Source organism: Nicotiana tabacum, chromosome 3 (genome assembly GCF_000715075.1).
Source record: "Nicotiana tabacum cultivar K326 chromosome 3, ASM71507v2, whole genome shotgun sequence".
Taxonomy (NCBI): Eukaryota; Viridiplantae; Streptophyta; class Magnoliopsida; order Solanales; family Solanaceae; genus Nicotiana; species Nicotiana tabacum.
This window is the reverse complement of record NC_134082.1, coordinates 209,859,304-209,931,392: the sequence shown is the minus strand read 5'-3', so window position 1 is coordinate 209,931,392 and position 72,089 is coordinate 209,859,304. Positions and strand designations below refer to the sequence as shown.

At 35.1% G+C, this 72,089-nt stretch overlaps 4 protein-coding genes and 1 long non-coding RNA gene across 6 annotated transcripts; 3 read left to right on the top strand and 2 right to left on the bottom strand.

Annotated features, from left to right (window-relative positions):
• Positions 1–38,735: 38,735 nt before the first annotated feature.
• LOC107786807 (formate dehydrogenase, mitochondrial) lies at positions 38,736–43,287 on the top strand. The gene is made up of 6 exons (XM_016608310.2): positions 38,736–38,974; positions 40,407–40,578; positions 41,393–41,933; positions 42,297–42,421; positions 42,718–42,830; positions 42,939–43,287. Exons 1-6 carry the CDS (start codon positions 38,882–38,884, stop codon positions 43,050–43,052), a joined length of 1,158 nt encoding a protein of 385 aa, XP_016463796.1. The 5' UTR covers positions 38,736–38,881; the 3' UTR covers positions 43,053–43,287.
• Positions 43,288–43,737: 450 nt separating this feature from the next.
• LOC107786806 (photosystem I assembly factor PSA3, chloroplastic) lies at positions 43,738–46,676 on the bottom strand. The gene is made up of 3 exons (XM_016608309.2): positions 46,198–46,676; positions 45,255–45,419; positions 43,738–44,296 (listed from the first exon to the last, which is right to left on the bottom strand). Exons 1-3 carry the CDS (start codon positions 46,591–46,593, stop codon positions 43,973–43,975), a joined length of 885 nt encoding a protein of 294 aa, XP_016463795.1. The 5' UTR covers positions 46,594–46,676; the 3' UTR covers positions 43,738–43,972.
• A 1,680-nt stretch (positions 46,677–48,356) lies between these two features.
• LOC107786805 (uncharacterized) lies at positions 48,357–55,261 on the top strand. The gene is made up of 20 exons (XM_016608308.2): positions 48,357–48,667; positions 48,778–48,929; positions 49,899–49,936; positions 50,223–50,245; positions 51,201–51,307; positions 51,395–51,446; positions 51,534–51,618; positions 52,216–52,306; positions 52,920–52,958; positions 53,143–53,210; positions 53,321–53,383; positions 53,487–53,542; positions 53,625–53,698; positions 53,830–53,922; positions 54,005–54,106; positions 54,209–54,289; positions 54,365–54,456; positions 54,599–54,614; positions 54,700–54,810; positions 54,900–55,261. The coding sequence occupies exons 2-20, from the start codon at positions 48,807–48,809 to the stop codon at positions 54,999–55,001; spliced, it is 1,416 nt and encodes a 471-aa protein (XP_016463794.1). The 5' UTR covers positions 48,357–48,667; positions 48,778–48,806; the 3' UTR covers positions 55,002–55,261.
• Positions 55,262–55,876: 615 nt separating this feature from the next.
• Positions 55,877–59,598, bottom strand: LOC107786804 (peptidyl-prolyl cis-trans isomerase CYP38, chloroplastic). Of its 2 annotated transcripts, none has more exons than XM_016608307.2 (7): positions 59,202–59,598; positions 58,481–58,771; positions 58,171–58,370; positions 57,175–57,410; positions 56,894–57,036; positions 56,317–56,388; positions 55,877–56,230 (listed from the first exon to the last, which is right to left on the bottom strand). In XM_016608307.2, the coding sequence occupies exons 1-7, from the start codon at positions 59,385–59,387 to the stop codon at positions 56,003–56,005; spliced, it is 1,356 nt and encodes a 451-aa protein (XP_016463793.2). In that variant the 5' UTR covers positions 59,388–59,598; the 3' UTR covers positions 55,877–56,002. The 2 variants fall into 2 exon arrangements, with proteins under 2 accessions (XP_016463793.2, XP_075106624.1); XM_075250523.1 differs by having other exon boundaries at positions 58,481–58,767; positions 59,198–59,526.
• A 6,825-nt stretch (positions 59,599–66,423) lies between these two features.
• Positions 66,424–68,248, top strand: LOC142175458 (uncharacterized). The gene is made up of 2 exons (XR_012704518.1): positions 66,424–66,572; positions 67,728–68,248. It is a non-coding gene; the product is annotated as an uncharacterized LOC142175458 (long non-coding RNA).
• The last annotated feature ends 3,841 nt before the right edge of the window (positions 68,249–72,089 follow it).

Here is a 72,089-nt window from a genome sequence, read left to right as displayed (position 1 = left end):
ATAATTTTTGTACTGTTTTGGTAAGGTACTGCATTTACTGTAGTGTTACGCTGTGTTTTACGTGTTTTCTTACTGCTCAACTTTCATTTACCTTTATTACTTACTGAGTTGGAATACTCACATTACTCCCTGCATCTTGTGTGCAGATTTAGGTATTTTCTAAACCCGGTAGCGGGTGTCGATTGCTCAGAGGCAGAGTCATCGGAGTTAATTAGCAAGGTAGCTGCCCGACATTCGCAACACAGCTTTTCTCCCTCTTGCTTTCATTAGACTGTATTTAGTACATTTTTAAACTTTTCCATTTTATTCAGACCTTAGTAAATGCTCGTGACTTGTGAAACCCCGATGTCAGGCTTGTATATTATTTCCGCACTGTTCATTTAGACTTATATTATGAAATATTTGTTTAAATTAAAGGCTTAAACATGATTCTTATTGATAAATGGTTAATTTGGGAGTCGTATCGGCTAGCCTAGTTTCACGATAGGCGCCATCACGACCGGGTCAGTTTTAGGGCCGTGACAGTCCGCCTATTCGTTCATAAAAGTACACGATGTTAATTTTAATAACAAAATTATCCCCGCGACTAACGGCAGAACATGTGGGCCTTCTATTTAGTGACATGACAATTTTTCACTAGGCCACGTGGCAATTTAGGTCTGAACCAACATATTGGTCTTATTTTGGATCAAGTAAATGGGTCGAACTCGACTTACTAACAATATTCGATCCTAGGTTTTTTATCCGGGTCAAAATTACATTAAACAATCTTCTTTTAGCCGATTGGGGGAAAAGAGTCATCTGCTAAGCAGATCTGACTTATGAATTATTATTATTATTATTAGGATTTTGATAAAGCCAAGAAAGAGCGGTCTTGGCTAGAAGTATAGGCCGAACAATGGCCAGCTCTGCTTTGGTGAGAATCAATTAAGATTTTTCAATCTTTTTTTTGTGTTTAGTGTGTTGTTTGGATGTAAAGTGGTTCTTTTTATCTTATGTGGTTTGATGTTCTTGATTTATTTTATTAATATATAACTTTAAGTTTCAGATTTTATGTTCTGAAGTTTGAATCCTTTACTGCAATGTTTTATTTTTTTTATCTTTCTTTTGAAGTAGAGGAAGAGGGAAGGGGAAAATTTAAAGTTAAGGTTGGTGCCTGAATGTGGTATTCTGTGATCTTAGTCTTCGATGTAGAACGTCATCTGATTGATTTATTTAGACACAAATCACTCATCAAGTTGGTGCATATGTCTACTTGTATAACTCAAAGCTATTCAAGTATCAAATTAAATTTATAGTTTCAGTGCTTTATGCCCTCATCTTTTGTACTATAATCTCTTCGCAAGGATTTTGGATGTGGCGAAAAAGAAAAGATACCAGTAAGGAAAATGGGTAGACCATAGAAGCCATGTAAGATGAAATAGGGGAGGAAGAAGAAGTCGAAAGGTTATATTTTAACCCGAATTGTAAGAAGAATTGAGGCAGGTTTGATTTATGGGGCGGGTACTAAACTCATATGTTGCCTGACCCAAAATTCCACGTGGCCCAATAAAAATATACCACCTCATTAAATAAAAGGCCCAAGGGTTATGTTGTTAGTCGCGAGATTAATTTTATTAATATAATTAACGTCGTCTGCTTTTTTGGACGAGTAGGTGGACGGAGGACAACTGTAAACCACTAAGTAAACGATAGGGGTAGTTTTGACCCTTTTCCGAAATCATAACAATCAATGAAAAAAGAAGTACCTTAGAATGAAGAAGTATGCAAACCCAAAAAAATTAACTTATGAAGACAGAGATTGAGGGAGTGCTTCTTGAAAGAGAGAGAGAGAGAGATATTGATTCAAAGGGAAAGATATGGATTATGCAAATATATACGGAGGTACAAGAACAATAAAAACAAATATAAACTTACCCTCAAAGTCATTCAAGATATACCTAACGACAGATCGACATCCTTAAGCGACCGTAAATTCCTCTTCTCGGCACCATAACAAAGAGGTACCAAAGAAGGGACTATGCTCTCTATGTTCGTCAACCAGTCACAGTCCAAGGGAATGACTATAGAACAAGTAGATCCATTCGTTCTAACCTCTACCTGGGTAAACCCCTCATCGAATATCCTTTCCTCTTCGGGTCGGTGTCGAAACCAGACTCGTAGCCATCCACGACCACAACTTTCACCCTCTCTTTGACAGAGAAAGGAACGTCGGCCCACTCTAACGTCGACGGATCACTTCTCAAAACGAACTCTGTTGCCTCTGATCACCCTCCCCCTTCCACAGCGACCTTTAACAAGGGAGCAATCTCCACATCTAAAGGGGACGCAATCTCTGCGTCTAAATCCATGCCACCCTCGAGTGACTATGGCTAGCTCGGGATCACCCCTCATTGGCTCTTTGTTCCCTAGCTCTTCGCCGCTAACCTCTACTCTTCGCCTTTTTAGCGGAACTGCTTCTTCCTCGCTCGACAATGACTCATCCACTAAATGCAGTATAAGAGAAGTCGGAATCTCAGCTGATGGGGCACCCGCCTGGCGACCAGGCCTACGCAGGCCGGGGCCTGAGAAGAAGAAGCAGTATGTGCGAACTCAGCTACAGTTGCAGCGAGCAGAGACCCGATCGAGACACCAGATTGACGAAAATCGGGGGTAGGAGCCTTCGCTTTCCTCGTAACCCTCCGACCTAACAACAAAGAAAAACTACATAAAGTGAAAAAGAAAACGGTATTAAGGTCAAAATAGCTGAAGATCAAAACTTGATTTACCAGTCGAAGAAGGTTTACGCCCAAACTTCTTGTTAAACGACGACCACTCACGGATCCCCACTGTGTGAGGTAGAATTTGATCACCCAGTCGCGAATATCAGCGATCAATGTAGGATTCTCCTTCTCAGCTGCACAAAGAAGGAAGAAGATCGATTAATTCACCAAAGAGAAACAACAAACAATCAATTAGCAACATACTTATGGGCGAAGTTCCACGTCTCAGGAAATCCACTGGGATTCGCCACCACGTGCTCGATTTTGAAATAGAAAAAATTAAACCAAAATCGATGATTTGGCTTATCGTCCATTTTCACCACCAGTCCCTTGGTCCCATGGTAGCGGAGATGTATAATCGTAACCCTGTGAAAGCTCGGCGTGAAAAGGTGCAGCAGATGGCGGATGGAAATCCCACGGTTGTCTAGCTCTGCGTACTTTATCAATATTAGAAAAAGTTTGTAAATATAGGGGGAGAGCTAGACCAGACAGATGCCGTAGTAACGGCAAAACTCCTTTGCCAACGGGGGAAGAGGAAGAGAATAGCCCACTTGGAATGGGTACGCGTAGAATGTGCAATATCTAAGACGATGAACCTGAACTACGTCATTCCCAGCTGGGACCAGATCGATGTGAGCAGGGATGCTGTACTTAGCCCTAATCTTGGCAAGATGGGCTGCTTCCATCTCGAATTTCACAAGCTCAGGCTCATCCACAGGCGACTTTGAGAAGTCTGACCTGGAGCCTGAATTACGAGGAATGATTTCCTCCATAGTGGGGAAGCTTTCATCCTATGCAACAATGGCTTCCCCTTCATCATAAGAGGGCATGACCGCAGACAACTGTTTAACCAAAAATGTGTATTTCTATTTTTAGAAGAACTCGGGTTACTGATAACCAAGAAATTTCGTACTTTCTCAATTATATGAAGGGAAAAGACAAAAATAAATAAAGAAATAATTGATTGCAAAGTCAAGATAGCAGAAAAGTAAAGTGAATATATTCCAATATAGACTCAGATGATCCTTACAAATGAAATTCTCTTCCCTTTTATAGGGGTTTACAAATATAACATTTCCTCCTTTTTATGGCCGAATCATTATGATCATTAATGGTATTAATAATCCGTTTATAATTGACAATCGTAATTGTTTGTGGAGATTTTGTAACTGTTCCAATTCTTATTTCTCATTAACTAGAGGTTCGTGAATATTCCCCTTCTTACTGTCTTGATTCATTCAACCCATATTTACTGAATGATTTAGACACAAGCAATTGTATTCCTTAATCCCGTGAGTGATTTGCCTCTGCCTCTTATATCTCATATATCTTCTAATGTAGTGTTCCAGCTGTCATCTTCTTAGTGATCCACGTATTATGTCTTGTCAACCACACATAATTCCACGTGTCATATTTATTTTTTACTAATACTGATAATCCCCCCACTTACCGAATATTATGCAATTGAATATTTGGGAAGTGGTATTTATTTATGGCGGAAATTTTTGCTGTCGTTTCCCATGTATCATTATGTCTTCTTCAGAACCAACGCATCGTATGTCACTTCCATTTTATGACACTTCCATTTAATGCATGTGCCACGTGGCCTTCGCCGATTGGGTCTACGACTCTTCAGCGATTTTTAAGGCTTTCTTGTGACTACTTCATTATGACGTTTCCATCATGACTCACTTTACATAACGGTTGCTCCTTCTTATAAATACCCCATGTGCCTTTAGTTTCACGAAAACCTTCAATCTTTAGTATCCTTCTTCTCTAATTATTCTTATTCTTCAGCACATATTACTTTCTTGCATCCATGTCTTCACTAAATCCCAATCCTCGTAGAACAATCATTGTAGATAAACTTCCTCCTTCAATTAGTCCTCTTAGGAGTAGAAAAGGAGGTAAGTTACGTAGCTTAGGGTCTTTATCTATCCGTGGTTCTACTTCTCAACCCAACATTGTTACACATTCTTTATCTAGGACTAGGGCTTCTTCAACCCATAGATCTTCTGCCAAAAATAGGGAATCAGGTGAACCCCTTCGAGAACCAACAGTAGATGAAATTATCCCTGCGAAATTTTCTTTCTCCACTGATCATGAATCAATTAGAAACCAAGTTACTTCTATGACTTCCCATGATCGTGCCGATGTCTATCCTTTTCAGATTACTGATGGTTTGATTTCTTTTGTGAGAAGAGGATGCTACTGGAAGCCTGATTTTCCAATTTTAATTCCTGGTCCAAACCAAAGGATAACTTCGTTCCTGTCTGGTTATTCTTTCGTTATCCTTTTACTTTAGGTTTTAGATCCCCTATCGACCCAGTTATCATAGAATTTTGTCGCTTCTTCAACTTTTGCTTAGGACAAATTGGTCCTATTGTATGGAGAGTCGTTGCATGTTTACGATACTTATCTAATTTGGCCTATTTACCCTTCACTTCTCAACACCTGCTTCATTTGTATTCCCCTAAGTTGTTCTGCTCAGGGGTTTTCACTCTCGCTGACAGGAGCAAAAGGGTTTTGGTTAGCTCTGAAGATGATAAGGATCGTGGCTGGTATACCCGTTTCGTCGCTACTCCCACAAGTGGTTTAGTGGGTGAAAAGAATATGCCTTTTCTAGAAAAGTGGAATTTTGCACGCAAGTTCTTTTTCATGTTTTTCTTCTTTTATGAAGGAGGAAGAAAATGATGATCTCATGGACGTTTTTTTTCTCTTTAGCAATCATGAAAGTTTTTTATGAAATACCAGACTTCCGTGCTTGGGTAGGGAAGATGTTATCGGTTGTCCCTATGGAAAGAAGATCTTGAAAATACCTTTCTCATAGGTTTGGCTGGAAAGTCAAACTCATGGTATCTTTTCCTTTAATTTTTTTTCTTTCGTATTTACTTGGGGATATCTAACTTTTTCCTTTGTTAGGATTTCCCACTCAAGGTGTCAGTGCCGCGTCTATTACTTCATCAAAGATTTCTTTATCTCTTACTCAAGAAATAATTTTAAATTCCTCCTCAAAGAGAAAAGTTGAGAGAGCTCATGGCTCTGATGGTGAAGAGGAACGAGAAGAGGGTTCCTTAGTGTGCAGGCCTCGAGCTAAAAGGCGCATTATTTCGGATGATAAGGTCACCCCTCCTCCAAGTTCAATTCCCGTGAATGAGCCTGAACGTGTTGTTTTAACGAGCCCTGATGAGGAGATGAATGTTGCACCTCATAACTTTACTGATCAATTGTTTTCCCGTGGGTTTGATAATGAAGGTTTTGACTTTGTTTCTGAAGAAGCTCCTCTTGCCTCTTTCCCAATGTCCGCTCCTACCGGACCTCAAGATTTTGCTCTCGTCGCTGCTGCTGCTGCTCCTCCCGTGGCTTAGTGTTGTCAAAGGCACGCTCAGGCGCGCTTAAGCACACAAATGAGGCTCCAAATCAGTTTGCCGCTTCACCACACCTCAAGTGAAGACCAAGTAGTGAAGCACCGCTTAAGCGCAGTTTCGGGAAAAGCGCAAGGCTCTTGAAGCGTGGACTCTTTCCAAGATTTTAAAAATTGGTAAATTTTTTAGAATAGAGAATCAGAATTCTAATTTAAAAAGGAAACTAAATCAAAACCCAACCCAAAAAAATTAGAAATAGGAAGAGGAAAATCAGAATCTTTAAAAAAAAGTAAGAGAAATTAGAAATCAAAACTCAATTCCCAAAGAAAAGGAAAACCAATGTCTTATAAATAGATATGCAATCCACTAGAAAAAAACGCAAGAACTGAGAAGAATCTTTATTCAAGTTTTACTGGTACGTTACTTCTTCTCTTCTTCTTTATGCTTCTTTCTTCTTCTTCTTCATCCTTCTTTATTTTTTCCTTTTCTTTTGGTAAATCAGAAAATCTTAGCTAAATTCAGAGAATCAGAAACTTTGTTTGAAATATTTGTGCTCTATGTTTTTGTCTCTGTTTAAGAGATGAAGTACTCTTTATCTGAATTCTAAAGCATGTAATATTTATTATTTTATTATTCTTTAAATAAATCACTTTTGTTTTAATAGTATTGGCAAAGGTTTTGTAATGATTACATGGCCCACTTGTGTTTTTATATATATTTACTCAATTATTTATATAAAAGCAGAATAATTTAAATATTTTAAGAAATTATATACAAGAAAAAATCGATAATCAATATTTTATTTAGTTGATCGACATATTTATTTATACAAATTAAGATAACTTTTTCACATAAATTTTGCACAGCTTGTATTTTTTAAATAATGAGAAATATGCCTCTTATTAAGCAAGGTTCAGCATTGCACTTAAAACCCAATTAAATTGGAGAATGATCAAGTCATGCTAATTGTATCTATATCTTCACTTGGAGCAAGTTGAACTCATATGTTGTTGAATATTTTCTTGCTCGCATATTTTTTTGTTAATCGTTTATTTGTTACTATAAGCATGAATTTACCAAGCTAGCAGACTGTTTATATTCTCATCAATTTTAGAACTATAGGTAGTTCTCACTTTCAAAAATCATGTTTTTTGGTCAAACGATTCATCGACGTCCATTAGATCTCTAAAGCTTATGACAACTATTTTGATTGGCTGACGCTTCATCCTAGATAATCAATTGTGCTTTTCTTGTTGATTCACTATCATTACTTTGCTTTCATATTTTTATGATGGTTGCCTCATCTATATATTATTAAAAGGAGAGGAAAAAGCCCTCTCCTTAAGCCAAGTGGCAGCCTAGAAAAAAGACTCTTGGCATAATTAGTTATTTAGTTAATAATTAGTTATTGGTTATTATTTTTGAATTTAAATATCTATATCTATATATTATTAAAAGGAGAGGAAAAACCCTCTCCTTAAGCCAAGTGGCAGCCTAGAAAAAAGACACTTGGCATAATTAATTATTTAGTTAAAACAATTTAAATTGGGGAGTAGTTTCTTCCTAATATATATATATATATATATATATATATATATATATATATATATATATATATATATATATTAATTGGTTACTTTAATTTAATTAATAAATATAGATATCTTATAATTAACTATATAAAAAATGAAAATATAAATATAAAAAAAACTACCCATTCAAATTGGGTGGGAGTAGTTTCAAGTTGGAATTTTTAAATTATATTAAAAGCAAAAAAAAAAATAAAGCTATAAAAAACGGAAAAAAACAGAAGAAAAACTACCCATTCAAATCGGGGAATAGTTTCAAGTTGAAGTTTTAAAATAATTTTAAAATAAAAATAGATATCTTATAATTAACTATAATAAAAAAACAAAAATATAAATATATAAGAAAATAACTACCCATTCAAATTGGTAGTTATTTTTAATTAATAATTAGTTATTGGTTACTTTATTTAAATTAATAAATATAGATATCTTATAATTAACTATAATATAAAAACGAAAATATAAATATATAAACAAATAACTACCCATTCAAATTGGGTGGGAATATTTTCATGTTGGAGCTTTTAAATTACTTTTTTTTTTAAAAAGCAAAAAAAAAAAAGCTATAAAAAACGAAAAAAGAGAAGAAAAACTACCCATCCAAATCGGGAGTAGTTTCAAATGTGAGATTTAAAATAAAAACGAAATTAAAAAATAATAAATTATCAATTCAAATTGGGGAGTAGTTTTAAGTTGGAGTTTTAAAATTATTTGAAAATAAAAAAACAAAAATAAAGAAATAAAAAAAACTTCAGAGAAAAATATTAAATAACGTAATATGCTAATGAAACTTTCTATTAACAATGTAGTAGCATTAAATATTTGAAAATATAATAAAGAAAAATACATAACAAAAAAGTTATTCGATGCGCTACCTGTATAAGTCCCTTTAGTTTAACAAAGATTTTATTCACAAAAATTTAGATAATATTATTAAGAACAACAGAATCTATATATTACTTAAAGGAGAGGAAAAAACCCTTTCGTTAATCCAAGTGGCAGCTTAAAAAAAAGCCACATGACATAATTAGTTACTAAATTTATTATTTAGTTAATAATTAATTATTGGTTATTCTTTTTGAATTTAAATATATATAAAAAACGAAAATATAAATATAAAAAAAAACTACCCATTCAAATTGGGTGGGAGTAGTTTCAAGTTGCAGTTTTTAAATTATTTTAAAATAAAAAATAAAAAAAATCTATAAAAAAACAAAAAAAAGAGAAGAAAAACTACCCATTCAAATCGGGGAGTAGTTTCAAGTTGGAGTTTTAAAATAATTTTAAAATAAAAATAGATATCTTATAATAAACTATAATTAGAAAATGAAAATATAAATATATAAAAAAGTAATTACCCGTTCAAATTGGGTGGGAGTAGTTTCAAGTTGGAGTTTTTAAATTATTTTAAAATAAAAAAGCTATAAAAAACGAAAAAAAGAGAAAAAAAACTACCCATTCAAATTGGGGAGTAGTTCAAGTTGGAATTTTAATATAATTTTAATATAAAAAACAAAATTAAAAAAATAATAAATTACCAATTCAAATTGGGGAGTAGTTTTAAGTTGGAGTTTTAAAATTATTTAAAAATAAAAAAACAAAAATAAAGTAATAAAAAAAAACTTCAGAGAAAAATATTAAATAACGTAATATGCTAATGAAACTTTCTATTAACAAAGTAATAGTATTAAATATTGAAAGATATAATAAAGAAAAATACATAACAAAAACGTTATTCGATGCGCTGCATGTATAAGTCATGTTAGTTTAACATAGATTTTATTCACTAAAATTTAGATAATATTATTAAGAACAACATAATAAAAATTTTTTAAAAAAAAATTCAATAGTAATAAATTATATATCTTCTCATATATTACAAAAAGAAAGCGAATACTAAATATTATTTATATAATAAAGAAAAATAGAACAAAAAAGTTATTCACTGACTATATAAGTACGTTTGATTTAATAGAGATTTTATTATTGGGTATATCGTATTGACAAACAATATGACAATTGAATTTTATTAAAGCAATACGATCTAATAGGATCAAACAAGCATGATCATAATTTAATTTAATTAATATTTTTTTAATATTGATCGCGCATCGCGCAGGTACGACTACTAGTTTATTTAAAGAGGAATGTCAATTTTTAGTGAGTCATACGACCCTAAGTTAAATTGTATTGCCACACCACTTATTGATATTGCTAGGGCTATCATACCTTGTGATTTTGCAAGTAAAGCACGATATAGAAATATTTTTTATTTTTTTAAGTCCATCCACAAAGAGTAATTCTACTTTATTGGAATTATCTTTTTGTAATATAGTCTTGAAAATTTGCTCCTGATGAATGCATTGAATTTTTTTCGTATATACTTTTATGAATTTTCCTCCATTATTTCTCCGCTCCAATGAAACTTAATCATCTAGCCCTTGATCAAGTTTATGTATATCATACATTATTGTTCATACTCTCTAATTAATAATTAATTATTTTCAATGCAGGCAAAAGTTGATTATTAGATGAACTACCTTGTATCCTTCTAAAGTCGTCTACTGTATCTTCATAATATGTTCCTACAATTTTCTAACACCGATTGGATTACACTGTACTTATATAGTTATTAATAAATTTCGGATAGCTTATAGTATTTCGAAGATCGAGGACTGCCTCACCAAAGCATTCTAAAATGTCGTTGTCTAAGTTTAGTAACATTTCTTTTATAACTTATTTGAATATTTTAAAACTTTCTTCTATTAATAGTAAGTCTTTAAACGAAGAGGGACCTTATGATTCATCATTAATAGTTACATTAAAAAAAATTGAGTATAAATATTTAATGTACCTTATTGCTGGTAGCTCAATAAAATGGAGATATTTTTCCCTTTTGTTCTTGTCTTCGGCTCAGAGTACATTGATAAAATCATTAAGCGTGATTTGGTTTATATTGGCTGATGTCACAAAAATTTATAATTTTTTCCTTTATCAGTAGTACAATAAGTAAACATATTACGCTAGAATTATATATTTTTTAATTATAAATTTAAATACTTTACCTGATTGTTGATCAAATTTTTAAGGTTTTATGACTATATTAAAATAATCTTTCAAGGTTTTATGATAAAAACTAATATTGGATTTTCAATCTTTCTGATGATTAATCTAAGAAAAGGATTTATCATTTTGTAATTTCAATCTTTTCCTGTTGTTTCCTTAAAATCAATTAATTTTTGGTGGCTTTAAATAACTAAAAAAAGTTTTGAGTAGTTTTCTGTTCATTCATTTCTAGATTTTCTTTGTGTTGTACTTACTAACAATCTCATATTCTCTTGATAAATTTTTGATCGTTATCTAAATATCTTCGGATAGATACTACAACACCCCAAAAAGCAAGATACATCTAGAAGAGAGTTTACCTCTAATTGTTTCCCCAATTATTAAAAGATAAAAAGTATAAAAAATATTAGCCTTTTAAATCTAGCACAAAACATTTGGGAGTTGCCATGTTATTGTTATTGTCGTCGTGTTAATCTCGGGAAAGTTGAGTATTTTTATTCTGAACAATTGTACGAAATAATAATTTCTAGTGATATTTTTTCAAAAGTTTTCGTTGATTATTAGTTGAATTAAAGTCTTAATGAATGAGTAACATCTGAAATATTATTCAACATGAAATCACATCTTTACGAAATAAATCTCTATTATAAATTTCACTATAAATCTTTAAAAACTCTGTTATTAGGTAAACTTAAACTTTAATTATTACAATTTCATCTAACACAAAACTATTTATAAAAAATATTTAGCTTTTGAAGAATATATAATTAATTCGTTACAGTTTTGGTATAATAGGAATAATAACTTATTTTATTTCATTATATTTTACCTTAATTAGCAGATTATTCTTTGCTTTGTCAAAAAGTAAAGTAAAAGTAAGAGAAAATTTAAAATAAACTAAAGAAAAAACTCCCCAAAAGACCCAACACGGCAAACATAAATTTCCAATAAAAAGCCTATTTCATCCGGAAATAGTATTTTGTTAGAATTTTATTTATATTCTTTGACCAAAATAACCTGCAAAGTTAAGTGAATGATAATGTAAAAAAGGACATTTTTATCCATTATTGAGGCAATGAGGTTTTGTTTTAAATTAAAGTAAGAGAATAAGAAAAACTGACGAAGACTCCTTTTAATCCTATTCAAACTAAAACCCTTTTAAGTAGTAGCAACCATTCTTCGTAAAAAAAAAAAGGAGGAAAAAAAGTTGTTAGAACTCATTACAAATTTGGCATATCTTTTACATATCAGTTTAAATCTCAAATACTAAGTACAATTTTTATTATAATTATAACTCTTTATTTTAATATGTACAATTTCCAGTTATATCCTTTTAGTGAAAATTATTTTAGGGCTATTTTGGTCTTTTAACATTGTATTCGTGCTTTTATAATAATTAGTCTCTATGTACGTGTTTTGCATGTATATCTCTCGCTACAATTAAGATAAGTTGAAAAGAAATTTCTTTCTATAACGACGTTTTTTTTTGCCTTATTATGTCAAGAAGGTGTCACTTACTTATTCGATTATTAAGTCATTATCTTAAATTTACTACTCTCTTACGCTACTATTAGCCTTCACCATATACTATTAATCTCTATGTACATGCGTTGCACGTATCTTTCGCCAGTCATTATAAAGTAAAAATTCGTGTGAAAGAAAACTGATACTATATGTTTGTAAATTTTGTATATTGCGCGTATATTTTGCGTACATTTGTGATGAATAGGCATACTTTTGAGAAGAAGGGTGATGTGGAATTTGCACATTCCTAAGGTACAGTAATTAGTTTAATTATATGCCTATTACACGTAGAAAAATCCTATTAGTATTTTAAATTGTATGATAAATTTCCTAAGTCCAATTCTTGGATAACATTTTAGTACGTTTTTATACATCAACATAATTTAATTGTAGAAGAGCATAATAGAAGGTTACTATTTTGAAAATACTTTTGTAATTCGATATTTAGCATTCTAATACACTAAAAGTTATTATATGGAACAACTCATCTTAAAATACCAAAAATCATATAACTCAGCCATAGTTCTCAAAGATATTTTATAGATTTCATCATATAAGAGATCTTACTAACCTTCTTCCCGGGGTCTTTAGCAGAATAAGCTATATAAAAACATTTCTAATCTTATGTTTCTTTGCCTTAGCGAATATCTTAGACTACATGGGATATCAAAATCTTTATGATGAAAAAAAAATAAAAAAGCAAAAATAATAATAAAAGAGAATAACATGATAAATTGTAATCATTAGTAAGAACATATAAATATTGAAAATCACTACGAAATTATTAGAATGAAAAACGTGTACTTTGCAAAGAAAATTGAAGAAGCGTTTATATTAATCGTCCTATTGGGACAAACAAATCAGTATCCAAAGATAATTTAGATACTGATAATTTGATAATTTTTGTGACGGCTTTTCTTAGCTAATATAGTTAACGTAAAGAGGTTTTCTTATGAATGAAGTCTTACATATACCCAAATTAAATTGGATGGATTTAGTTGATCGCGTATATATCAGAATTTCTGGGTTAAATTCCTATTCTATTATAATTCGTCATCTTAGCGGGTGTATTTTCAGTTTTGTCCTTTCTTGTGAAGATTAATGTGAATAATTAAGGACATAAAACTCTATCAATATTTTGAGGATATTTTAATCGTTCAACATTTAGCTTTCAACATTCGTGCTTTTATAATAATATAGTGTATATGTCATCTTATCTTTAAAATATTCAACTTAATGACTTAGTGGGAGACAACATTAGATAAATAAAAAGTTGTCAGAGCAATAAGTATACTTTACTTGCATGGCTATCTACTTTTGTCACGACCGGGGTGCCTATCGTAAAACTAAGCCAGCCGACACAAACCCCAAAACCAACCAGACATTTATAATAAGTCATTTAAAGCCATTAATTAGAAAAAATCCCATAATATAAGTTAAAATAAACAGTGCGGAAACATAACATAACTCGACATCGGGATGTCACTAGTCATGGGCAACTACAACTCATCTTGGAATAAGAAAGGACAACATAGTCTGAAAAACAAATGCTAATACAAAGCTGAATAAGATAGGAAGGAGAAGCACTGGGTTGCGAACGCCAAACAGCTACCTAGTCAACTCCGGAGACCTACTGGAAGGCTGATCAGCATCGCGACCCTAGACTCCTAGATCTGCACACAAGGTGCAGGGAGTAATGTGAGTATGCCAACTCAGTAAGTAATAAAAGTAAAGGCAGCTGAGCAGTAAGAAAATATGTAAACCACGTCATAACGCTACAGCAAAACAGTATAAGTCCTAAACAATGCAGTCAAGCAATAAAACTCGTAAAACAACTCGGTTCAGTGAAACCTTTTAAAACATCTTTCAAGAGTTTTAAACGAGTGATGAAAACAGTGAGTAAAAGGATAAAAATGTAAACAGCCCCTCGGGCAAAACATGTACCATAACCGTCCCTCGGGCAAAATACTCACAAAACCAACCCCTCGGGCTACCTTACAGTCACTCGTAATCAACCCCTCGGGCAACAACATGAAACAACAACAGTCCCTCGGGCAATATCACATCTCACACTGGGTACCCACGCTCACTAGGGATGTTCAGATTCCGGAGGGGCTCCTACAACCCAAGTGCTATCATAAGCCATCTCGTGGCATAACAAATCAGGCCATCGGCCTCTCATATATCATAAATCAATACACATGCTGCGATACGCAACCCGATCCCATGATATCCTCAAAATACAGGCATTTGGCCTCACTCAGTCAGAAATCTCTCAAGCCACTCGGGCCACAATAAAACAGATGCTCAGCTCAAAATATCATTTAAAAATATCAAAACGAAGTAAATACGACTGAGTTATGAAAATAGTAGAATACAACATGACTGAGTATAGATATTAAGTCGAGACAGTGAGGAATAGCAGTAAAAAGCCCATAAGGGTCCAAAACAGTTGGCACGATGCCCAAATATGACATTCAACCCAAAACATCATAATACTTTCCAAAACACAATGATATCAAACAGTTACTTAACAGTCGTACGGGACGGACTATGTCACAATCCCCAATGGTGCACGATCTCACCCTCGTCATCTAGCATGTGTGTCACCTTAAAGCAGCTCAACGATGTGAAATCCGGGGTTTTATACCCTCAGGACAACATTTACAATCATTACTTACCTTAATCCGGTCCAAACTCTAGCCCGCGATGCCTTTGCCTATTGACTCGGCCTCTGAATGCTCCAAATCTAACCAAAAACATATTCATATCGTCAAAATATGCTAAGCGAACAAAGCCAACTCGAAAATAACTAATCTACATAAAAAAAATCCCGAAATTAACCAAATCTGACCCCCGGGCCCACGTCTCGAATTCTACTAAAAATACTAAACTAGAATCCTTACACTCTCACGAGTTCATACATACCAAATACATCAAAATATGACCACAAACGACCCCTCAAATCCCTAAATCAAAGTCTCCAATTTCAAACACTAAACCCCTAATTTTTAAACCACTAATTTCCGTAGATTCCATGTCTAATCAGTGAATAACACCATAGAAACGAGTTTTATTTCCAAGAATCTTACCTCCACGAAGTTCCGTTGAATTCCCTCTTCAAAATCTCCTAAAAAGCTCCCAATCCAACTTAAAAATGGTGAAACAAAGCTGAAAATCGCGAAGGAAACCTTATAAAGGCTCTGGCCTAGGGATTCCGCACCTGCGGTCTCAAACACGCACCTGCGGTCCAACGGGTCGCACCTGCGGAAGTCACTTATCCGCCCAAAACCGCATTTGCGGTCAAATACCCACACATGCGCCATCGCAGGTGCACTCAGCTCTCTGCTTCTGCGGCTCCTACCCTTCACACTCTTGGTCGCATCTGCGGCCCTTACTACGCTTCTGCGTTGTCGCACCTGCGGTCCCTAATCTGCAGGTGCGGAAACAACAGGAGCAGAGAATTCTACAGCTACTCCAAAAATCCAAACTCTCTATCAACCATCCAAATCCATCCCGAGGCCCTCAAAACCTCAACCAAACATGCCAACAAGTCGCACAACACTATAAAAACTTGTTCCAACCCTTGGAACACTCAAAACAACGCCGGAACACCAAATCACCCTCGGATTCAAGCCTATGAATTCCAAAACTTCTAAATTCTGCTTTCGATCAAAAAGTCTATCAAACCTCGTCCGAATGACCTGAAATTTTGCACACACGTCACAAATGACATCACGGGCCTACTCTAATTTCCGGAATTCCATTCTGACCCTTATATCAAAATCTCCACTACCAACTGAAAACGCCAAAATTCCAATTTCGCCAATTCAAGCCTAAATCTACCCCGGACCTCCAAAACCCATTCCGATCACGCTCCTAAGTCCCAAATCACCTCCCGAAGTTATTCGAATCATAAAAACCAAATTCCGAGATCGTTTACTCACAAGTTAACTTCCGGTTTACTTTTCCAACAAAAAGGCTAACTTAAGAGACTTAGTGTATCATTTATCTACTAAACCACACCAAACCCAAACTAACCAACATGATGCGATGAAATACAGCTGAACAAGATATACAGAAGCAGAAATGGGTGAAACGGAACGGTAACTCATGAAACGATCGGTCGGACTTATTATCTTGATTTACATTAAAGTTTCTTTTCTCTTTGCTTTGCTTTAGGGATATAAGAATTGTACATTAAAAAACATTTTAAGGCAACATACATTTTTAAAACAAAATTACAAAGTACAAATTATAAATTACAATTCACAGAATAGATTGAAACAATTGTTTACTATAGAAAATATAATTACAATTTACAGAATAGATTGAAACAATTATTTACTATAGAAAATATTGTCACACCTCCTTTTTTACCTACACCCCCAGAAGGTGTATAAGTGAGTTTTTTTCAACTTAAAGTGACAATCGAAACGGAATTATTTATTAAAAATTCAGAGTCGCCACTTGGGATAATTTATGGTGTCCCAAGTCACCGGTTTAAAATCCCGAATCGAGGAAAGATTGACTCTGTATTACAATCCGCGAACCAAAAATCCGAGTAAGGAATTCTGTTAATCCGGAAGAAGGTGTTAGGCATTCCCGAGTTCCATGGTTCTAGCACGGTCGCTCAACTGTTATTATTGGCCTACTTACTTGATTTTAATACATGTTTTAGCCTATGGTTCAATTTCAAACTTTATAACCACTTTTAATTATTTTTAAGGAAAAATTGACGTCATCTAAAACACGTCTTGAACCACGTCACATAAATGCACCCGTGATCCACGACATATTTTATCTAACGTTGTTGAGATTTGGATTTGGGTCACATAAATGCACACCTGAATTTGAAAATTAGGCATCGTAACTATGTCACTAGAACCGTACCCATAATCACGATGGTTTATTTTATTAACAAAATTAAATTATAGCTGAGTCACATAAATGTACCCTGGGTTTTTAGAAATTAAGTGTCATGACCACGTCACAGGAACCATACCCGTAGCTATGACAATTTATTATTAATCGCACCTAAAACAAACTAATGAAGAGGCACATCGCGATTGGATACATCTCTCGTCGACCAATTTCAACCGAAATAGCATCAGCCTTAGCAAACAAGAATAAGCAAAAACAAAACGAAAACAACTTCCTATAAACAAGCCAACCGTACATATGGAAATTAAATCTATTAACTATGGTATCTCATTTACACAGACAAGTAATACACTAAATGCTATAATTATGTTTAGTCTTAGAAAATATAGTCCATAAGCTATTAACTATACATTCTCTTCTGAAAAAATTGATTTATTGTGGTTAAGCAAATCCTTAAACAAATTTATAAGCCATGTCCAGTATTTGCACTCTCCATTAGTGATGTTAATAATTTTATTTCTTTCTTCAGAGCAAAGTGTCGAAACAGAGCATGTCAAAGAAAATTAGGTACTTGTCAAATTTTCCCAATTTCACAACTAGACTAGTTCAGTCAAATACGCCAAACAAATGGAAAATCAGTAAAATTCACGAGAAAATTGCATCACAGACTAGTATATAAACTAGCTCACAAACACCTTCCGTTAATGAAATAAATAGGAGTAAAAAGATGAACCTGTCAAAACTTTCAATTAAATCTTTGGTGAATTACATCAGTTAAAATAAGCGACGACGGCAAAATACGACCGGAAAACTCGAATAGCAATTCCACAAAATCAAACACCCTCCACGGCTTTCAAATCGATACCCATAGTTGGACGGGTCTGGACTACGCTGAACGAGTGATGGAGAAATGACTGCGTTTGTCTATCTCGGAAAGGACCGAAAGTGAGAGTAACAAATTGGACTTGAAACTTCTCAGAGCTTACAACAAAGAAGAAAAGGATGGTGGGTTTTTGCTGTTTCCAAATTCCGATTTTGGACTTAAGCACTTCGAAGCCAATTGAGCAAAGCTTCCCAAAGACCCTTGGCTAACGCGAGGTCGAAAACGAGAACGAGAGAAATATGTAAAGATGTCAATATAGTCGATCTCTCTCTCTCTTACGCACACAATGTTGCTATCGATCTTTCTTTGTTCAATTGAACCTTAGGGATATTTTTAGTACTAAATCTGAGAATCGTCTATCCCCTTTGCCAAAAATGGAGATGGCTTTTCTTTATGGTGTAGCTGCTGATATATTTTTTTGGGGTCTACCTTTATTTTAGGTGTTATACTATTATATAGGGGTAGAGATTAGGTTAGGGGTATGGGCCTAGAGTTTATGGGCTAGGGAATTGAGCCAAAGACTAAGAAAATGGACTACAAGATTTATAAAGACGGGATAAACCGATCTAAAACTAATTCCTCCTTCTAAAATTATGTACAATTATAATATAAAAATATAAAATTAATTTTAATTAATTGAACTAAACTATAAAATATAAAATTATTTTTTGTGTTTTCAAGATTATATAAAAATAAAAATAAGGTACTATTTTTGTATATTTTTTTATTTAAATTCACGAAGATATGTAAACTAAAATATTTTTTGTAATTTTCATTTTTTGTGATAAAATAAAGCAAAAGGATTCAAAATTAGTTGAAATAACTATATTAGGCATAAACTAAATATTTTACGCTAAAATGTAAAAAATCTTGGGGAGGGTCAAAAATCACATGTCTACAAATGTAATTAGCATATTTCCATAGAAAATATAATTACGTAGAAAATTTAATTAGCATATTTCCAAAGCCGATTATGCTATAACAATTAACTTAACTTTATATCTTTGATTTATATTAGAAATAAAATGGCAGAGGATTTATCTCGTGGTAATCAAAAGGATTCCGATTGGAAATATAATCACTTGATCGATCCTAATGATACCACAAGAGTTACTTGTAATTTTTTTGGGGGAAAACAACTACAGGCGAAATAAATCGGGCAAAACAATATCTAGTTGGGAATTTCAGAAATACAACAAAGTGTACCAAATGTCCTCATGAAGTTCGAGAAGAATTGCAAGCTTACATGGAGGAAAAGAAAGTAAGGAAAGATATTTATGGTAGAGAGTATCCTGAACATGATGAGTTTGATCATCAAGATATTGGTGAAAGAGGATGAAATTCAGGAAATCATTCCTAAAAGAAAAGGTGGTGGGGGAAGCTTTCCTGGTGGCCTTAATAAGAAATTAACTAAAGGTAAAGGAAAATGCCTTATGGATGTATATTTGCAAAGTCAAAGGCAACTTAGGCAGACGGGTATCAAAGATTCATATGACAAAGAAGCAAGAGCAATGGGTATTCAAAGAGTTGCTCGCTTCTTTTACGATGTTGGCATACCATTCAATGTTGCTCGTCTGAAAAGTTTTAAGGAGGCAGTTGATGCTATTGGAAGGCATGGACCAAATTTGAAGCCTCCCAGTTATCATGAATTAAGGATTCCATTACTAAATAAGGAGGTAGAGTTTACTAATAAACTTTTAAATCGACATAGAAAAGAATGGGTAAAGCATGGATGTTCCATTATGGTAGATGGAAGGAAAGATAGGAAGCAAAGAACATTAATAAACTTTTTGGTGAATTCTCCATATGGTACCGTGTTTATGGAGTCCATTGATACATCTTCATTTGTCAAAACTGTAGAGAAACTATGTGAGCTACTTGATAGATATGTGGAGCGTGTTGGAGAGCAAAACGTAGTTCAAGTTGTAAGTGATAATGGCAACAACTTTATATTGGCCAGTAAGTATTTACTTTAAGAATGCTCAAGCTTTGATCTCTCATATATTATAGTATATAATATATTTAAGTATTTTTTTTATTTTAGGCCAGCTCCTACAAATAAAGAGAAAACACATATATTGGATGCCTTGTGTTGCTCATTGTATAGATCTTATTTTAGAAGACATAGGCAAGCTTCCAACTATTACGAGAACCTTCAAAAGAGCAATTGCAATTGTTGGTTTCATCTATGGTCATACAGGAGTCATTAATATGACGAGAGACCTCACAAAGAAAAGAGAATTGGTGAAATGTGGAATTACTCGATTTGCTACGAGTTTTCTAACTTTGCAGAGGTTGTATAATCAAAAGACTAATTTGTGAACCATGATTACATCTGAGCATTGGGTGAATAATAAATGGTAAAAAAAACCACAGGGAAAAGTTACAACTCATACTATATTGATGCATGTATTTTGGAATCAAGTTGTTTATATACTGAAGATAATGGGACCTCTTTTTAAAGTCTTACGATTAGTTGACAATGAGAAAAACCCTGCTATGTAATATATTTATGAAGCTATGGATAGAGCTAAAGAAGCCATCGCAAAATCATTTGAAGGGAAGTCTACGAGGTACAAAGATATTTTTGAGATCATTGATCAAAGATGGGAATGCCAATTGCATCAACCATTACATGTCACTGGACATTATTTGAATCCCGAGTATTTCTATCAAGATCTAGCCATTGAGAATTTAGAGAAGTAACAAATGGACTATATGCTTGTATTCAGAAATTGGTTCCAAGTATTGAAGTTCAAGATAAGATTGTATCTGAGTTACCATTATATACAAGAGCTGAGGGATAATATGGACTTCCCATGGCAAAAAGATCAAGAGCAATGAGATCTCCAGGTATATTAAAATTCAATGTTTACAATTAACACTTCAAAGCTTCATGTTCAATATTTACTTACCACTAAGTTATATCTTTTTCAACTGAATGGTGGAATCTATATGGAAATTCAACCCCTCATCTCCAAAAATTAGCCATTAGAATCTTGAGCTTAACCGCTAGTTTAGCTGGTTGCAAGCGTAATTGGAGTGTGTTTGAACATGTGAGTTTTTATTAGACATTAGTTACATATAACTATTCGCTATTTTAATTTATTTGGTTAATTAATACAAACTTACAATTTTACTAACAATAACATAACATAATTCATGTGCAGATCCATAGCAAGAAGAGGTATAGATTAGAGCATAAAAGATTGAATGATGTAGTGTATGTCAAGTATAATCGTGCTCTAAGAACTCGCTTTGACTTGCAGAATATCATTGATCCAATCTCAATGGATCATATTGATCATAGTAATGAGTGGTTGGTTGGAGAAATGGGTGTAAATTTTGAAGCGGAAAATGAATTGGTGTTTGGGGAGATGATGACTTAATTTGGGGCGATGTGGCTAGAGCATCAGGAAGTGAAGATGCACAAACATACTCATACTTAATGAGACAAAGGAGACCATCAAAAACTTTGGCAACCGATTCTTCAAGCTCTCAAGTTCGACGTATTAATATAGATATAGATGATGTTGAGTTTGAGGAATCAGAGGAAGAAGATATTGAAGGCTATAATTCTAGTGATACCAATGAGAGTAATCCTATTGAAGAAGAAGATGACAATATAGATGCATATGATAATGCTAGTGATTAAACTTTAGAAGTAAAATAGTTGATTTTGTTTAGTTGATAGTTTATCATATTTTTCACCATAATTTTGCTACATTGATAAAAATAATATTACATTGCTCTAATTTTAAATATATTTGTCACTTATGTTTTTATTACGTGATATGTAAATATATTTTTTACTATTTGTTATATTGCGCTTTTTTGCACTAAAACTCACGCTTTGATGCGTTTTGCGCTTTAAGCCCCAATGACCCTTGTCGTTTTTTTGCATTTTTCGCCTTTGACAACACTGTCGTGGCTGTTTTCACTTCCTCAACTGTCCCTACTGCTACCACTTCTCGTGTCAAAGTTGGTTCTTCCAGTAGAAATAGGATGAAAAAGTTACCATTGAAGTCCCAGAGGATGGTAATCTTTTGAAAAAGTATGGTCAAGCTGATGTATGGCTAAAACCTTTAATTGGCCCAATTGAGAAGCCCAAGTTAGAAAGCCACAGTTCTTTAACATAGATGAATGATATTGTTCATTCATATTTGAAGGTACAAGCTTTAACTTTTTTTTACTTCCCTCGTGATTTTTACCTTTGTTCGATAATCACTTCTTTTCTTTCTTGTGTAGATCAATTTGATAGGCACGAAGCTTATGAAGAGAATTGTCAATACCAAGTAGCTAGTCAATGATTATCGTATGGAAGCAGATAATTGGAGAGAGCAGTACGAGAGTCTTCAGTTGGAAAAAGAAGTTTTGGATGAGGAGAAGTGTGCTTTGGAGCAACAAGTACAAGTGATGGCATCAGAACTGGCAATTAAAAAAGCCTCTTCCAGTCAAGTGGGTAAAGACAAAGATATTCTTGAGTCTTCATTTGCGGAGCAACTTTTTAAAGCTACTGAAGAAATTAGGGGTTTGAAAGACTTGCTTAATCAGAAGGATTTTTACACCAGGGAGCTTGTTCAAATACTCACTCAGGCTTAGGAAGACCTTCGTGCATCATCAGATAGGATCCAGTTCTTGGAGAGATCATTCACCCCTTTGAAGGCTTCTTATGATGCTTCTTTGGCTGAAAGAAAAGAGTTGGAGGCTGAAATTGAGCAATGGGAAAAAGATTACGAGGCTCTTGAAGATAAAGTAACTCTTGATGTAAGTTGGGCTTTTTTGAATATGCGTCTTAAGACTTTGATGAAGGCTAGCCAGGAAGGCTTTGACTTGACTGCTGAGATTGCAAAAGCTAAGGAAACTATTGAAAAACTCAGCAATGTCAGAACCTTTCCTCACCTGAGGTCGGCGTTCCCGAAGGTGATGAACTTACTCCTGGTGAAGTTGATGTTCAAACCTCTTCTACTCAAGTTGTGTCTTCTCCCATTATTGATGATGCTTCATTGAATTCCGCCTCTCTTGCTGCTGATAGTACTGCTTTAGATCCTGCCCCATAGTGTTCTTTGAACTTTTAGTTGGGAAGTTTGTTTCTCTTTTTTTCTTTTCTTTTTTGAACAATTGGCAAGTTTTTACCCCTGGTATGTTTTGGGGTTTATTATTAAAGTACCTTGGTTTTAACTAAGTTCATACTTAGTTTTGGCCAAGTTTAATATATATATATTTCATTGAGTTTTTGTTCTACTCTTAAATTTGCATTTAAAAAAGCTTTAGTATTTCGTGATTTTTGAATAGACACAATTTTTTTTTATCAAAGTGGGCCCTTTATTAAATGACACTAATGAAGAAGACGTTTGAACTTCATATTGGTGTATACATATGAAAGAAGTAGGAAGATACATATTTTAAAGAAATTTTGTGAATAATTTGAGGAAGTTTTGTATTTTGAACTTTCAAATTATATAACACTTTACATGTATTCAAGTAACTTTTTGTAAAACATCTACAAACTCTTTGTGATGACCCGGCCGGTTGTCTTAAGAATTAATGCCCTGATCCACTATTAACTACTTCCCCAAGTTTAATTTTGCTAATTTGATTCGCCGAGATGTTCGGTTTTGAGTTTCGAAGAGTTTTGGGACACTTAGCTCCTAAATAAGAGCTTAAGTGTTGAAAAGTTGACCGTAGTCAGAACAGTATGAAGACGGTCTTAAAATGGAAATCTGATAGTTCTGTTAGCTCCGTTAGGTGATTTTGGGGTTAGGAGCGTGTTCGGATTGTGTTTTGGAGGTCCGTAGCTAATTTAGGCTTGAAATGCCGAAGTTTAATTTTTGAAATTTTCGGTCCGATGGTGAGATTTTGATCCGAGGGTCGGAATGCAATTCAGAAAGTTGCAGTAGATCCGTCATGTCATTTGAGATGTGTGTGTAAAATTCAGGTCATTCGGACGTAGTTTGGTTAGGTTTTTGATCGAAAGCGTATTTTGAGGAAAAATTGGAGTTCTTAGGCTTAAATCCTTGATTAATTCGAGTTTCGATGTTGTTTTAGGTGTTTTAAGGATTGGTACAAGTTTGAATAAGGTATTAGGTGATATTTGTGCTTTTGGTTGAGGTCCCGGAGGCCTCGGGGTGATTTCGGATGGTTGACGGAAGAATATTTAAGTTGAAGAGTTGCAGATTTTTTTTGCTGCTTCTGGTATTTTCGCATCTGCGGTTTAAGGATCACATATGCAGCTTTGGAGACTGCAGAAGCGGAATTTGGGTGTCCCTTTAGTGTCCGCAGATCCGGAAGTTCCACCGCAGATGCGGTTTCGCATCTGCGAAAGTAGTATCGCAGATGCGACTCCTATGCCATTTAATGAAAATCCCATATGCGACCAATGTTCCACAGAAGCGGGACCGCAGATGCGGTCCCTTGACCGCAGATGCAGAAATCACTGGGCTGAAATATGAACTTCAAGGGTTTAGTTTCAAAAGCTAGAAAAATCAAATTGGAGCTCGGGAGAGGGCGACTTTGAGAGGGATTTGAAGAGAAGATCATTGGGTAACGATTCTTTACCCCTTTCTAGTTATATTCCATCAATATATAGTTAATTTCATCATCTAAATTCGTATTGGGGATTAAAAATTGGGAAAATTGGAAGAAACTTCTTAGGCCGAATTATTGAGTTTTGAATGGGTTGTTGACATCCGATTTGAGAGATTTTTATATGGTTAGACTCGTGAGAGTACGAGGTTTCTGAAAATGTTAATTTTACTTGATTCCGAGATGTTGGCCTGAGGGGAATTTTGGTTATTTTACCTAATTTCGCGTCTTACCTTTGAATTAAATCGTAGAATTAGTTGCTTGAGATGTTATTTACGATATGTAATTGAATTGAATAGATTTGGGCCATTTGGAGTCGGATACTCGTGGCAAACGTGTGGTTTCGAGTTGATTTTGGAGCCGGTTCGAGGTAAGTGGCTTGTCTAACCTTGTGTGGGGGACCTTCCCCTTAGGATATGATATATTTGGTAATTGAGATGCCTTGTACGTGAGGTGACGAGTGCTTACTCAAGTTAATTGTTGAAAATTCAGTTTTACTTTTAAGTATTTCAATTGAGTTCCTTTTTCCTGCTTTATTCTACTTGCGAATTTAGCCTGTTATAGTTTAGAAAATCATGTTTAGTTGATTTAATTGCCTATCTGCTTAAACTGCCTTAACTGCATTACGTGAAGCATGTTAGGGTAAAATTAACTGTTAATTGGTACGAAATTTTGCATTTAATTGGGTATTATTGTGTTGCTTCTATGTGTTTTTAATTTGGGACTACGGGACGACATCCCAGGAGATCCCCTGTACGTATTTATGATCTGGACCGAGGTGCGGGATACCAAGAGATTCCTGGCACGTATATTGAGGATACCAAGAGATCATCGGGATACCAAGAGATCCCTAGCATTATTGAGGATACCAAGAGATCATCGGGATACCAAGAGATCCCTAGAATATATTGAGGATACCAAGAGATCCCTAGCATACGTTGAGGATACCGAGAGATCTTCGGGATACCGAGAGATCTTCGGGATACCGAGAGATCCCTAGCATATATTGAGGATACCAAGAGATCCCTAGCATACATTGAGGATACCGAGAGATCCTCGGGATACTAAGAGATCCCTGGAATATATTGAGGGTACTAAGAGATCCTCGGGATACTGAGAGATCCCCGGTTATCATCCTTGTTATGAGTGGTACTTCCTGGTGTTTGCCATTATTTCTGTTTCCGTTATTGTACTCCTTATTACCCTGCGTAGATTCTTACTGTAGATTTTCAACTGTACTGCTTATCTTATACTGTCATGTCTCATATTCTCTATATTTATTTAATCTAAGTAGGGCCCTGACCTTCCTCGTCACTACCCAATCGAGGTTAGGCTTGACACTTACTGAGTACCGCTGTGGTGTACTCATGCCCCATCTACGCATGTTTTTTCCATGTGCAGATCCAGGTACCGCTGATCAGGCCTACTATCGTTGAGAGAGGCGACTATTTAGAGACTCTGAGGTACATCTACCGCGTCCGCAGACCAAGGAGTCCCTTTTCTATTCCTGCCTGTAGTATTTAGCCCTTATGTATTTTTCTATTCTTTATTAGAAATTCAGGAGTTAGAGCTATGTAGTATTTATTTTCTTAGCTTGTGATTCATGGGTTTTCGGGTCTTGGATTTATGTTTGGTGTTGAGAGTTAAACATGGTGTATGCCGAGCGACACATTTACACATTGTTATTGCTTTATTTCTGTTTTTAAATTGTTTTACGTCCGCAAGTTTGGTTTTCTTTCGTAAAGTTAGGCTTACCTAGTCGTAGAGATTAGGTGTCATCACGATGGTTCACGGAGGGCAAACCAGGGTCGTAACACTCTTTCATAATTGTTTTTTTTACAACAGATTTCACACATTTCTAGAATATATTTTTCGACCCATAACTAAACATTGCCTTTAACCTTAGTACTCGTAGGATGTTATAATTTATGTGTGTGAGTTTAGACTTTATGAAAGCTTAATACAAAAGGTTTTTGATTCAGACTTGCTTTCATGGCTCTTGATTGGCTCTACTTTTGATTGCTCTTGACTTTTGATTTTTTGGGTCAATCCAGGCTTGAATTGTCTTTCAGTCTTCTTTCTTCTTTGACTTGTTGTCTTCTTTGCCTGCTACCTAAAGTCCCCAAAGTGTTAGAGATTTGAAAGATGAAGTCTCGAGCACTTGATCATTCCTTCTATTTGGTTCATTTCCTGAAAAGGAAAATACATACGGGGCTCGGAGGTATAATTTTAGATGATGACTGCTTAACCCTTTTTATTTCCATCAGAAAGGTTCAACCCAGACCGGGGATGATTTTGCATCCCACGTGTCTTTTAGGTCTAAAATCATCATTTGGCGTGGGCTAGCTTTGTGCCTATAATCTAAAATGGTTAGTATAATTAAAAAAGAATAAATCTAAACCTTGTATAAACGATATCTGGATGGGGGTTTTCCCTTTCAGAAGTAATACTTCTTCAAATGAACAACATTCCAATTTGATGGGAGTACTTTGCCGTCCATTGTTTCTAACTCATATGTGCCCTTTCCAGCAATACCTCGAATCCTATAAGGTCCTTCCCAATTTGGACTCAATTTTCCTGTATTGGATGCTTTTGATGATTGATTTTTTTTAAATACGAAGTCCCTAATCTTTAAGTACCTAAGATGAGCTTTCCGATTGTAATATCGCTCAATAACCTGCTTCTGTGTTGCCATCCTTATTAGAGTTGTTTCTCTTCTTCCTTCAAGTAAGTCGAGATTTATTCGCATTTCTTCCTCATTTTCTTTTTCGGTTGCTTGGGTGTATCTCGTACTTAGTTCACCTATTTCAACTAGGATTAAGACTTCAGCACCATACATAAGTGAGAATGGAGTCTCTCCCGTACCTGTTTTTGCTGTTGTTCGGTAAGCCCATAAGACTCCTGGTAACACTTCTGGCCACTTACCTTTTGACTCCTCTAATCTTTTCTTCAAGTTATTAATAATAACCTTGTTTGTTGATTCAGCTTGTCCATTAGCCACAGGATGATAAGGTGTTGAAGTTATCCTTTTAATCTGCCAACTCTGAAAGAATTCTGTGATTTTCGCACCTATAAATTGTGTGCCATTGTCACACACGATTTCCTTTGGTACTCCAAACCGACATATGATATTTTACCAAATGAAGTCCCTGAGTTCTTTTTCCCGTACCTGTTTGAAGGCACCAACTTCTACATACTTGGTAAAATAATCGGTTAGTATTAGTAAAAATCGTACCTTTCCATTGGCTTGTGTAACAAACCCACAATATCCATCCCCCACTTTATAAAAGGCCATGGTGCAATAACCAGATATAATAACTCTGTTGTGCGATGTATACTGTTACCATATCGTTGGCATTTGTCACATTTGGCCACAAAGCTTTCTGCATCTTCTTCCATTTTTGGCCAATAATATCATGCTCTAATTAGAGCTTTTACCAAGGATCTTCCTCCTGCGTGATTTCCAGATTGTCCCTCATGTACTTCTCTTATCATATACTTTGTTTGAGAAGGTCCAAGACACCTTGCTAAAGGTACACCGAACATCTTTCGATATAAGTTGCCTTGATCCAAACAATAACGGGCAGCTTTTCGTTGAAGTGCCTAAGCCTTTTTCTTATCTTCAAGTAGAATCCCGTACTGCAAAAATTAACGATCTCATTTCTCCAATCCCAAGTTAAGTTATTGAAATTTACCTCATTTTTATCTTGATCGAGTGCCGAATGAAACAAATGTACTAAAGAAGCATTTTCTTCATTTGTTACTTCTACAGCGGATGCGAAATTAACTAGCGCGTCTGCTTCAGTATTATCTTCCCTGGGTATTTGCACGATTTTCCAAGATTGGAATTGTCTGATTAAGTCTCGTGCCTTTTCCAAATATTTCTGCATCCTTACCTCTCTATCTATATAAGTCCCCTGTATTTGATAAACTACAAGTTGCGAGTCGCTCTTGATTATAACCTGCATTATTCCGAGCTCTCGTGCCAATTCCAGACCTACAATTACAACTTCATATTCTGCTTCATTGTTAGTAATGGGATGGCATTTTATTATCTGCCTTATAGTTTCTCTCGAAGGTGGGATTAGAACAATGCCTAAACCCGCTCCTTTTACATTCGAGGAGCCATCAGTAATTAGGGTCCATGTACTTGGATTAGACCCATTGAATACCTGTAGTTCCTTTTCTGCTTCTGGTACTATTCCTAGGCTGCGATTTTATCACAATTCTAGGTTGATATGTAATATCATATTCACTTAGTTCTATAGCCCACTTGGCTAATCTACTTGATAGTTCTTGTTTATGCAATATATTTCTTAAGGGGTAAGCGGTCACTACAGAGATAAGGTGACATTAAAAATAGGGCCTTATTTTTCTAGATGCCATGATTAGTGATAAAGAAAGTTTTTCTAAAATGAGGATATCGAGTTTCAGCATCCAACAAAGATTTGCTAACATAATAAATTGGAGATTTTTTACCTTTGTCTTCTCGAACTAACACTACACTTACTGCCATTTCTAACACAGCGAGATAGATGAGCAGCCTTTCTCCATCCTTTGGTTTAGCCAGCAACGGTGGGTTCGACAAGTACGTCTTTAGATTTTTGAGTGCTTGTTGACATTCCTCAGTCCACACAAATTGTCTTTGCTTTTTCAACACTGAAAAGAACTTAAAGCTTTTCTCCGAAGATTTAGAAATAAACCTTCCTAATGTTGCTATCCTACCTATCAACCTCTGCAACTATTTTTTGCTCGTGAGTATATCCGGTATTTCTTCAATGACTTTAATCTATGCTGGATTTACTTTAATTCCTCGGTTAGAAACAAGGAAACCTAAAAACTTACCTGAAGACATGCCAAATGCACAATTTCCGGGATTTAACTTCATATTGAATTTGTGGAGATTCTGAAATGTATCTGATAAATGTTGGATGTGATCCCCACATGTGCTGACTTGACTAGCATGTCATCGATATTGACTTCCATGATTTTCCCAGATGCTTTTGAAACATCTTCGTTACTAACCTCTGGTACGTGGCTCCAGCATTCTTTAGGCCGAAAGACATGACTTTATAACATTAAGTCCCCCTGTCTGTAATAAAGAAAGTTTTTTCCTCAACTAAAGGATTCATTTTTAATTGATTATATCCTGAATAGGCATCTAAAAACTCAACAATTCATGTCCTCAGTAGCATCAATTAGTTGGTCTATGTGCGGTAAATGAAAAGAATCTTTAGGTAAGCTTTATTCAAGTCAATATAGTCTACATAAACTCGTCACTTACCATTCTTTTTCGGCACCACCTACGGTATTAGCTAGCCAATTAGGATATTTTACTTCTCGGATAGACTCGATTTTTAAAAGCTTTTGTACCTCATCCTGAATCACCTGGTTTTTGAAGGATCCTTGCTTCCTTTTCTTCTGTTTGACGGGTGGATATGCTGGATCTTAATTTAGCTTATAAGTCATCACCTTCGGTAGTATACCTGTCATATCTGAATGCGACCAAGCAAAGCAGTCTGCGTTAGCTTTTAAGAATTCAATTAACTTACCTTTCATCTCGGGGCTCAAGTTGGTTCTGATGTAAACTTTTCTGTCCGGCCAATGTATAAACAACACCACTACTTCGAGTTTTTCAATTGTTATTTTTATGTTTTCATTCTCTTCTGGCTCTTGAATGATATCAGGTCTTGAGTCTACATCCGTTTGCCTATCTCCAGTTAAGGTTTGTGTTGCTAAATCCTCAACTGAACTGTAATTGCTATTTTTTGTCTACAACATCATTCTTTATGCTCGAATCTGCCACTGAATTGATACTTCTAGAGGCCTGTTGATCACCACGGATTTGTCTAATTCTCCATTATGAAGGGAACTTAATAACCTGATGTAAAGTAGGCGGAACAATATCCATCTCGTGAATCCAAGTTCTGTTGAGGATCATATTGTACACAATGTCCATATCTATCACTTGGAATTTCGTATCTTTGACTACTCCTTCCGCGAATGTGGTGTCACGACCCCGGTTCGCCCTCCATGAACCATCGTAATGGCACCTAGTCTCTACGACTAGGTAAGCCTAAATTGCGGAAGATAAACCAAAGTGCGGAATAAAAATAATTTAAAACAGAAATAAAGTGATATAACAGCGTTTAAAAGTGCCGCTCAGCATACACAATATAAATTCTCGAAGCCAATACAGTTTTCCCAAAACCCGGAAACCCATGAATCACAAGCTAAGGGTCACTGCACAGTGCTCTAACTCTAGAATAGTCTAAACAAAAATAAATACAGAAGGGCTATAACTATAAGAAAGAGTGGAAAGAGACTTCTCGGTCCGCGGACGCGACAAATATACCTCAAAGTCTCCGAACGGTCGCCTCGCCTCAAGGATGGTAAGTCTGAGTCGAAGTACCTGGATCTGTACATGAAAACCATGCGCAGAAAGGGCAAGAGTATACCACAGCGGTACTCAGTAAGTTCCAAGCCTAACCTCGGTCGGGTAGTGACGAGGAAGGTCAGGGCACTACTGAGATAAAATAAAAATATAAGATATGACAATAAGATAAGGAGTACAGTCGAAAACTAATACTAAAAATTTAATACAGGAAAACGAGGAATTCAATAACTGAAACATAGGCAAAAACAATCACAAAGAAATAACCGGGGATCTCTTAGTATCTCGAGGTTCTCTTAGTACCCTCAATATATATACCAGGGATCTCCTGGTATCCCGAGGATCTCTCGGTATCCTTAATATACGTGCTAGGGATCTCTTGGTATCCTCAATATACGTGCCAGGGATCTCTTGGTATCCTCAATATATATGCCAGGGATCTCTCGGTATCCTGCACCTCAATTCAAGTCATAAATACGTATAGGTCATCTCTCGGGATGTCGTCCCATAGTGCTAAAGTAAAACACACAGCAGCAACACAAGAATACTCAATTAAGCTCAATTTCATATCAAGTAAATAGGTAATTCTAATCTAACATGCTTCACATAATTCAATTAAGGCAGTTTAAGCAAATAAACAGTTAAGTCAATTAGACATGTTTTTTCTAAGCTAACAGCAGGTTTAAATTGCAAGTAAAATGAAACAGGAAAAGGAACACAATTGAAATTATTTAAAGAAAATCGGATTTTCAACAATTAGCTCAAGTACACACTCGTCACCTCACGTACAAGGCATTTCAAATATCAAATATACCAAATCCTAAGAGGAAGGTCCCCCACACAAGGATAGACAAGCCACTTACCTCGAACCGGCTCAATAATCAACCCGAGACCACGTTCTTACCACGAGTACTCAACTCCAAATGGTCCAAATCTATTCAATTCAATTGAATAATACAAAAAAAACACTTCAAGTAACTAATTCTACAAAGAATTTCTAAGCTAATACGCAAAATTAGGTAAAATGACCAAAACGCCCCTCGGGCCCATATCTCAGAATCGGGTAAAATTTATATTTTCAGAATCCTCATACTCTCACGAGTTCATGCATACCAAAATTATCCAAATCTAAGGTCAAATTCCCAATCAAAAGTCGAATTCTAGGTCAAAGAACTTTCTTCCAACTTTTCCCCAATTTTCATCTCCAATCCGAAATTAAATGATGAAACTAACTATAGATTGATGGAATATAACTAGAAAGGGTTAAAGAATTGTTACCCAATGATCTCCTCTTCAATTTCCTCCCAAAATTGCCCTCCCCCGAGCTCCAAATCGAATTTCCAACTTTTGAAACTAAACCCTCAAAATTTCATATTTCTGCCCAGCTATTACCACATTTGCGGTCCCGCTTTTGCGGAACAATGGTCGCATCTGCGACTTCTCCCTTAAAGCCTATCTTCCACATCTGCGGTTAACCTTTCGCAGATGCGGGGCCGCTTCTGCGGTGAAGCTCCCGTTTCTATGGTCCCTGCTGGCTTCTCCCTTTTTCTGCTTCTGCGGTCTCTCCACCGCTTCTGCAGCTCCGCACCTGTGGAACCCAAACCGCAGGTGCGGTTATGACAGAAAACCAGCTGAAGCTGCAACTCCAAACTCCAAAATCCTTTCGTCAACCATCCGAAATCATCCCGAGGCCCCCGGAACCTCATCCATAGGCAACAACAAGTCTAATACCACTGTCCAAACTTATATCAATCCTTAAAATACCTAAAATAACATCGAAACGACGAATCAACCATGGATTCAAGCCTAAGAACTCCAAAACTCTAGAAATACGCTTTCGATCAAAATGTCTATCAAACCTTATCCGAATGACCTGAAATTTTGCACACACGTTACATTCAACACTACGGAGCTACTCCAACTTCCAAAATTCCATTTCGACCCTCAGATCAAAATCTCACTATCGAACCAGAAAACTTCAAAATTCGACTTTCGGCATTCCAAGCCTAAATTGCTACGAACCTCCAAAACACAATCCGAACACGCCCCTAAGCCCGAAATCACCCAACAAAGCTAAGGAACCATCGGATTTCCATTTTGAGGCCATCTTCACACTGTTCCGACTACGGTCAACTTTCCAACATTTAAGCTCTCATTTAGGGACCAAATGTCCCAAAACTCTCAGAAACGCAAAACCGAACATCCCGGCAAATCAAAATAGCAGAAATAAACTTGGAGAAAGAAGTTAATAAAGGATCGAGGCATAAATTCTTAAGATGGCCGGCCGGGTCGTCACATGTGGTGAGCACTATCTCCCCCTTTGTAACAACGCTTGAATTGTCAAATCCAGATAAGGTATATTATTTGGGTTAACAATTTATCATCAACTTGCATCTCGTTTACCACTCTTAAAAGAATAATATTTACATAGCTACCTGGATCAATCAAAACTCGTTTCACATTAGTATCATGTACAAGTAAAGATATTACCAGTGCATCATTATGTGGGATCATCACGCCATCTGCATCTACATAATCAAACGTTATACTGTCTTCTTCCAAAACTTGACGAACTCACTTTCCATGGGTAATTGTGATTTTTGACATCTTTTTTTGCAGTCGTATATGTCACACCGTCGACCTCCTCTCTTCCGCTTATCGCGTTAATCATTTTTTTTGGTGACAGAAGTTTTGGTGGCTCATGTCTATTCTTCATATATGCTTGCTTACCCTTCTCACTAAACAAATTGGTTAAATAGCCTTGTTTTAACAAGTGCTCTACTTCACCTTGTAGCAATCTGCAATCTGTTGTTTTATGGCCGTGATCATTATGAAACTCACACCATAAATTTGAGTTTCTTTCGCTAGGGTTCGATCTCATTTCTTTCGGCCACGCACCTTATCTCCCATACTCATTAAACAACTACCAACTCAAATGTGCTAATATTGAAACTGTATTCACCAATTTTTGCCCTTGTACTAATGTTGCTGTCCCGCGTGTCTCGCTCCTTTCCAAACTTGGATGACGAACCCGCATCTATGTCCGTCGATTTGTAACCGTACCTCAGGTTCTCTTGTTTAGAACGTGAATCCTTCCTACTGGTCCTATGTAAGGCTCGTACCTATTTTTATTGGACCTTTTTCCATTTCTGATCACCTTGAGCTTTCTCTTTCATCTCCCCACGACTGAGTGATATAGATTCGTGCTATACCTGTTATAAACATCGTTCCAAGTTGTAGCAGGGAATTCTCATAAGCTTTCTTTGAGTCTCCTCATGGCTTCTGAGCTTTTTTCATTTAGGTTACTTACAAATGCCATGGCCGCTCAATTATTAGGTACGCGTGGTAACATCATCCTTTCACGCTAGATTCTATCCACAAATTCCCTGAGTAGCTCTGTATCTCCTTATTTTATTTTGAAGATGTATTCTATCCTCGTTTCAACTTTTTGAGCTCCCGAGTGTGCTTTTATAAATGAATCTGCAAGCTCAACAAAAGAATTAATAGAATTTTCTGGTAAAAGAGAATATAATGTTAGTGCTCCTTTTGTGAGTGTTTTACCAAATTTTTTGACCAACACCGACTCAATTCTCTTACTTATTCAAGTTGTTGCCATTCACGCCAGTTGTAAATGCAGTTACATGATCTCGTGGGTCGATTGTCCCATCATACTTCGGAATATCGGGTATCTTAAACTTTTTGGGAATCGACAAGGGAGCAACACTTGGCTTCCAGGGCTGCTGAGAATACTTATCAATATCCACTCCTTTACTCACGGATGGCATAATAGGTATTTGCTCTATGCGATCGTTCTGCTCCTTGAGCTATTTCTGCAGAGTTAGTACTAAACTTTATAAATCAGAATTATTTGGGGTACCTAACCTTCCATCGCGAGATTCGGTGGAAGCTCCTCCACTGCCTAAGTTAACAAACCCTGAGCGTGGGTTCTCTATGGTTGCGGTGTTGTTTGGAGGTGGAGTTGGCGGTACAGTTGGTAATCCACTAATGAAAGCTTGGAGAACATTGTTGATGTGTTCTGCAATTAGTTGCTTCAATGCATCTTCAACAGTTTGATCGTCCCCTTGTTGGTTATTCACATGTGATGTTGATCTTTCAGGTGACCCTTCTCGGGAGTATTGAGAAGAATTTTGAGGTGAAGGGATTGAAGTTTCATCCTCTTGTTGATTCTGTTGGTTCAGTTGATTTTGTTGGTTATTGTCGTTGTCAGTCGACATGATTTTTTGACAGAAAAATAGATTTAGAAAGTGAAAAGATTATTAGTTTCCCAGTAACGGAATCAATTTGTTTAACCAAAAATGTTTATTTCGGTCAAAGCCAATTTTTAGAAGAACTCGGGTAACTGATAACTAAGAAATTTCATACTTTCTCAATTATATAGAGGGAAAAGACAAAAATAAATAAAGAAATAATTGATTGCAAAGACAAAATAGCGGAAAAGTAAAGTGAATATACTCCAATATAGACTCAGATGATCCTTGCAAATGAAATTCTCTTCCCTTTTATAGGGGTTTACAAATATAATATTTCCTCCCTTTTATGGCCGAATTATTATGGTCATTAATGGTATTAATGATCCGTTTATAATTAACCATCGTAATTGTTTGTGGAGATTTTGTAACGGTTCTAATTCTTATTCCTCATTAACTAGAGGTTCGTGATTATTCCCCTTCTTACTGTCTTGATTCATTCAACCCATACTTACTGAATGATTTAGACACGAGCAACTGCATTCCTTCATCCCGTGAGTGATTTGCCCGTGTCTCTTGTATCTCGTACATCTTCTAATGCAGTGTTCCAGCTGTCATCTTCTTAGTGATCTACGTATTATGTCTTGTCATCTACACATAATTCCACATGCCATATTTATTTTTTACTAATACAAAAGCGAAATCGGGTTAGAGGCCTCAGGGTTGGAAGATGCACTAGCCATCTTTTTGTTATGTATATGTGAAGGAATTGAAAGTGCAGAAGTGATAATGGCGAAAGTTGCTGAAAGTAAGAATACAGAAAGAAAGAAGAAGAAGAAAAGAAAAGATATAGGTTCAAAAGATTAGAAAATATAAAGGTTCGTTCAAAGGGTTTCCCCCCTTTATTTATAGAGAATACCGACGCTCGGATCGAGACAAGTAACCATCAAATGCATTGGGATCGAAGCGACAGGGACACAGGAAACGATGCAATGCATCGGGGGTAATGATGATGTGTGAGGCTGTGACGTCATTCTGAACCAACGTCACTAAGTGTGGCTCTCGAAATGCCACATCACTATCTCGGCCGAAATTCTCATTACTCGACCTCCCTAACCGAATTTCTCAAACTGTGACTAATGAAGTCCGCTCATTGAGGCCAACCAAAAGTCGACCTCGATAAGTGGAGGGACTAACTGTATGGGTCAAAATACGACCAAGAAAATTCAGCACGAAGATGTGATTATCGTGAGAATTGTAACTTATCATGGGCAGTTTGGTCGAGGTCGATAAGTGGTCAACAAGAATAAGCCATCGAGTGGCTCATCGGGGCTGAGGTCGATTATCGTGGACAGAAATAAAGGCTAGTACAACTTTGGAACTTTCAAAGGGCTATTCAATATTCCTTCTGTTGTACCTTTTAGGGTTCTTTGGGAATATTCCATATAAATAGTAGGAGAGATAAGGCAAAAAGGCATGTAATATTCCACTTGATAAGAAAGCTTTTTGAAAAGTGAACTCTCTAGATAAATACAAAGAACAACTTTCTAAAAGAGATTCGATCTTTACATTTTATCCATTGTTATTTCTACTAGATCCGAGAAAGTGTATAATATTCTCTCATATTCTTGTCATTCATCATTGTCAGAAGAAGGAATCATTCACCTCTTTCATTATTGGGTGGATCTTCCTACTTATTTACATTTAGTGCAACTTATTGTTATTTACTACTTATTCTCATCCCATCAATAACATCAACGTTTATTATATATTACATTACATCTTCAACGTGGTCTCACATTATCCATTTAAACTGATTTTAGATCCAGGGTTATTATCTTTAACTAGGATTAATCTCTTATCCTTTTATTTAATTAGTTTAACAAAGAGTTTCATACTTTTTGGTCAAACACGTTTGGCCATACAAAATTTTTATTTTTTTGAAAATCAGCGTTTGACCATGAAATTTTTACTTTTCACTTGAAGATGAATTTTGAAAAACTCCAAAAGGTTGTTTTTCAAAATTTTCAACTTCAAATTACTCACAAAAATTTAAAAATAACCCAAAATTATATTCATGTCCAAACACAACTCTAACTTTCAAAGATCTTTTTCATTTGAAAACTAATTTCACTTTTTTTTCGGAATTTTACAATTTTTATGTCCAAATCGTCCAGTGAGTGTAATGGAATGTTTGTCTAGCTAAATAATTGGTCAGTATATAATTGGATGTAAATTGATGGGGGCATAATTGCATCTAGGCTTCTCTAAACTTCACAAGGTGCAATCCATTTCTACATATGACGTTTTCTAGATTGAGACCTTTCTCATTCAATAATAATATGCTTTATCCTAATCTACACGCCTCTTTCCACGACTTCCATTCTCCGACTACATTCAAAGCCAGTTCCACAATGAATATACTATTCAGATAAGACCAACAAAAATCTGATTTGTCATTTGCAAGTTCAGTGTACAAAGTAAACTGCAACATTATTGTGTCAATAACTCAAAATTATAGCCAATTCCAAATTGAATTATATAGCCATCTTTGTATATCACCTTGGGCCACTTGGTGTCGGCTGGCCTCGTTCTAGTCCAAGTTTTGTATCTCATGGGGTTCTTGTGTGCGTCGTAATACCTTTTTTTTTTTTTTTTTTAAATCCCAATAAAGTTCACTTTCATTTTTTTTTCTTCATCTAAAGCATGTAACTTTTGACATCTTTCTTCATATAAAACTTATACTCTCCTAATTATTTCCGAACTTATCAAAGAATCTCGTGGAACTATTTCTTATACTCGTAATTGTTTGCTTGGTCAAACACATCAGGGCGTACAGAAGAAACAAAAACAGAGACAAAAAGATGATGAAATAGGTCCTTAGGCTATTGATACTTTTCTTCGTATACTTTGGAGAAGTTTTATCGTATGCCTCACGTCGCACAACCGACATTAGTTGTGTGAAGTTACTTTTTGTCTCACAAAATTGTGGACCCCAATCTTACACTTCTGGGTCCATAAATATCTGGTCCATAGAATTACAACAACAACAATATGCCCAGTAAAATCCCACTATTAGAGTCTGGGGAGAGTAGAGTGTACGAAAACCTTACCCCCTACCCCGAAAAGGGCAAAGAAGCTGTTTCCAGAAGACTCTCGGCTCAACAGGAAAGACAATAATATCAGAAAAGAAATAAGAGAAAAGACATGTAACAATAAAAGATACCAGAAAAAAAAATAACTGATCCACATAATTGTAAGACAAAAAAAAAGCCTCATACAACTAGTGTCAGTTATATCACTAGTTGTACGAGACACAAAATAAAATTTTTCCCAAATTTGCATTGAAAGTCAAAAGAAAAGTCAAACACTAAAATAGTAGAATCATCCCATATTAGCTTTTGATATAGGTCACATGCGGAGTGATTGTACACGTGTTTCAATTGTATATACACGTACTCAGATAAATTTAAGTAGAATCAGGTTGCTTCTGATTACTGGTATTTCCTATAAAAAGGCATTACGACTCTTGACTGACAGTCATCAAAGCCAAGTGGAGCTTCTTCTTCTTCTTCTCTTTCTAGTAAGTACAACTCTTTGCTGCAAATCGAAAAAATTCCGATGGCGATGAGACGTGTCGCTTCTACAGCAGCTCGTGCTTTTGCTTCCTCTTCATCATCACCTTCATCCTTAGTTTTTACCAGAGAACTTCAGGTAAATCCATTTATCTTCAATCAGTTTTGGGACTGTTTTTTGCTTTTGTTCTATATGACCTAGTTTTTTCCCCCTTGTTAGAATTTGGCACGGATCATGCCCGATTCCTCGAGAATCAAGTGAAAGGGAACTAGAAAATTTACAGTCTGTAACCCTATAGTTTGGAACAGAGAAAAGGAAGGGAAATGAACAATCGAAAAGTGTGGGGGGAAAAGAAGCACACACATACACACAAAAATAGCATAAAATTTTTATTTTTCAGTTTTTGATTTGTGTAGAAATTAACGACGCTCTACCAATGGGATGTCTGCCATGTACTCCCCCCTTCCCTCACACCAAATGAAATTGCTCTGCTGCTGGATGGCAGAGAGTTACTAGCTTTTCATTAATGCGTCCTTTTTACAGCTGTTACGTGTCAAATAAATTTTGTATTTGGTATACTATAGTGTTGATTTTTTATATGAAAGGTTGCTTTTCCTTAACGGAAAATCTAACGCCGGCAGACCACAACAGTTATTTCCGATCTTTACACGTGATGCTTGTTTACTTGAATTTTCACGTGCGATTTCTGGTCTTTTTATATCAAGTAGGTCCTGAGTGACAACGTTTCACGGGTCTCAAGGACAATGGTAGCAGGGTGCACGCACTAGGCACTCGTGTCATCAATTTTCCAATATATTATTACTCCCTCCGTTTTTAACATTTTTTTTTTCTTCCACATTCAAACATATGTGAACTTAGATCAATATTTTAAAATGTAGACAAGAATTACAGCTTATAGTACTTTTCCTATAGTTTTTGACTATCTAAATTTTAACTCTAAAATATTGAGTTGATCTAATACAATTTATCTTTGAAAATTAGTCAAATTGACTCTCGAAAAGTGTCATATAAATTGAAACGGGAGTGTTTGTACTAGTTCCGATTTGGAAAATCTTGTCTCGTCCTCAGTACAATAATTTCAGCTGGCTGGGTACAAATAAGATCTAAGTGATTTTTCGTATTTAATGAAGTGACAAAGGTGTATTATCTGATTTCCCATGTCTAGTTTGTTTATTAAACTAGAGTACTTTATTTTGTTCTCCCTATATTTCAGGAAAATGGCTCTCATAATTGCCTAATTTATGTGAAGATCACGAAAACTCCTATTAATTGTTAGCTTGAAGGAAATAATCAAAGCTAGTTATACCGAATGTTGCTTATTTTGCTTAGTCTTTCATGGATTTATCAAACATAATAGCCTTTTCAAGCTTTTAATTGCCTTGAGGTGAGCTTGAATTAGCATCATCCCCTAGTCTATCTCTTACAAACTGGTGCATCTACAAGTTTTTAGTAGTCAATTATAAGTTTAACACATATCAGCTTGCTATATGACCGTAAAAATTTCATGTTTGTCTGTCCACTCACTTTTTCTCTCTTCATTATTTTACAGGCTTCCCCTGGTAGCAAAAAGATTGTTGGTGTTTTCTATAAAGCAAACGAATATGCTGAAATGAATCCCAACTTTGTGGGCTGTGCCGAAAATGCCTTGGGGATACGCGAATGGTTAGAATCTAAAGGTCATCAGTACATAGTCACTCCTGACAAAGAAGGACCAGATTGTGGTTAGTTATTGCTCATCTGTAATCTCATATGTTCTATCCCAACCTTTACTCCATTGATGCCTACACATTTCTAAAGACAATTCCTTGGCCCTTCATTCTTGTACGACTATAATCTTACATAAGTCTCTCTGTATGGAATTTGGGAGCATGAATCCAGCTGAAAAGGAGGAGTTCTTTTAATTGAAAACATGCATATATGTGCTTAATTTCTAAATAAACGGCTCATGTGAGGAGAATTGAACGGTCATATCAGGAACGTTTATTTAGATAAAGAGCAAAGCAAGTAGAAAATACCTGCTTTATTAGTGCTGGTCCTTTGTTGCAACTTGCAAGTGAATTATGATGTAAAATTTGGACACTGAGGTAGTTCCTTACAGGAAGGAAAAAAAGAGTGTTTTCCCATGATATACCTGTGTGCATTTGCAAAACATCTATACATCAAGAGTTTAGTTGTAGTTTGATAAGACTACGGGTAAATTTTGTGATTAAGACAAGAATTTATCAAAGTTGCAGAGGCTTGTTTAGTAGAGTGCACATATGGATGCTTTCACTTTCACATAATAGTAAACATTTTCTGGTGGATGACATGCTTAGTATAAATGCTTGATTGATATCATTTATCATGAGAATGGTGCAAGTCTAATACACAAACCGCTGTGTCTTTCTTTTTTACTTTTGAATCATTGACTATGCTCTATAACTGTTACTTAAAATGACTTTTTGGTCAAAAGAAAGAAATTTCTCCTGGGATAAAGTTTTTGTGTCTGTCCATCTATAATTTTTTTTGTTTTGTTCCATGACTTCCTCTCCGCAGAGCTTGAGAAACACATTCCTGATCTCCACGTGTTGATTACTACTCCTTTTCATCCTGCCTATGTCACGGCTGAAAGGATCAAGAAGGCGAAAAATTTACAACTTCTGCTGACAGCTGGAATTGGATCAGATCATGTTGATCTGAAAGCTGCTGCTGCTGCAGGGTTGACAGTAGCAGAGGTCACTGGGAGCAATGTTGTCTCAGTTGCGGAGGATGAACTGATGCGAATCTTAATTCTTGTCCGAAATTTCCTGCCTGGACATCATCAGGTTATTAATGGGGAGTGGAATGTTGCTGGCATTGCGTACAGAGCTTATGATTTGGAAGGCAAGACTGTTGGAACCGTGGGTGCAGGACGCATTGGTAAACTTTTACTTCAACGATTGAAGCCATTTAACTGTAATCTACTTTACCATGATCGTGTTAAGATGGACTCGGAGCTAGAGAATCAAATCGGGGCAAAGTTTGAGGAAGATCTTGATAAGATGCTTTCAAAATGTGACATAGTGGTCGTCAATACACCTCTTACAGAGAAAACAAAGTAAGGTTTCTGTGTCTATTTATTGCTTGGGCAAGTTATCTTTCACCTTTTGGCTTGATGCACAAAACATTTGATATTCTTTCTATATGAACCACTGCCACGAGTTATATTTTCTTTTTGTTTTTCCTTTAATTTTCTCTTTGGAGTTTTGTCAGCATGTTAGAAGTCAGTACGATGATAGATGTTCTCGCCCACTTGTGTTGCCAGAAAAATATGATTGCCATTGGAGTATTTTTTAAGATTCTTGGAGATGATGTAGTTGTTTTTCTCCGTGCTGATTCAGTCTTCTCATGTCACTAAGGTCATGGTTTATTTCCATGCGCTATATGTCAAATTCCTCAAAAATTTTACCATGTGATGCAGAGGGATGTTTGACAAGGAAAGAATTGCAAAAATGAAGAAGGGCGTTCTAATTGTAAACAATGCTCGAGGAGCAATCATGGACACTCAAGCAGTTGTTGATGCTTGTAATAGTGGTCATATTGCAGGTATTTTTAATATCACCCGAACACATAATCAAAGAGATGAGCCCGCAACATTAATATTAAATGACACATCATTCACACATCAAATCATAGATCTTTTCCTTCAATTTCAAAATTTTCTTGCTTATTTCTTTTCTTTCTCCCTAACAAAACTGCTTTTCCTGTTGCTCAATGGAATAATTTGAACTTAATCTACATTGAAACTCGAAATAGTTAGATATCTTGTTGAATTGTGGAATCCTTGGTAGAATAATCATTATATTGACCGCCTTCTTTTTGTTATTTTCCCCCAAATTTAGGATACAGTGGAGATGTTTGGTACCCACAACCAGCTCCCAAGGACCATCCGTGGCGCTACATGCCAAACCAAGCTATGACCCCCCACATTTCAGGGACTACCATTGATGCACAGGTTTGTAAATACTCTGTTTTCTCCAATTTCTTTAGGCTTTGCCTATTCTCTGCTTTGACGACATTAAAATTGAAAACTGAGAAAAGCTTGTGATGGGAAATTTTGTAGTTGCGGTATGCTGCTGGAACGAAGGATATGCTGGACAGGTACTTCAAGGGCGAGGATTTCCCAGCACAAAATTACATTGTCAAGGATGGGGAACTGGCTCCTCAGTATCGCTAAATCACTTATGTACCTTAGGGTTGTGGTCTAGGCTTCTCTGTCAAATAAACTGGCAAGCCGTGTCTGTAATAATCTGATATAATTGGCTACTTATCATCCTTTAGAACATTGTAGTGCTGTTTCTCCATTCGGCTGTAGCGTCACATTTGTGATGTAGACATGTCCCCTTGTGTTATGGAGATCTATGTATAATTCTTCATTGAGTACTCCTATTATGATGGAAATGTTCTTGCTATGGTGGTTGTACTTGTGTTCTGGGCAGTTTGTGCTCGGGAATTCCTCTTATGTATCTCCTTTTTTTTAGATATGCCTCATCTATTATTAAGCATCTTCATGGTGTAGTAGCGAATGACGATCTTAATTTTCTATGAGATCATTTAATAATTGTGTGTGTGGGGGGTTGGGGGGGTGGGGGGGTTGGGGGGGGGGATTCAATGAACCAATTAACACCCAAGAAGAGCATATCCAAAATTATCATAGGCGCATATTGGAATGTGGTATATTTATATTTAAGTTTTTGTCTGCAATATCAATCATACTATAGGGTACTTCACAGTGATTATTTTTCTCAGAAGTATGAGTGGAATAGGGGACATTCCCTCCAAGCTCCAGTATGTAAAGCAAGTAACCGTTTGAACAGTTGTTCAGCTTGCTCTAGTATATAGCAAGTAATAGACCATTCTTGTATACAAAATTGAAGCTACTGTATATATTGGAAGTAGAAAAGGTAAACTGATCACAAAGGAGAGAGAGCAGGGAGCATACACATGCACAGTTAAATTAGTTAACATCATTGTGTGAAGAAGATGCATCATTCATTTGAATGTGATGTTGTATACTGAAAATATGTGGGATAATCTTTCTCTTGATGCTAGCACCAGAACCTAAATTTACTTTGAGATGATAACAAGTTTCATGCCTCACTGATTTAGACTGTTTTGCTTAAGAAATTCAAGGTCTTTCATTTGCAGCTGAACTGCTTCTTTTGATAATTGCTTGGGCTCTGTATATTTGATTTCTTCAGTTCCATCAGCTACTCTCTTTGCCTTTTCTTTGACAATGCTTTCTACCTTTTGCTGCCCGACTGTAGGAAAGACAGCACTAAGCATGGTACTTAGTAGTTTTTCATCTTCTTCTTCAATCAGATCCCTTCCAAAGCAACATACATATATCGCTTCCAGAGCTTTCTCAGCTCGAATTTCCATGGGGATTTTAGGGGTAGGAGCTCCCAATTTTGCCCGCTTCTGCAAAAGTAATGGAACATCTTAGAAAACATGGGCTTACTTCATCTAAACTTTTTTATATAGTAGTATGCAGGGTAAGGCTGCGTACGATAGACCCTTGTGGTCCGACCCTTCTCCGGATCCCGTGCATAGTGGGAGCTTAGTGCACCGGGCTGCCTTTTTTTTATATTTTAAGTGTATCGGTATAACAATAGTCCATTAACGAGAGCCCAAACATAAGTGTGATATATGATTATTGAACCGTGCACATTATGTGCTTGGTGGATCTAGCGAATCGGTGATTGTAGGCCCTTCCATTAAAGCTCGTAATGGAAGGGCCCATCATATTTTTTTATTTGCTGTTAGCCTTTATATAAACACGCTCTTTGGCTCCTTGAATATAATGCCGTTTTTAGATACAAGAGTGTGATAAATGTTCCATTGACTCAACCATCTTGAGGAAGAGATATAGAAAAGAAAATCTATCCTATATCAATCTTTACATGTGCACCAACTTACTCACTAATTTATACGTATTTTGTATCCTATTATCATGTTCGATATAGGAGTTATTATGTTTAATCGCTAACACATGTATCATGTTAAATTTACTATAGGCTCTGTAAATATCAAGTTACTTGGTACACTGCTGCTAATAGGCTTCTCAATAAGAGAGAGGCAAAGTTATGTTACTTGAACCCTACAATATAGTTGTTGAGTGTGTGTGTCAGGTCCTCCAAAAGTTATGAAGTTTTGGAAGATCTAACATGATTGTGCCAGCATTTTTGGAGAATTCAAGCAACATAGAAGCGGAGTCCCACATCAAAAGAAGGAAACAGAAACAAAAGTCGTAGTACGCTTTGAAGACAGTATCTAAGGAAGAATTATGCTATACATTTTTAGTATTTTACTGATAAGCGTTGAAAGTAATGTAAATGAAAAGAAGCTAAAAATCGTTGGCAAATGAAATCTTGCTGACCTCTCTTGCTTCATTCATCAATGCAATGAAGTTTTGCTCTTCAAATTCAATATCATTTGCTAAACTAAGCCTTGCTACACCCTCCAAAATCTCCTCAGATTTGAGTAAACCAGCTCCCACTGCAGCTAACCAACAGCATAGTAGCACATACAGAGGATCCCCTGTCTATCAATGAGGCAAAAAAAATCAAGGTCAATTTTTCACTTTAGACATTTAATATTATACATAATCACCACTTTTTTTCACAGGCTAGTAACTAGAAAAAGACTTGAACTATTTCATTGTACTTGTATATGACAATATTTCACTAAACACTATGTTTAAGAAAGAAAAATAGACTTTTGGTACATATCAAGAATACCCTTACAATTTGTGATTTTGAATATGTCATAACAATTCCATGACTATAAGAACATGCCACTAAAGGAGAAATAAGACGTTTAAAGTTGAAAGTGTTTAATCTAATTATAAAAATATATCATAATCTTTTTAGAACATACAAAAAATAGTTTCATATAAAATGGAACGACCCACAAAAAAGCATGAGGCTTTGAAGGCAGTGGCAATGTTGAAGCAGCAAATTAGCAGCTGATTCAATAAAAAGTACTATCTCTGTCTTAATTTGTGTACTTCTCCTGGGAGTCAATTTGACTTTTTTCAGTTGCTAAATCAAATTAGATTAGTTCTTGCTTAAGATTAAAATTTAGATATTCAATACAAAAAGTAACATAAGTTGCAGGCCAAACTCACTAAGTTTTGCTCAAACAGTATATTTGGTGTTTTAAATTCATAAAACATATATAAATATTAAATTTAGAACCGGTCATTAATACTTAAAATTGTAGTTCCAAAATCTAGAACTTGAAATCGTCGCTCCGCATCTGCACCAAAAGCTAATAATTGATAAGTAAGCCAGGCACTTTGATTGCAAGTACAAAATTACCTTGCCACGTCGATCTCGAAATTCATAAAAAGCTCTTGAATCAGTAATAGAACACTTGTTACCAACCCGTCTCCTGAACTCAGCAAAATCAATAATATCACCACCAACACCGCCTTCCTCATTCACAATTCTGGCTATGAGACCAACAACAGGGAGTGAACCAACGACCTTATTAACGAAACTGGAAACAGGATTTGTTGTCTCGTCCATATAAGCCTTGACGACCAAGACGGCGCCGCCATTGGAGGAGTTAGAAGCTGCTTTATTATTCCTTGTGCAGGGAAATCTTCTATAGAAACGTTGAAAGTAAAGAAGAGAAGGAGAGATGGGTTTGAAGACGAGGGAGGAACTCGAAGAAAAATCGAGGTTCGTTTGAAGAGAGGAAACAACCACCATTTCTCTGGTGTGTTACATGTGGTGGACGTTCAATCTTTGTTTTGATATTGGCTTTCCCATTTATCTTTTGGGAATCTGACTCTCATTTTCATTATCTACTCTAAATAAATAGTACTCCACTTTTATTATACAGTCAAAATCTATTTACTTTTGCTTTTCCCTTGTGGGTGGTTAGGGGTAAAATAAGTTTTATCTTATCTCATTCTGTAATAGTAATATTTTCATATCATTTTGCAAATTTAATAATGTAATAATTTTATCTAAATTTTTGAATGTTAATTCTGATATGCTATTTTCTTTATTAAATTAATTTTCTTATTATTTTAAATATTTTTTTTCCTATTATTGTATACGTACACTTAAATAAAAATCTTAAATTTTTTATCTTAAATTGATTCTCAAAAAAATGCAAACTTGCTTGTTTCGAAAATATTTCAAAAATTGCAAACCTGTTAGAATGGCTATCTAAAGTTCTAAACCCATCTTATCTTCTTTAAAACATCTACTTTTTTTCCAAAAATATTTCCACCTCTTCGCGTACTGTTACTAAACTTTTTTATTTTATTAAATATGTGCATATATATATATATATATATATATATATATATATATATATATATATATATATATATAAATAAATAAAATAAAAATCTTAGGTTTAAATATAAAACAGGAGAATCACTATTATAATATAATTCATTTATAATCTTGTTAGTGAACCTAAAAATCTCTTAATGGATTAAATAATTGTTGCTCATTTATGGGTATTCGGTGTGTAAATTTCGATGTAGTGTTGTGTGTACGGGTTCAATTGAATGCATAATTTTTTATGTGCATAACTTCAAAGATATAATAAGCTCAATGTTAAAATCACCTCTGAATGGTCGTGGCGAACAATGTTTTAAAAGGCGAGAGCATGAAGTAGGGCGTTTTACTTAATACAGGACGAGGCGAAAGCCTCGAGACATGGGGCGTAAGCCCCACATATCTTTAATTTTTTAAATTTATGAAAATAATAGAGCATTATAACACAATAAAATATAAAGATGCATTAAAAGTTCAAGAAAACTAAAAAGAATTAAAGAAACTCATATAAAATAAAATATTTAGCATGCTTTACAAGTATAAATAATACAATACTGTTAAAGTTACTATGAAATATAAATTAACTCCAACCTTTTAACTTTCAAACATTAAAAATTATAATTTCTTACAAAATATTATCAAACTGCATATTTTACGTTTTTAAATGTAAATACACAATAAATTTTTCAATACTGTAATTTAAAATATTACTTCTTCATGAGTAATATAAAATTATTTTTAAATGCTAAAATAAAAATGCATGATAATTTTGAGAGACATAGAATTAAGACATGAAGATCTATCAAGTAAAGATATAAATTTTGGTTATCTATTTTTATAAGAAATACTCAAATAATATACACCCTCGGGATGTTCTCAATTAGTAAATATGCAATAATATGTTTCGTTATTTGAGTTATTTAAAAATTTTATATTTTTATAGATAAAATGAACTTTAATCATTTATTTGTTAAAGAATTTTGAGAGTTAACAGTGCAAATTAGTGAATTCAACACATAAATTGCATATGAACTGTTGGGCGAGTCCCAAACATTAAGCGTTAGACGTGTTTAGAACGTATTATCGGACGCTTGGGGCGTAAGCCTCGTAGTACTAAGTCCCACGCATTAGTCTCGAGGCGTTTTGATAGATTCCTCCTCGAATCGCTACTGCGAGACGAGTCCAAAAATACCTTTTAAAATAGCGGTGGCGAATACTCACCGGCGCAATGCCTCTCTGGCCCCAATTTCTCAGCGGATTGTCGCTTCCTGTAGCAGCAATAGCAATAAAATAAAAAAACAATAAAATTAAAGGCCCTTTTGCGGCACTACTTTATCACTACCCAACACACCCACATTCCCTTCCCATTTTCGTGCAAATCAAATATTCTCCGTCCTCCTCTGGCGCCAGCTGCTCTCTCTCTGTTTCTCTCTCTTGAAGCAACTCAAACTGTATGTAACGGTTCTCTCTCTTTGAAGCAACTCAAACGGTATGTAACGTTTTCGTAATTACTCTACTGTGCCCTTTAAATTGCGAATGCTAATGTTATTGATTTTGCTATTTGCAAATTTCCGTTGTTTTTTTTTTTTTGCTGTGTAGAGTGGTGAAGTAGAGAGCGAACAGTGAGTATGGGAGCTTTTTGTAATGAAGACCTCAGTTTCTCTTCCAATTACAACTTCCCTTCGTCTCAAGATCTCAGATTCTCTAAGCAAATCCATGACAACGTCCACGGCAACATCTATATCGACCCGGTATATCTCCGTATATGATTACTTACGCGCTATTTCAATTTAGAGCGGTTTCTTTTTTCTTTTTGGTGCTAAATGGAACTATTTCAATTTTTCAAATGTTATGCTGTGCTTTTCTGCGCTAGGTCATTGCCAAAAATGTACTAGTATATTAGTGAAAATTGATAACTGTTAATGGAATAAATGAGAATTCAGAACTATTTTGACTTGCAGTTCGTAATTTTTTGTTATCCACAATTTATCTATGATAAGTCATTGCCCAAATTATACTCATAATTTAGAACATTGATAACTGTCAATGGAATGAATGATCATTCAGAACTAATTTTAGTTGCAATTCATTTTTAGTTTTGTTATCCACAATTTTTCTATGGTATTCATTGCCAAAATTTTACTCGTATTTAAGAGAAAATTGTTAACTGTTAACTGAATAAATTAATAGAGAACTATTTTGAGCTGTAGTTTTTTATTTTTGTTGTCCACAATATTTTTTTTTTTGAAAAGCCTGTAAAAATAGGAAAGTCATTACGCATATGGCTAAATTTCGTTTCATTTAATGAAAAATTAATGACCATGATAATTAATAAGATGAGATGATTTTTTCTTCATTTATGATCTATTCCAGAATATTGAGGTCAAATTCATATATTTGTTTCGCATGTTTCAATTTGCTTGAATTGAATGGATTAAAACAAATTGTTTTTACCTGTCCTTGGTTAACCTGTGATGCAGTTCTTCAGCTTCCCGTCTAAATATTTTATCCAATATATCAAGAAGAAGTTTTACCCTAGCATTTATTTTAGTGTGTTCACTAGGCAAGAGAGATACTAGGGTGTGATAAGTACAGTTTTCTGATCCTGATTCCAGATCTAAACTCTTAATTCATTCATTCACTTTTCTTATACATGTTCTTAACTTTTTGCTGTGAGCTTTGTGCTAATTACTGTAAGTTTAATCTTTCTTGAATTGCAGCTCTTCCTGAAGTTCATTGACACAGAACAATTTCAGAGGCAAGTCTCTTTATCTTGTACTTGTATTTTCATTATCATCTATTTGTTAGAGAACTCCAAATTTGTCTTAAGAAAATTGAGTGTTGTGTGGCATGGATATGGAAGATTCATATAACTGACCTAAGTAGTTTGGAATTGAGACGTAGTAGTTATTGTTGTTGTCACTTTGTCTGAGTATTTGTATTCATATTGGCTGCAATCTGCTCTGTGACCTTGATGGTCATCTTTTAATTTATTTTTGTCGTTTTGACATTTGTTATTGAACTGTTTTTCTTTTGTTTTCCAGGCTTCGTGATCTTAAACAACTAGGTAAGTTACTAGCCCTTGTCCCCTATTTTTTTTCCTTATGAAATGACTGAGTAGGTAATCCTTGGAAGAGATCTTTCACCATAATTGTTCCCCATTTTTATATATGGTCACAATCTTTGCTTAAGTTAGAACATCAATTATTAACATTGTGATTAAATAGGGGATTTCTAGTGTGATTTGAAGAAGTTTTCCATCTATTATCAACATGTCTCCTGAAATGCTTGGCATCCCAAATTTTAGTTCTTTCACTAAAATTATTAGTAAAATATGGGGTGCCATGAAAGACATGAGTAGCCTGTATTATTCATTAGTCTAAAATGTAAGTGATTTTGGTTAGCGGAACTATGATAAATTTTATAACTATCTTTGGTTCTTGTCTGTACTGAAATTGTCTGCAACTTTCAGCTTCACTTTGTGAATATCAGTGACACTTGATGCACCAAAGAATATATTTATTGCACACTTGGTAGATGAAAATTGTCTGTTTCAGCTTTAGTGGTATCTCATTTGTGATTGCAGTTCAGAATGTCGTGGGATCCTCATAAGGAATATGCAAGATCTCTTCTTTCTGAGTGTTCTATGAAGACATGTGCTATCTAGGTTGTGCAAATTCTGGATATTCATGTAAATGATGACCTAAGAACTCATAATTAGCTTTTAAAACCATGCATGCATATCTTCCTTATGAGCCTCTTGCAAAGGCAGAGGCAAGCCCAAGGGTTTTAAGACAATATATTCTCCTATCACTTAATGGATAAATTTTACCTTCTATTAAAATGATATCCTTGTTATCTGTTGGACAAATTTCAATCATCTATCTTACACTCACTACTTGATGCATCCATTGGCTCTTGCCGGATGCTCAATGTTGGTGGAAACCTTTCAATTACAGGAGTTAGCAGCCTGGTAGTGGCTTGAATTTGTTACTAACATGAGCTCTTGGATGCACTTTCAGGTGTGGCACACATGGTCTATCCAGGAGCGGTGCATTCTAGATTTGAGCATTCCCTTGGAGTGTATTGGATTGCCAGTGAAGCTATCAATAAGCTTAAAACCCACCAAGTATGGTTTTGTGTGTACTATTTAGTTTGGTTTCTCAACTTTGATACTGCCCGAGGGTTCTCATGTAATCCTAATATTCCTTGATAGGGTATGGAGCTTGGAATTGATCACTTTGATATACAGACTGTGAAACTTGCAGGTAAGTAATATAGAATACCTCGTGCATGGATTACTCTTGCCTACTGCAGAATAAATGATCCCCTTCCATTGTGGTTGAATTTCTTAGGTCTTCTGCATGATATAGGCCATGGACCTTTTAGTCACTTGTTTGAACGCGAGTTTCTTCCTAAAGTTCGCAATGGATTGGACTGGTAATACATTTCTGTGGAATGCGTTCTGTTATTTAAGTACCTCTCAAAGATATATGTCATATTCTCATGCTATTCAATTTGTCTTGGCTAATAATAGTTGAATTTTTGACAGAAGATATCTCTTGCAATTTCTGCAACATACTCAATCTTAATTGAAGCTTCTTAGAAATAAATAGTTTTTTGCTTTTCTAGAGCAGGAATGCTTTCATACTGCCTTCTTGGATGCAATTCCTTGGTCAAGCCCTAGTTTTGCCTTTTTAGCTTCAGTTAGTCAATATGGCTCAATCTCGAGCTAACCACTTTAGCGCAGGAAATAAAGATTATGCTTATAGAATACATTATGTTTTGTAAATCCGGAAGTTGTAAGTTAGCAAGGTGAAGAACGTTGGAATATGGTGATTTTATTTAGTGATTTCCGACTCTTCGTGTCTACTCTTGCCTGCTGCTTGTAATGTCGATATTTGAGAAAATCTCTTCCTAGTTAACTATTTTTTTGCTGTTCTAGTTTCTTTGAAGCTTCTTGCACTCATATTGAGGTGATCTCATTACGTGGGGTGGTGCATATCAGTGACCATCTTGTCTTATGTTGTACTTTAGGTCTCATGAGCAAATGTCAGTGGATATGATTGATCACATCGTTGATGAGCGTCATATTGATATTGATTCAGAAACCATTAAAAAAGTCAAGGTAAGATGAATTATTTCGATTACAACTGTGCTACCTTAGGTTTCATGACAACCATGCCCACAACCTATCTTACCGGCTTAAAGAATATGGTGTTTATCAAATTCAAACTTATGCATAAGACTTAGTGATAGTCTTTTGTTCTCTTTCACATGTTTATGCTAAATGGTTGACAAGGTACATCTGACATCATGTGCAATGAGAATGTTAGTTTGCTTATTATATATAGTATTTGTGGAAACTTGTATTGTCAACGAAAGCAAAATGAATTTGACGTGCTCTCCAAGTGTGGTAGATGTTTTGATGATTTGAGCTCTTTTCTTAAAAAGAGGTTGCATTTTTGGCACTAAAACTTGCAAGACATAACTTCTTGTTGGCACTAAAATATTCTGATGATTTACAATACTTTTCAGTGATGTCAGATCTTAGTAAAGGAGTTCTACGAATGTCATGACTACATTGGTTGAGATAATGAAGTTATTTTGTACAAGCTAATTTTTTTCATGCAGCTACAAGACAATTGATCTTACATGCCACAAGTGATCATTAGACTTGTTTACGTTGTAAGCAGGGAGAGTTTTAAATGTGGCCTATTGACATCTATATTCATTGACAGGAAATGATACTTGCTAGTTCCAAGTTTGCATTGACAAAAGTAAGTCTTTCGCTTCCCAGCACACTCAGTTACCAGGAGAAAAAATGGAATCTTAAAATTTGACCGTCTTCATTAAACATGCATTTACACTTTATTCTGAGATTAGCTTTTTATGCTCATCTTGTCACATCATATTCCAATCTTGAACTTGTGCTTTGTTTCAATTTGATTGATTGGTACGTAGAGCTCAAGGGAGAAGCAGTTTTTATATGATATTGTGGCAAATGGTCGAAATGGAATCGATGTTGACAAGTTGGTTTTCTCAACCATGATCATTCGTTCTTTTCTCCCCAACCCTTTTTCCAGTATTTACTGAATGAACTGTCATTGCATGACTGGTAAGGGCTTTCATTTGCTTGCAGGTTTGATTACATTGTCCGAGATAGCCGCGCGTGTGGTCTAGGATGCAATTTTCAGTTCCAGAGGTCTATTCTTTCATCTTCTTGGTTATTATTACGTGGCATCTGTTGATGGATGTCTGAGAGGAAAAATAATTCTTTACCATGTAACTGTCTTCATCTTCTGCAGGTTAATGGAAACAATGAGAGTTTTAGGAGATGAGATATGCTACAGAGCCAAAGACTGTTAGTACTTATGTCTTAGCAGGATTTTATTAGTTTACTCGTTTGACTTGTGGTCTTACTATTTGTATGGATAAATCTTCAGATTTAACGATCTACAAGTTATTTGCCACACGAGCTGATCTACACAGAACTGTTTATACTCATGCTAAAGTGAAGGTACACAGCAAATTTGACAAAGTTGTCCTCTGATTTACCACTAGCATATGTGAAATTTGGAGGTCATCATTTTGTATGTTATATATACTTGTATGTGAAGGCTTTCAATTTGATGTTCCATCATTGCACAGGCAATAGAGCTTATGGTTGTAGATGCACTAGTGAAGGCAAATGATTATCTACAGATAGCATCTCATATAGAGCATCCTTCTCAATATTGGAAGGTTGGCCTGGCCCTTTTTTGTAAGCTTAAATCTCCTCTATTCATGAACCATCAACTTAATTTCTTTATACATGTGGAAGTAGTTAGATGACACCATCTTGAAAACGATTGAGACTGCTCCAGACCCAGAACTGAAGGAATCTAGGGATTTGATCCTTCGCGTTCGAAGGAGAGATTTGTACCAGGTACTGAGGTTATCTACATTGATGGCTGTTGCTTAAGCACGTTATATGAGTATTATGTAACATTTGAAGCTTAAAGTCAATTCTTGTTTTTGCACATGGCAGTTCTGTAATGAGTATGCTGTTCCCAGAGACAAAATAGAGCATTTCAAGGATGTCACTGCACATGATATCATCTGTTCACAGGTAGCTAATATATGGTAGTTTGTAGTGTTTTTGAGAGATTTTAGTAGTTCTGCCGTAATAGTCTTTATCTTACAGAAAAGTGGCTGTGAGAGACTTAAAGAAGAGGATGTTGCTGTTAGCAATGTGAAGATAGATCTGACTCGTGGGAGGCATAATCCTCTTGAAAGGTTTGTCAAAATGGATCAACCGATTACAGTTCTTGCACAGGATTTCTCTGTCCCACTTTCATAACCACTCTGAGCCTCTCAATTTGTTTTGTTTTGTTTGTTTTTCTTTATATGCTCTGGTTGGACGTGTTGCCTCTGCCAGTATCCATTTTTTCAAGGTACAGACTACGGCTTCTATAAGTTTGAGTATCAAGAATTCAATATTTCCTGCCCTCACTGTTAATGATTTTGATTGAAATTCAGGATTATGAAAGTGACGAGAAATTCTCTATACCTGATGATCGTATCAGCCACTTGCTGCCAACATCATATCAAGATATGATTGTGAGGGTGTACTCCAAAAAGCCCCACCTGGTCTGTTCAGATAAGATTTTGCATTTATTTTATCTCTTCTGCTCTGTTAAGTCTGATCTCTGTTCCATTTATTCTACTCAAATCTTCAGGTGGGAACTATTTCTGATGCATTTGAAAATTTCCAATTGAAGACTTATGGAATAAAAGCACAGGTTCATGCAACACCTGAGAAGAAAAAACGTCGTATATGATTTTTGCCCCTCAGTCATCACTAGAAAGTATATTCTACAGTAGATATATTTGATTATAGTATATCTCAAGCAACATATAGCCAATTTGTACAGAACTCTTCAATTGACACGTGAAAGGCCTCTCAAGTCTTATACTAGAGTTTTTGTAGAAAGTTGCTAGCCTTTACTGGAAATTATAATATCCACCAGTTCTGTAACAGTTTTTTGTATTGAGACGTTATTGGAACAACAGATTCTGGTATAGACTTTTGAATATTGCAGAAGCTCATGCTTCCATAGTACCTTCTCTTTTACTCAATGGTTGGTGATTATATATTAGAGGTTTGATGTACCTAAAGTTTGTGTGTTTTCTTAGTTTTTGAAGGGAAGAGCAACAGCTTCGTATGATCTTGGCATTCTCTTATCGATCTTCGGAAACTCTTCACTAGTTATCCCTATGCTTCTTCGTACTAGCTGGCAAATAGTCATGCTTCTTAGTGAACAACGATATCTGGCTTTTCTTATGGTACTTTTTTTCGTGATAATTATAGTTTGACTTTGCATACATACGATTGATGTCAAATTGTATGTGTGAATGATAACGATACCTTCTCTCCATTTACGTTTTTAATCTTCCAAAATACCTTTGCAGACCTTTAGGAGTGGTTGGTTCGTGATAACCCAGGAATTTATAATACAACTGAGACAATATCAAGGGAATTCTCAGTTCGGAGTAAGAATACGCCTGTAGTTAAAGTTTTAGTGGGATGGAGAACGATTAAACAAAGATTTTGTTCCACGTTTAGTTCCTGAATTTAGTGGGAAGTTAAATTGTACCTTTTGGCCTAATTCTGGGGATTCAGATTACAGCTTTCCCCCCAAACCTTAAGATGAAATTTTGAAAACAAGAAACTGAAATTACTGAATATAATATGATAATATAATGATTATGCTCTTCAGAGAGTTTTGTGAACAGACCCAATGCAGGTGTTAATGCCTATTATTCATCACAAAAACGACATTTAACCAGCGATCTTGTAGCTTGGATTCACAAGATTATCGAGGCCAGATACAACTTGTATCGAGTCTATCACATCTCCCACCTTCAGATCTGCCAAAAAGTCCTCATTTTCTGTCACATAACCAAACACAGCATATCGACCATCCAATATATTGGCATTGCTAGGAGTCAGCTCACTTTCTTTCAATAGCCAAAACACCTGGCTTGATGCAGAATTATTCTCGAATTCCTGTAAGCAACCATTATCAAATGATTTTTGGTAAATACACAATATGGAATAGGCAGAAGCAACGGAGAAAGTCAAAAAAATCTCACCTCTCTAGCCATGGCCATTGTTCCGAAAGCATTGAACGGGAGTCTTGTTTGAGCCTTGTACAGACCAAGATCCTGTTGGTATTATGCCAGAAAACTTTGTTAAATACAAAAGGAATAAGTAGGAATGTATAGACTATGAAGCAAAGTGAATTCATGATAAAGGCAAAGATAATCAGGAAAATATGAAATCTTTGTGAAGTGTTATCAAGGGCATTTTGCCTGGTTTACTATAGTGGATAATATTCTTGATTGAGTAAGCCTGTGATTGTGTTTCCAATTTAGGTGTGTGTAGTGCTGTGGAAGATGAAACGTGTTTCTTTTCACCGAGTGCTAGTCCATGCCAATGGCTAACACATTGGGACAAGTGGCATTTCTCACCACAGTAACTGGTCTATGGTAATTTTGAAGACCAACGCAAGAAACTGGGTGTATTAGACTTGACGATCGCTTGGCCAACAACGTTTACTCTGATACTATATATAACTTCTACTGAAAAGTTGTGAGTGACAATAAATTATCACGGGTAGGACACCAAGAGGTCAAATTTAGAGGCAAAATGACAACTTCATGGACTTACTTCTAAAGTTTCTCCATAGAATGGTACTTTTTCACCATCCACCATAATCTCCAGAGGTACTGTCCGAATTTTCTCAGTGCTGGGGTCAATAAAACCTTCAGCTGGACCTTCAGGATCTCCTGTCTGGACCACAAACCCGTCCGCTGCAGAACATCCACAACAATGAGTTTCAAGAAGATATACAGGCTGAAAACTACAAAGAGAGCACATTCATTCTTTGCTGCATAGACAACTTATTCCATTGGTTTCATGAAAGAACAGATCAAAAACCATAAGCTTACCTCTTTGAATTTCCATGCCGTCATAGAAATGCCTCTCCACCAAGTCTATAAAATTTCCCGCAGTAACCGGAGCATTATAGCCATCTAGTACAATACGAAATACACATTCCTCCACGTTGGGATTGTCTTTGACTTTGACCTTCATATCAACAGTTGCTCTTCCCTTCAGTAAAGGCATATTTTGATATTCTTCAGGCACTTCATATGGGAATCCATCCACCATATCCTCTTCAACACTGCAGAAATCGAATGCCCCAGGAAGATCTCAGCTGCAGTCAATGACAAGGGGTCTAAATGAGCAAAGCATAATTTTGGAAATTCACCATTTTTAAAAGTCGTCCTTGCTCCTCACTTTCTAATCCTAGAATTGGTCCATAGCCAACAAAAAATAATATTTTGGTAGTCAAACCGGAATAAGTAGCCTACTTAGACATTGATCCCTACAATGACACTTCTGTGTCTCCATTGAACAAATTCTAATAAAATAATTGCTTTCACAAAGTTTCTGTAGAAAAAATTTGTTTTGGACAGAGGTTTTGCTACCTTTTCCATTAGAATACTCTATTAGGTATGCATAGAAAACACTAAAACACTGTACATGGATAATTGACTTTCCTTAAAACCAAGTTACCCAATACATATTCAGGGCAGAAGACCAGAGAAAGTTTTGACTAAGTCGCTGAATGATTAGTCTCTTTCTCAGCCTTACTATCTGGTGAAAAAGGAACATAACCTTATCGTTAGGCATATGTATCTGACTGATGTCAACCGATGTAGCAGTAATTAGGCAACATGCTGATGCATCATCAAACAGAGAATTAGTGCCAGACACGGCATTCCTCCAACTCACAGGATGCATGAAAATGTGCATACAAAGAGCAATGCAGACTAAGCTAGCAATAAATTCTTTATTCTTATAAGTAGACTAACCCCCACTCACTGGGCTTCTAGTTGTTGTTGTTGTTGTTATAAGTAGACTAACCTAGCTATACTTACCCTCCAACATAATTAAGCAATTCTTTCTGTTTAGATACAACAGCATCTCGATTCTTGTCTTCAACAATTTTTTGAAGCTCATCTAACCCAACTTCCAGTTTGTTTAGTAATTCAACGCCGTGGTCAGCCTTTGACTTTGCAAGTCCTGAAACAATCAAGGTTTTCCCTTGCTTGAGAGCTCGGGATGCCTGTCTTGTATTCTACACAGTTGAAATACGAACAACCGTTACAAATCCAAAAGGCTACATAAGGTGCAGATTCAAGCCAATAAATGATTAAAGCGGGAGCATCAAATCAAATGACATCTTACTCTTTCGACAGAATCGAGCGCCTTCACACCAGCAACCTTAAGACTCTCGGTAATATCTTCAAGTGGTTTTTGAACTTCTCTTATTGCCTTGTTGTCTATAGGCAAGGCATACCTCAATAACGCCCCGGGATCCTTAATTGGTGGCCCTGAGATCAATACAGAGACATCTGGCAATGCGGGGGTGCTTGCATGGGCAGGACTCAACAATTCCAAACCAGGCACTCCACTTAACAAACTAACTGACAATGCAACCGAAACTGCACACTTCTTCAATGACAAGAACCAATCTTTCTGCATTTTCAGTATAAAACATTATCAAAACAGTTCCTTAGACATTTAAAACATGCATTTGGGAACTTTAGAAACAATTGCTAAGTGCCGTCTTTTCATTACTTACAAATGCTAACATTGTACAGTTAAGGCATCGGATCCAGCTTAACCCTATACACAAACACACACACATATGCAGTTGATTGTTTTTTGTAATATTAAGTACAAACATTGTGATGTAGTGGATGCAATAGTAAACTACATGACTTAAACTTCAAAATTGGCCTATGCCAAGTGCCCTCAACAATATATTTACCTCAATTTCTCATTTTGAAATTAAACCAAACTTAAACGTATAATTCCCACTAGCTCATTCAAAAGAAATGAATACCCATAAAAAAAAGAAGAAGATAAAACGGAAATGCAAATGAAAAATAAAAATAAAACCTGCCTCTTTTTCTTGGATTTCAGAAGAACGTGAACGTTGTGAAGAACATAGTGGAGCAAAATGGCGGATCGGCCCTTTATTTTGAGAAGGTGTAAAAGGGGTGTAACTGAGGGAAGGCTTATGCTTGATGGGTTTGCTGGAAGTTGTCAATGGGGAAGAAAAATAGTGGCAGGAAACAGAGGCTGCCATTGAATTTACAGGTAGTTACAGTTAAGAAAATCTGGAGGACATTTAGGGTTTGGAGGAAAAAAGAATGACAAATGTAACTGTTAACTAACAGAAGAAAACAGGAAGAAGAAGAAGACAGAAATGTGGCCAATTATTAAAGGAGAAATATAGATATGGGGATTGAAGATTTTGGTGTAATGGACAGGAGTAAAGTGGCAAGGGATAAGGCTATGACTGGAAAGGATAAAATTGGGAAATACAGAGACTTAAGTCAACCTCACGCTCCGGATAAGATAAGTGTATCAATTCACTTTGGATATCCCACTGGGTTCTGGGCTTTACCACTGAATTGGGCCGGTACAATATAGAAAGAGATTTTTAAGTACATATGCGCTATTGGAAACTTTATTACTTTCTTTACTCAAGTTTCAATTTAATTACCTTATATATACAAATTTATCAATTATATACACTTTAAGAATTAATTGAGTATCCCTTTATATTAGAAATCAATTATTTCTCATCCTTATTCTCTCTCTCCTGGCCCTCTCTCTCTATGTCTCTCTCTATCTCTCAATCTCTAATTCCAGTAATATAGAGCAAAAGAAAATAAAGCAGCAATTCCACCATTGACAACCATTAAAAAGCTTTGAAGCTTTGAATTCGAATTTGGGTTTTTAAAAAATATTATTTATTTGAATTGGGTGTTGTTGTAAATAATTGAGAACTCTCTCTACGTTTCTCTCTATCTCTCAATCCCTAATTCCAGTAATGTAAAGCAAATGAAAAGAGACCAGCAATTCCACCATTGATAGCCACTAAAAAGCTTTGAAGCTTTAAATTCGAATTTAGATTTTCAAAAATCATTATTTGTTTGGATTGAGTATTGTTGCAAACAATTGAAAATTTAGTTTGGAGTTTATATCTCAATTTTGAGGATGTTTTGGTGAAGATTAGACTTGATTTTGGCTGAATTTCAGATTGAAACTCAAAGAAGAAGAAGAAGAAGACATGACATACATTATACTGCAGAAATTATAGTAAAGTTGTAGTAAAATTATAGAAAAATTATATTCTGTTGTTTATATATATCTTTTTTATTTAAATATTGTATGAAAGTTGAACAATATTGTATAAAAATTGTATTTAAGTTGTATGATATTATAGTTATATATAACTGGGTAGAAATAATGTATGAAAGTTGTAAAAAAGTTGTATAATATATAATTAGTTGTATAAATATAAATCAGATACAAAATATACAAAAGACATATTGTATAAAATTTGTATAAAAATTATATTTAAGTTGTATGATATTATAGTTGTATATAACTGGGTAGAAATAATGTATGAAAGTTGTAGATAAGTTGTATTAAATTTTATATATATATAAGTAAGAAGTGTAAAATGAAAATATACAGTAAAATCACACATATGTATAATAAAATTATAAATTTGATTTATTGGAAAAGTAGGAGGCTAATAACCACAAACTATTATACAAGTGGACTCCAAAATCGTTAGTCATTCAATTTGCCAAACCAATACTCCTATTATCTTAATTTTATAAAATTTTGAAAGTTGCGAGAGAATATTCAAAAATATTACTACTGGACTGCTGGTTGCAGTAAAGCACGTGGATGAACGAATCAGATGTACATAATTAATTATGGGATTTTTACAGTGTATACTTTCTTTTTGGATCAGATTACAGAATAACAACGTTAGTAGTGTGTTAGTCCCACCAGCTTGTCACACACCCCACCGCCATTGCATATTTGCATGGGCTGAAGTAACTATGGAGCAGATGAATTTTGAGATTGATTGAGAATTTTTTGGATAGTCTATTGCAGGGTTATGCTCTGAGAACTCGAATTCAGAAATCGAATACTACAATTCAGATCATCCATTTCAGTGTTTGAGAATTGCCGATTGTGAATTGCCGTTTGTGAAACAAAGATATAGCACGTACGCATTAATTACATAATTCCATTCATCAAACAGGAAGATCAAGCCGATAACAAAAGGTATGGATATCCCATTGTTCAGTAATACCATTGAAACTTTGTTAAGCGATCCAGATTTTGTAAATTGCTTTGCTCTGTCCATGACATGTCGCAGTGTGAGTTGTTGAAAATTGATGCCCAATGAAAACAAACAGATTAGGGAAATGAAAAGGATGGAAGATCTTGAGTGAAAGGAGAAAGATTGAGAGAAAAAAGGAAAAAGTGTATAACTAAATCCTTTGATTGAAAACACTAATAATTGATTGAGAGCCTTTTAAGGTGGAATATATATGCTTTGTAAACAAAATTTGTGTAGGTCGGGTAAATAACAAAATATGAATAATTTTGGTAATAAAGTTTCAAATTAGGGGTGGGCATAAAATCCGAAAAACCGAATTCCGACCGGACCGAATTAATTCGGTAATTCGGTTTCGGTTTTTTTTGGTATTTCGATTCAATTCAGTACTAAATTTTCGGTATTTCGGTACAACGGTTCGGTCCTCGGTATTAGGATCTTGACAATTCGGTATACCGAAATACCAAAAATTTAAAAATCATGTAGAAGATTAGGAGTAGTAGACTGCCCAGTAGGGGTGTCAAAATAATTCTGAAAACCGACCGAACCGACCGAACCGAACCTAACCGAACCGATTATTAGGTTTTTTTAAGTAAAACCGTAGGTTTCAATAAAAATTTATAACCGTACCGAATATTAGGGTAGGTTTTTTTATTTTACAAAAAATACCGAAAAAATACCGAACCGAACCATTATTTTATTATATGTATAAAGTATATTTATATGTTAAGTCTAAAATTGAAGAAATTAAATATTTACCTTGGGCCTTGGACTTTGGGTGGATTTTGATGAAAATAATTAACTAAGATACCCATACGTCAAATTTACCTTTAACCTATTACTATTGAAACAATAAATATATTTTATACATTGACTGCTGCCCTATTATTTGAGTTTCTCCATTGTTTGCTGCCTGCTATTAAAACAAAAGAACTTTCAACCCCCACGTTCCACACGGCACACACTAAGGTATATTTTCTATTCTTTTTTTCCCAATTTGATATTGAAGCTATTCTTGTAGTTTTCTTTTGGAAGCATACATGATAGTAAACTATTCTCTTAGTTTTCTTTATATATGATGGTAAACTACAACTTAGAAAAAGTACAATTGATAAATAAAGCCAAATTTGATAAGGCATATAACATCTTATTTCCAGCAAATATTAATACATTGAATCATAGTATCTGTATGCTCTGACAGTTCACTATGTTCATATAATACCTAGAGAGATGTTTGTGCCAAATAATTAAGCAAGAATGTGATATCACATAATTCATAAACATTAAGTTTAACATTCATATTTTCAGTATTCATTTAATACATTCTTCATAATAAACAGTTTTTTTTTAATTTTTCTTATTTCAGCTATTCATCGAGAATTACCAAATATTTTTGTCTTTCTTTAATCACTAATGATTTTCATTTTTATTTGTTTTAACAGGTTATATTCATGGATCAATCAAATGCTATGGGCAAGAGTCAAAGTTTTCAAGCTAATGGACATAATCAGGGAAGAACAGAGGATATTAGAACAGAACCAAAGACAGGTATACCTCCTCGACCACCTCAAAAACGAAAAAGAACTAACCAAAAAGGTCCTCAAAAGAAAAATAGTGATCAAGGGTCAGAGGTTTGGTATCATTTTACTAAGATAGAAGAAAGTGAACCAGTTAAAGCTACATGTAATTATTGTAAAAAAGAACTTGTTGCTTCAGGGAGAAATGACACTTCAGGCATGTGGAGCCATATGGATCGGTGTAAATTATATCCTTATAAAAGAGAGAAAAATCAAAAATCTATAACTGATTTCACCACCAAAGGTGAAAAGGGTGATGGTAAAGAAACTAGCAAATCAAAACCACTTAACATAGAAGAAGTTAGAAACGCATTGGCTGCGATGATTATTATTGATGAGTTGCCCTTTAAGATTGTAGAAGGGGAAGGTTTTCAAAGATACAGTAAAGGACTTGAACCTAGATTCACAATCCCTTCAAGAAATACAATTGTAAGAGATTGTTTGGAGCTTTACGTAAAAGAGAAAGTCAAATTGAAAAAATTAATTGAAAAGCATCGTTTGTGCCTTACCACAGACACTTGGACATCAATTCAAAATCTTAATTATATGTGTCTTAAAGCACATTAGATTGACAATGATTGGTTGTACCAAAAGAGAATTTTAAACTTTCAGCTCATTGAGAGCCATGCAGGACGGATTATTGGCAGTTCTATTGAGGAATGTCTAATTAATTGGGGAATTGAAAGTGTTTTCACAGTGACAGTAGATAATGCAAGCTCAAACGATACTTGTCTTGATTACTTGATGAAGTGTGTAAAGTGGAAAGATTCAATTTTAGAAAATAAATACATGCATGTTAGATGTGCTGCCCACATTGTTAATTTAATTGTGAAAGAAGGCTTAGCTGAGCAAGATAAGGCCATAATTCGAATTCGAAATGCAATTAGATATGTGCGGCCTTCTCCTGCTAAGTATAGTTTATTCAAGAAATGTGTAGAAAAAGAGAAGATTTCTTATAAACATCTTGTTTGTCTTGATGTTGATACGAGATGGAATTCCACATATAAGATGTTGGAACATGTTGAGAAATTTGAGAAAGCTTTTGTAAGGATGGAATTAGATGATCCAAGTTATAAAAAGTACTTTGATGGAGGTTATAATGGATTGGCAGATGAAAATAAAGATGCAAAATATAACAAGGAAAAGGATTAAAAAACTATTGGAATTTTAAAGATCAATGATGTTGGTAATTCTTGTGAAGAAGCGAAAAATGGGAAAAAGAAGTACGTGAATAAGAAAAAAAAGAGATCCAAAAATCATTGGTCCTCCTAGGCATGAAGATTTTCAAGCAGCAAGATGCTTTGCGAAATTTCTAAAATTATTTTATAGTGTGACATTAAAGTTTTCTGGTTCATTGTATACTACTTCTAATACATTTTTTCGTGAACTGGTTGCTATTCATTCTACAATTGGGTCTCTTTCTGTTCATGAGGATGATGACATGAGAAGCATGGCATTGAGAATGATGGAGAAATTTGATAAATATTGGTCTTTTAATAATAAGACTAATTACCTGTTGTTTGTTGCTATTGTTTTGGATCCACGTTACAAGTTAGATTATGTGGAATTTTGTTTTGGTGAGATGTATGACCATGATAATGTCTTAACAAAATTGAGGACTACTAGTGTTGCCGGATCTTTGGATGAGTTGTATCATGAGTATAAGAGATTATATACAGATGAACAAGGAAAAGTTGGAGATGTAACATCTAAAGAAATTTCTCATGGCATGGATATTGATGAATGTGATAAAAATTTAGACTTTCTTGATTCACAATTCTCAAAACGCATGGAATCATTAAAGAAAACAGAGAATGCATCAGAGATAAGCAAATACTTGAATGATGAGCTGATAGAAAAGAAACCTGAATTTGATCTCCTGGCTTGGTGGAAAGGAAATAAAACTAAATATCCTATTCTCTCAAAGTTGGCCAAGGATGTTTTAGCCATTCCCGTGTCTACTGTATCTAGTGAACATGCCTTTAGCACCGGTGGTCGTGTAATTGATTCATTTAGGAGTTCTCTAACTCCTAAAACAGTGGAAGCTCTTATCTGTGCACAAAATTGATTGCGGTCTACTCCTATTGATTTACGTGAATCACTGGATAATATTGAGAAGATTGAAGAAGGTAATAGAATCTTTTATTAATTTGATGTTTTTTATTTTTATGTGAAACATTGATGTTTATTAATCCAATTTTGTTTGTCTTATATTTTACAGATTGTCTAAATTCTGCAGCAGTTAACATTACTAATATTGACGAATAGTTTAGGTCCAAGGTTCACTGGTAAAATAATTATTTTGTTAGTTTTTCATAAAATATTCCTTCTTCATGAAATAATATAGCTTAGCTTGATTTTCTTGCTATTTACAGATATAGAAGGAAGAGGATATTTTCAAAATCCATGGCGTGGTGTGTTTACTGCCTTGATTCTTGCTAAATCACTTCTTAGTTCTTAGTTCCATTAATTTATATAGTTTTTGATAGTCTTAATGCTAAAGTATTTTATAGAAGAAACAAATAGAAGCTTTGTTTCATAGTGCAGACAACTTTTTCTATTATATTTATATATGTCGTAGGTATTATGAAGTCTCTTAAAGTGAATGACACCATAGAAACTTTGATGGTCAAGTAAGTTCCATTTCACATGGAAATTAGCCTGATCACATACTCAGGTGTAACTTTTTTCAAGGATACTTTTATTGATATGACTATGCAAAAACTTTATTAAATTTTCAAAAAGAAACCTTTGCAGTTGTTGTTCATATAAGTTTTACTTTGAGTTTTGTGGCTGGAATTTGTCATATTTTTTAGAGCACCATCTTTCATACATACTTTAGATTATGTAATGTGCAGTTTTTACGGATAAATTCAATTTTTCTTGATCATAAGTTATGTACAATAGCATGGTAAATTTTGCATTAGTTCTCGTGGCTATGAGTAGTCTAGAACCATATCAGTCTTATATGGTTATGAGAATTGTATACTTTATGCATTATATTAAAGTTTGTTACTATTTTAGACAATAAATAGGGACATTCCAATAATAGTGCATTCTTAAATGACACTTTCAAAAAATTACCGAACCGTACCGATACGGAAGAGAAATCGAGATGACATGGATGGTTTTAGAAAGTTTAATTTTGGTTATATACAGTAAAATAACCGAAAATTGGTATGGTATAATTTTTTAAAAATAACCGGCCGAACCGTACCATTGACACCCCTGCTGCCCCGCGCCCAAGTGCCCAAGTGCTGACCCAAAAGCCAAAATTTTAGTTTTTGGAGCCCAACCCAATAAGACTCAACCCAATAACCCAAAATTCTTTCACTTGTCTTACCCTAAGTCCTAACATTCTGAGAAACCTAAGAACTAAGAAGTAACAACGAGTGAACAACTGAGAAACCTAAGTACGAACGAACGACTCCTTACTCAAAAACTCAGAGATCGGTTGTCCAGCGTCCGCTGTCGCCACTCCTCTGTGAGATCGCCAGATCGGCTGCCCGGCATCCGCTGTCAACTCTTCAAATCAAGACTGTAACAGGTCTGATTCATAACTTTTCAAATTTTCATTCTTCAATCTTCATTTTTCTAATTTGTCTCGAGTAACTCTCATTTCATGATCTAAGTTTTGAAGTTTAGATAGAACTAATGTCCATTTTCTCGGATGCTCTGCGAATATATGCAGTAATAGTAGCAACAAAATCAAAATGGGGCCTGAGCATTTTTTTTGCACTAATTTGTTCTGAAAATTGAACACGGAAAGAGGTTATGCGATTAGGCGTATAGCTAAGATTAGGCGTATAACCTTTTGTCGAATGAATAACCGTATATTTTAATTTTTGAAATGATGATGGATCTAGTGTCCGTGACTAGTAGGGGACAACGACCGTGAATATAAAAGATTTTGAGGCTGAGTTGATTTAAGTGAATTTTTATTTGGAAGATGAGGTATAAGATAAAGAGAAGAAGCTGGGTACCTGATTAAGTTAGTGAGAAAACTGTACTCTAGTTGAAAAGGGTGTATAACTGTATATGATTTATTTTCTCTTAGGCCTTCATTTATGAGAGGTGTTGGAAGAATTTTTCTTAACCTAGTTAGTGAACCCAATTTCTTGAATAATATGATCTGAACCTTATATGCTTCTTGAATGATATGATCTGAACCTTATATGCTGCAAGTTAACAACAATGATTGAAAAGATTTTAGGAGTGTATGGTTCCTTATTCCCTGTATGCCTAATTGGGATGGCATAACAAAAGAGCCAGATCAAAAATATTTTGTATTTGTGAGGACTTCGAGTAAAATGACTTAAACATCATGTCCTATGAATGAACTTTAAATCTCAGAAATGAGTGAATCTTCTCATTTTGGGAAATGGATACTTCCTCTCTGGAATTTTGATTAGTTTCTTTTGTTTGTACATTTATGCTTTTGTAGCTGGTATTATAGGGACACTGGTCTTCCAATTATTGGAACTTCAGTGTTAGTGCCATTTGATAAGTTGCTTGACAAAATAACGAAAAGTTCTTAATTTGTGTTTATATTTGTTTTAATTTTATATAGATAGCAGACGAAAGTAGAGTAAGTGATGTTCGTTCAAGTGAATACTCTATTTGTTTGGTGATATACTTTTGTAGTTTTGTTTTATTATCATCAAAAAATAATATTCTAACTTATGATTTATATTTTTTTTAGGTTCAAGTGCAATCATGCTCTGCACTCCTAAAGTACGCTCTGATATTTGGGATCACTTTGAGGTGAAAGAAGATAACGGAGAAGTTCGCAAAGTAGAGTGCAAGCATTATGGTCAAGTATATAATGTTCATCCAAAGAGGAATGAAACATCTTTTTTAAGGAAACATATTAGGCGTTGTCTTGAGAGTCTTCCTGGAATCCATATTTAAGAATTAGAGTCTGCTACTACTGTTAATTTTGTTGTTTTTGTTGCACTGCTGGTACTGTTAGAAGTTAGAACACTAATTTTGCATTTCTGCTACTGTTAATTCTGCTTATTTCTGCTGCTAGTGCTATTGTTATTGCACTGTTTAATTCGGTTTTTAATACTGCTACAGTGGTGTTAGAACACTAAAATTTGCAGCCTGTTAAACTGTAGGCTGTTGTGAAAATGTTTAGGTTCAGTCGTTCAGGTGTAAACTTCTACTGTTATTGCACTGTTGAACTTCTTTTCTGTGAAAATGTAGTTAATGACTTAATGGTTTTCAATTTTGTCATTGATTTTTTTGTTTAGGTTCAGTCGTTCAGATACTTAATGGTTACAGATCATAGGCATGTCTTTTAAGACATTCTGATCATGTTACCAGAAGTTTTGAACACTCATAGCAACACTCATGTTCAGATCAGTGATAGGTCATAGGCATGTCTTTAATACACTCCCAAAGTTTTGAACTAATGGTTGGTAGCAATTCGTTATTATGAAATGCAGCATTAAACTGAAACCGTACCGAACCAAAATAATAAATACCGAACCGTACCGAAATAATTTGGTACGGTATTTGGTATATACAATTGACAAATCGAATACCGAAATACCGAACCGAAATTCTTAAATACTGAACCGAAATACCGAATGCCTACACCTATTTCAAATAGTGTATAGGTATGTAAGAATCGCATATAGAAACATGAAAATTTACCTCCTATAGCAAAGTTTTATACCCTATTTATTATAAATAAAAATACTTTTAAATTATTATTTTCTATAGCTACCTTTTAGATTTTAGAGCAAAATATGTATTTATGATCACTTACTACCATTAAGCCATAAAATACGTTGTCTAATATTTTCTCTCTCATTCTTTCATTATAATTTATTCTCTCCCAAAATCACCGCATATGATCTTATTTCTCTCTCCACGGTCTCTCTTTCCTCTCTCTAGGTGACATGGAGACCTAGCAGCTGTCATGGCCGTTTTCAATATTTTTTGCTCCAAATTTCTCTCCCCAGCTCTCTTTTTTATTAGCGCCATTGGCTCCCTCAATTTTTAATATTTTTTGCTCCAAAAGGTTGTGGTAAGTGTTAAAGTTTCTGGGTTGAGGACCTACAAAGCCAAATTAGTCATCTTCCCAATACGCGCTCGCAAGGTCAAGGCTGGTGATTCTACCCCCAAGGAATTGGCTATGGCAACTCAAATCCATGGTGCTTACATGCCTATTGCACGTGAGAAGGCATCAGTTGATGTTGTCAAGGTTACTGAAGAGATGAAGTCGTTCAATGCCTAAACCCTAAATCTAGTGCTTGTATTATGTTATATTTATATGTATTTATATGTATTTGAGTTCGTACAACAACATTTTTAAATACATTGTTATTTATATCATTTTAATGTTTGATCACGCCCAACTATGCCTTATAAAAGACAAATGGGTCATTGCAAATATAATCCGATTTTTAAGTTCGGAGTCGAATCCACAGGGAACTAACCTATCTATTACAACTCTTAGTGATGCTAGTACAAGCTCAAACAATTTCCGGATGCAAGATTTTTATCAATAAATATTAGGTTTGTTTAACTAAAGTAAAATGATATTAAAACTAACAATATTCTAAATCAAAGATAATTCAATGGTAAAGAGATCTAGGGTATTGATTTCCCCAATTGCTAGTTTATGTCTTAACTCTTTTGCTATAATCTCGTTGTAATACTCTATGAGGATTATGAGCTATGGGTTACCGCAATTATCTCTCAATCAACTACGATAATTTATTAGAGCATTCTCTCGAACTACTCTAGCTGATAATTTATGCAGCTCTGAATTATCCCACCAAAGTTTCGTTATCTCTATCCCCACTTTTAAATTCAAGTAATGAATATCTTCAATTATCCAAAAGTGGTATTATTCAACAACAATTTAACCTAGTATTCTTTCTCAAGCAACACAAGGCAAATAGACACGATTAATCAAGGGCCCATTCAATTAATCACCATACAAAACGTAGTTGAACAATCATATAATAAATCTGGCTCAATTATAACAAAATTGAGTTAAAACATCATCTAACAATTGGTTCCATCAACCCTAGATTAAATGTTTAGCTACTCATAGCAAAACAAGATAAAAAATAATAATTCATGATCTCAAAATAATGATAAAAAGAAGAAGAATGAAAAACTCTAATGGTGTCTTGATCTTCTCACAGTTGTTCTTGCCTCCAATTGAGTCTAAAAACAAACTTAACCTTGACTTGGGCGAGTTTGTTGAGTTTATATAGGGTTAGGATAAGTTTCTCATGATTTACACTTTGGCACTTAAACTTCTTGTCTATCTCTAGATCGACCGCGGTCGCGGCACAACCACGGCACGACCATGTCGATTTACAAGTATTCTGTTTTTCGCCTTCTTCCACCACGTTCCAGCCGCGGTCCTACTGCGGTCGCGGTGGTCCGCTGCCTAGTTTTTCTTCGCCTTTTCTTGCTCGTTTTCCTCCGGGCTCTTCTCAATTAGCCTTGTATCTACATAATTGACTCCAAAATACTCTATATCCTCTTCCTAACTCGGAGTAGTTCCTGCAAAGTATAAAACCTCGATTAGAGCATTTTGCTATCATTTAGCACTTAAAACATCAATAAAGTATGGTTAACTTAGAGCATAAATAGCATCTACATCGTATAATATAGGCTACTATCACCAGGCTTGACTTAAAACGTTGCTAGTCCTCTAGAAACAAAACCACGCTCTATAAGCCTAATCATCACTGGGCCACTTCTCTACTCCTTATACCAAGAATAATTCACATATATAGACTACCTTAGCGTAACCTCCTAACCTCAAGAGTGGACTCTCTCTCTCTAGCCACATAATGTCCCTAACCGGCTTTCATACTCTCAGTCAGAGGTCCAGACTTACCTTTCCATCATGAATCATGTGCCTACTCACCACAAAAGAGACTTGTGTCATGTCATATATAATTCACACACTGAGGAATTCAAATATGTAAGATTTCACTCACCCTCAGAAATAAATTCTTATGCCACAAACAACGCACCATAGGCTTGCCCGTAGTGTAATACTCGACTAATCGAGCCCATTTGGTCTAGAATCAAGTAGGACTTTATTTGGTTATAATGTTGGCTGCGGGACAGGTAGGATACATATGGGTATAGTGACTACACCTCCCTAAGCACTTCAATACATTTTTCACTTTTAAGCTCATACCTTTGTCAAACCTTCATTCTACCTTTACATCATTGAGTTAAACCCCCTACTTCTTTAAGCACATTTACATCAAGAGTCACCACTTAGCAAGGAATTTTTTTTTCTTCAATTCAAGTGGCTCTTGTTCTCTTTTTATTTTTTATTTTTAACACAGTGCACCTTTCTCCTTATTTTATTAGCTCCACTCAAAAGCCCAACCGACCACCCCACACTTTAACTTTTCCATATTCATTACAATTCAAGTGCTTCTAAGAAGTGATAGGGTTCAAAAAGATAGATAATTCACAACTTGGGTAAGGCTTGTAATGTGGGTGCCAAAGAAACATGATTACAGGCTCAAAGGGGTTAACTAGGATATACACAATTAGGTGGGTAAACACATATATAGATAGGTTTAACAAGGAAACACCTATATCACTTTCCAGACCAATGAAGACTACCATTTCGCTTCGTACACACATATGGCAAGTTCTAGGCATTGAGTGTTAGCATAGAATACACAAAGCCTCACTCACATATGGCACATGACTCAATTCAGTTAGGACCATCAGACACTCTGCTCAAGGTGCTTAAGCCAACACAAGAACACACAATTTAAAGCTTTATTGCTAGAGTCAACCAATGAGCCTAAGTGTCACACTAAACAATCTCTATTCAAGGTATCATGGAGTTAAGAGATCCTATTTCTATTCTTCGCCCAAAATTTCCTACACTAAAAAAAAACTAACTACACCCGGTTCAAATGGAATGGAAACCCTTGGAAAAGAACCGTGGTTTAAAGAAAAACCAAGGGGGAGTTGAATATACGCTACCTAACAAACGAAAATCTTTTATTTTTTTTGTTTGACTTAAGTCCCTCAAGAGACCCGTCGAGAGGTGTCC

Coding starts and splice junctions, on each gene's coding strand:
- LOC107786807 (XM_016608310.2), top strand. CDS start 38,882: ATGGCGATGAGACGTGTCGCTTCTACAGCAGCTCGTGCTTTTGCTTCC. Junction 41,934..42,296: donor CCTCTTACAGAGAAAACAAA/GTAAGGTTTCTG, acceptor CATGTGATGCAG/AGGGATGTTTGACAAGGAAA. Junction 42,831..42,938: donor GGACTACCATTGATGCACAG/GTTTGTAAATAC, acceptor GAAATTTTGTAG/TTGCGGTATGCTGCTGGAAC.
- LOC107786806 (XM_016608309.2), bottom strand. CDS start 46,593: ATGGTGGTTGTTTCCTCTCTTCAAACGAACCTCGATTTTTCTTCGAGT. Junction 45,420..46,197: donor TTCGAGATCGACGTGGCAAG/GTAATTTTGTAC, acceptor CCTCATTGATAG/ACAGGGGATCCTCTGTATGT. Junction 44,297..45,254: donor TGATGAATGAAGCAAGAGAG/GTCAGCAAGATT, acceptor TTACTTTTGCAG/AAGCGGGCAAAATTGGGAGC.
- LOC107786805 (XM_016608308.2), top strand. CDS start 48,807: ATGGGAGCTTTTTGTAATGAAGACCTCAGTTTCTCTTCCAATTACAAC. Junction 52,307..52,919: donor AAACCATTAAAAAAGTCAAG/GTAAGATGAATT, acceptor ATTCATTGACAG/GAAATGATACTTGCTAGTTC. Junction 53,699..53,829: donor ATACTCATGCTAAAGTGAAG/GTACACAGCAAA, acceptor ATCATTGCACAG/GCAATAGAGCTTATGGTTGT.
- LOC107786804 (XM_016608307.2), bottom strand. CDS start 59,387: ATGGCAGCCTCTGTTTCCTGCCACTATTTTTCTTCCCCATTGACAACT. Junction 57,037..57,174: donor CGGCATGGAAATTCAAAGAG/GTAAGCTTATGG, acceptor GATGTTCTGCAG/CGGACGGGTTTGTGGTCCAG. Junction 56,389..56,893: donor TCTATGGAGAAACTTTAGAA/GTAAGTCCATGA, acceptor TAATACCAACAG/GATCTTGGTCTGTACAAGGC.